General features: G+C 42.7%; 3 protein-coding genes and 2 long non-coding RNA genes across 10 annotated transcripts in view; 3 read left to right on the plus strand and 2 right to left on the minus strand.

Moving 5' to 3' along the window:
* Positions 1-5,070: 5,070 nt before the first annotated feature.
* On the minus strand, positions 5,071-7,600 carry LOC111963655 (phospholipase A2, minor isoenzyme). Of its 5 annotated transcripts, none has more exons than XM_023987173.2 (4): positions 7,450-7,592; positions 6,065-6,218; positions 5,686-5,819; positions 5,071-5,524 (listed from the first exon to the last, which is right to left on the minus strand). In XM_023987173.2, exons 1-4 carry the CDS (start codon positions 7,496-7,498, stop codon positions 5,406-5,408), a joined length of 456 nt encoding a protein of 151 aa, XP_023842941.1. In that variant the 5' UTR covers positions 7,499-7,592; the 3' UTR covers positions 5,071-5,405. The 5 variants fall into 5 exon arrangements, with proteins under 5 accessions (XP_023842941.1, XP_070299570.1, XP_070299571.1 ...); XM_070443469.1 differs by lacking the exon at positions 7,450-7,592 and adding an exon at positions 6,791-6,875; XM_070443470.1 differs by lacking the exon at positions 7,450-7,592 and adding an exon at positions 6,619-6,765.
* An 8,945-nt stretch (positions 7,601-16,545) lies between these two features.
* Positions 16,546-20,816, minus strand: LOC111963656 (uncharacterized). The gene is made up of 3 exons (XR_011479906.1): positions 20,220-20,816; positions 19,224-20,111; positions 16,546-19,079 (listed from the first exon to the last, which is right to left on the minus strand). It is a non-coding gene; the product is annotated as an uncharacterized lncRNA (long non-coding RNA).
* A 4,358-nt stretch (positions 20,817-25,174) lies between these two features.
* On the plus strand, positions 25,175-26,485 carry LOC139027705 (uncharacterized). The gene is made up of 3 exons (XR_011479831.1): positions 25,175-25,569; positions 25,745-25,794; positions 26,061-26,485. It is a non-coding gene; the product is annotated as an uncharacterized lncRNA (long non-coding RNA).
* A 3,835-nt stretch (positions 26,486-30,320) lies between these two features.
* Positions 30,321-31,694, plus strand: LOC111963657 (C-C motif chemokine 19). Its single transcript, XM_023987175.2, has 4 exons — positions 30,321-30,513; positions 30,787-30,907; positions 31,050-31,174; positions 31,338-31,694. The coding sequence occupies exons 1-4, from the start codon at positions 30,453-30,455 to the stop codon at positions 31,355-31,357; spliced, it is 327 nt and encodes a 108-aa protein (XP_023842943.1). The 5' UTR covers positions 30,321-30,452; the 3' UTR covers positions 31,358-31,694.
* Positions 31,695-66,798: 35,104 nt separating this feature from the next.
* The window catches only part of LOC111964090 (PHD finger protein 24-like), a 28,640-nt gene continuing 23,349 nt past the window's right edge, over positions 66,799-72,089 (plus strand). For both annotated transcript variants that reach the window (XM_023987807.3, XM_023987808.2), the window contains exon 1: positions 66,799-67,343. The gene's annotated coding sequence lies outside the window, so the exon portion shown is untranslated. The remainder of the gene's footprint in view (positions 67,344-72,089) is intronic.

Raw genomic sequence — 72,089 nt, forward strand, 5'->3', positions numbered from 1 at the left:
AACTAAACAAACATTTGGCTCACTTTATCTCTGTCAATGGGGCACCACACACTTACATTTCATGCATAACATATGTAGCCTATATATGTCTTCATGTAGTAGCCCAGGGTTGAACTGGGACCAGAAATTGTCCCTGGCATTTCTTACACACTAGTCTGTTTTTTTTGTTGTTGTAATTTTTAACCCCTTTTCCTTCCCAATTTCATTCTTGTCTCATCGCTGCAACTGCCCAATGGGCTCAGGAGAGGAGAAGGTCGAGTCATGTGTCCTCCGAAAAATTACCCACCAAACCGCACTTCTTAACACCCGCTCGCTTAATCCAGAATCCAGCTGCACCTATGTGTTGGAGGAAATACTGTTCAACGGATGACCGAAGTCAGCCTGCAGGCACACGGCCCGCCACAAGGAGTCGCTAGAGCGTGATGAGCCAAGTAAAGCCCGCCCGGCCAAACCCTCCCCTAACCCAGACGACGCTGGGCCAATTGTGCACCGCCGTATGGGACTCCCGGTCACGGCCGGTAAAGACATAGCCTTGGATCAAAGACACAGCCTGGGCTCAAACCCCAGGCTGTAGTGACGCCGCAACACTGCAAGACAGTAACTTAGACCACCTCGCCACTCACCTCACCTCACACAGGCCACACCTGTCTGTTTTTTTTTTCTTGAGGCCACCACACTGGCCCATTTTTCCCCTTGAGGCCCCCAATATTAGTCAGATAATGTTTATGTTGAGCTAAAAACCCAAGTTAGACAGGCCCACTAGGCCTTCAAATGGCATGGCCAAAATGCCTGATGACCAGTCCGCCCCTGTAGCCTAAACATGCCATTAGCAGCAGTAGTTTCGACTACTATTATTATGCAAAATAACATTGGCCTATCCTCTTGGCCTATTTTTTTTGCCAGTCTTATGCAATAAATCTTGTCTATGCCTACTGATATAAAGTTATAAAGGTAAAATAGGCCTACTCATCATATCTCTCTGTATTGTTATTAATAAAATGTAGACCTAGCCTATGTTGGATGAAGGTGCATTGTGCTCAGCAGGCAACGATGTTGATGATAAACTTACAATAACAGTATTGAGTAACCTAATGCCTGGAAATGTCTTGCCTGTTGATCACGTCTTGCCTATTGATCAGTCACAGTGGCTGCTCTGATTGACAGGAGAAACGGTTCATGCGAAAGCTGAGGGCAAGAGTAATATCTTTATTAAATAGCTCATCAATTTCTCGATAGAGAAATCATTAGCGTGGAGTGTCGAAAGGGGTGATACATTTAGAATGGAAACAAGTGGGCGTTGATTTTTCCGATACTTTCTCAGTGTTTCTCTTTTCTTATGTTTTGCAGATGGACTTCATCGAATTTGGAGTGAATTTTCCGTAAATATTCTATTTGCCTGATAACTTTATTTTCACTAATTACTTCCGCATGATTTTGCATTGGTTGTTCACTTTTAAAATTATCAACTGACGCACCCTGTCAATTGCAACCTTGTTCGGTGGCACTGGCCACATGCCACTCTGACCCGGGCTCATAAAGCTGAATTCTGTGGAAATTCACAGGCTTTTTATGATGCCTCACGGGTCATTTTGCACGACTGACCACACCTGTCTCTAAATGTCTATGAGGGTTAGGTTACAGCCATTCCCAGGCCCCGTTATGGCACAGTATCACCACCCCTTGCCTCCTCCAGTGTCCCCCTAATGGCCAAGGAGCGGAGGAACCAGCCTAAAGAGCCCCATGTACCCTGATTTCTAACACCGCTCAGAGGCCTTTATCAGCCAGAGTTGGGGGCGACTGGAGAACTCTGTCCCTTTCTGGTAGAGGGAACCGGCCCTAATCTGGTCAGGAAATGAGACAACTTTGCCAATCTGATTCTGGCTGCCTGAACTTGGCAAAGGAGCTGGACAAACTCTTGCCAAGAATATGTGCAATGTTAAAACCTGTTTTAATTTTAATAGAGGAAGTGCATCACTAAATGTAATTGACTCAACTGAAATGGAATTGAACCCGTCTGATGGTAGAGGTTTGGAAGACTACTACGTTTGCCTTTGTAGTGGCCCTTAATTCTACTGCTCAACTGGGCCCCAACTAAAATGTGAAATAGATTTGCACTACTCGTGTACTTTTCATAGAATACAGCCCTGTGCTACCCTCAACATATTCCAGATCACTCGGGGGAGTTTCCTAAACACCAAGCACCAAGATCATAATTTTATCTTATAAAATTCTTAGAACTAAGGCTGCGTTTAGAGGCAGCCCAATTGTGAAATTGTTTCATTAATTGGTCTTTWGAACGATCACGTCAGATATTTTCAAATCCAGTCTTTTTCAGAGCTGATCTGATTGGTCAAGAAAACAATTATTGGAAAAAAGAGAATTGGGCTGCCTGTTTAAATGCAGCSTATGACGCTTCTWAAACTCTTCACAGAGTTAGTTTTCAGGTGTTTATTAGTACTGCTTGCWCACAAAGGCCCTCCCAAGAAGAGTGTCATGCAGACTTCAACTTCAGCCACCATAACTAGCCTTTGAACAAATGAATATGTGCCTTGAGTTATTAAACATGAAAAAAGAATAGTCTTCACTCTCATTATTCTGAAACTGCAAGGCTAGCAACTGACAAATCTTACCACCACCTACTGTATATAGTTATCACAAGCCCTCTAACGTGACTAGTTGGTATACAAAGGGAGAAACTAATTTGAGGCTAATTAATGTCAAATTTGTGTGGAATCATTAACCTTCTGTCTGACTCTACCATTAATGGAATAGTCTTTTTGTGAAAACTAAGCAAATGTTTTGTGCTATATGCACCAAGTCTTGAACTAACAGGACCCTGAACAGATTCTACCCACAAGCCATAAGACTGCAAAAACAGTTAGTCCGGTAGCTATTTGGTTAACCATTTAACTATTTGCATTGACTCTTTGTGCACAATTTTTTTTGACTCATCACATATGCTACTGCTACTAATTACGATCTGTTACTGTATGTGCATGTAACTAGGAATAAAGTATCTACCTCAATTACCTCGTACCCCTGCACATCGACTCGGCACTGGCACAAAACATTGCAGGTGTACCCCTTGTATATAGTCATGTTATTGTTACTCATTGGGTATCTTTTATTACGTTTTTTACTTTTCTATTATTGCTCTATTTTCTTTCTCTCTGCATTATTGGGAAGTGCCTTTTACTGCTAGTCCAAATCAAATTGTATTGGTCACRTACACATATTTAGCAGGTGTAGTGAAATGCTTGTGTTCCTAGCTCCAACCTGTTGTTTGTGAAGCATGTGACTTAAAATTTGATTTGACTGATTTGATTTTATAGATATGCTGTTTGTCAACGTTTCTGATTCTAAGGGCTTGTTCTTCTGCTCAAAATGGTACGCAGCATCATCTGGATGTGTGTGCAACAAAAGTTCAACATTCATCTTCTGCTACCATTTATGTCAAGTCGTCTACGCATACAATTTGATGCATACGTTCGATTAATCCAACGTATGAACCACACAGAATGCACAGCCTCTGCAACGGAATGCTGCAAGGCAAACGCAGCGTTCCATTGTAAAYGAATGTACTTGTGGTGTACCAAAACACAATGGCGCTGTAAGTGTGATCGAGGCGTAAGGCTCAGATTTCCCTGGGTGTCTTCCTATCAGCTACATAATGCATTCCTAACAGCCTGTGTCAGTAGAGGATGTTCTGAGTGGAGGAGTGATACACACACACACACTGACATGCCTCCCTGACTGGCACACCCACCTGTCTTCTTGACAGTACTCATGTAATGCTCTAGACTCTAGAGCCTCAAGCAACATGAACATCAACTTACTTGGGCGGTAGGCACAGCAATCGTTTGGTAACCATGGCAGCATCAGAGCCTGTGTTTACATGCAAGGTTGGAGGTCACCGTGTTGGGAATAAGGAGTGATGTGGTGACAAAGTGTCAGTCTGCCTTTCACTTGACCTCTCTCTCTAACTCACACCCTTTCTCTCTATGGCTATAATGTCCTGGGACTGAAGCTTTTGTGAATAGTTCCAGGTAGTTGAATGAAGTCAGCCTGAAACTATTGTGTGTCTGTACACTGTTCTCACATTGTATGGTCATCTTGAAAGGTAATGCCATGTGTCATGACCCCTCCCCCCAAAATGTAATCATGAAAGTTCTCGGTTTCCTTTTATCTGCAAATATGACTCAAAAGCCAGCATGGCATGTGTCAGTTCTGGCAGACATGTTCAGAAATTAGTTCCAACCCCACAATATAACAGCATGTCCTGTTCAAAAGCACCGAAACACCATATATTACCCAGAAATGATGCCGACTTAAAATGTCTGTACTTGTGTAAAGCTCTTCCAGTGAAGTGCTAGTCGTGGGCTGTTAAGTGCAGGCAAGTCATTTGCAGGCAACCCAGTTGCTTCTCAGTGCCGTTCTGTAAGCTCCACTGTTGCATTTAGTGTTGTCCCACCTTAATGCTACTGACATTCCTGTCCCTCCCTTATTGCTAGCACTCTTCACTGTGGTGACAACAGGAGGAAGAGGGGGAACGGCTCTTTTTTGTCTGTGAGTTCTGAACAGCAGTACACCTGAGATGGCTGCAGGGCATCTGGGATGGCCTGAGCAGATGATCAGAGAACTGGTCTGGCAGGTGTACAAACATTTTGTGCCTATTCCTCTCAAAGTGCAGGACTTGTCACTAGTAGGAAATATGAAGACATTGTTTCACTCCACTGGTAGTTTGGGCTGAATGTTGCCCTGTAGAGCAAGGTTTCCCAAACTTGGTCCTGGAGACCCCCCTTGACGCACGTTTTAGTTGTTGCCCTAGCACTACACAGCTGATTCAAATAACCAACTTGTCATAAAGCTTTGATTATTTGAATCAGGTGTGTAGTGCTAAGGCAAACAACTAAATGTGCACCCAGGTTGGGCCCCAGGACCGAGTTTGGAAAACCCTGCTGTCGAGAACAATATTTGGGCCCTTCTTGAATTATAATCTCCTTGCCTCCCTCTTTCTTTACTTCTATAGAGTGACCAGTTCTCTAAATAGAGAGAGATTCAGTGACACTGTTGTGAGTTTCTCAATCTGTTTATTCAGTTTCATCTGTTACTCAGTTTATCTTCCACACCGTCTAAAAGATAAATAAATCCCAGAGTAAAACTGGATGTGAGTCATAGAGTGACTGGCATGTAGGTCACAACCAGATATAGGAAACAGGACAGCGAACACCAACAGGTGACAACCAGATAGATTCAACTCAAAATGCATTGCATGAGTCACGACTTGAAAATATGAGATGGGGAAAGCAATTCAACAAGTCATACATTGCACTGAAATAACTATCTGAACAATGTTGTGTGGTGATTCTGAGTCTATACAGAAAAAGCAGGTTCCTCTGTGAACCTTACTGGCAACTGCTACTGGGAAAGTGCTCGTGCTCAGGGTTCCAGGGGCTCCTAGCGAAACAGTCCGCAGCCTTCCTGTCACACTCGCAGATGAACATCTCACAGGCGTCATTGTTGCCTGAGGTTGTGAGAGAAAGAACGATAAGGAGGGTATAGTAAGAGAATAAAATGGAAAGAGCAAGGTAACGTGTACTGTGGGCAGCACTGTATGTAATGTAGTATAAAGCTAATCATTGTGGTGTATGAAGTGAGGGGAGGGGACTCTTTGGAGCTACTCACTCTTGCAAGTGACCTTTCTGAGGTTCTCGTCACAGTCGTAGGCATAGGATTCAGTGTAAGGGTTGTCAATGATGGGCCAACATTCATCATGCTGCATGGCATCAGAGTAGCACCGGTCATGGACCTCACAGCACCTGTAGGATGACACCATAGAACACACCAACTCTGAGACAAACTCATACTTACACACACACACTGGCAAAACTTTGGCCAGAACTTTGGAGGCAGCAATAAGCAACAAAGAACCCAAACTTTCAAGCAAAACATAAATTGATGTCAAGTCAACATAGATTCATTAGGGGTTGGGATAGTGTGTAGACTGTAGTGGTTTTAGCCCTATTGACATATAACCCTTGTCCCTTGACCCTTAACCCCTGACCTGTCCAGTTCGTCCACAGGGGTACCAGAGCCTCCCTTGCCACAGTAGCAGCCGTAGTCCGCATAGTCAAGGATGGGCCAGCTATCAGGCATAGTGCAGAGGATCATGTTTCTGAACTGCCACAGGGCCCTGTAGTTAAGGTTAGTTGCCTGGGCTGTAAGAAAAGTTTGAGTTTATTGATTCTTGCTCACATAAAACTGAAGAAATACAGAATTTTCACAGGCTAATAAAAAATTGCTAGAAAATAAATACACTTAAATACATAAATGGCATACATAGAATACAAGACACTTAAAACATTCCTGGGAAAATAAGCAAAGATGGAAACTGATTGCTAAAATGTGATTGTTAAAGATTATTATAAAGACTGAGCCAGATCAGATGAGTACGCTAATCCTGCGTTTAGACGAGGGACACAAAAACTGTCCTACCAGTCAGCATTGCGGGATAAGAACGCAAGAAAGCAAGCCTGCACGACAGCACAGATAGAACAATGAGACAGACATTTCACCGGATGTACAAATGTGAAGCAAGTACTTGGCGTTTCCACTCACTATCAAATATGGTAGTGAGAGGAAGCCCAGTGGCCGGCAGTGGGAGAAGCTAGATTTTGGCAGACATTCTGCAAATTTTCTCATTAATGAATCATTTGATCTCAATATAGTTTTCTGTTCCCAAAACTAAAATATTTTACGAACAGAGTGGACTAAGTTTTGTAGACTTTACCCGTGTCAAAGTTTTTAAAAATGGCGTTGTTTAGAGGAACGCCAAGGTGAATTGAGTTATTGCACACGCGCACTTCAGAGTAGGCGTTCCCTAACGGAAATATGCAAATGTAGGCTARAACGCGCCAATAGGATCTACTAGCTCTTGCATGGCTCTGCCCACCTTGCTTGTTCTGCCGACTATGACTATTTGTTCCCGTTTGAAACGATAGGCTATGGTTTGTCTTGGTTTGTTATAAAAAATCTTTGACAACAATATGCGTTGCTATAGTGATTTCAGTAAACAACCAGTGCAAATCGACATCTGCAAGAAAACAACGATACGGCAAAAATTGTAATAATCTAAATCTGGCGGCAAATCCTGTATACCGTAGCGGCTGACAGCATTCACCTCCATTTTGTCATTGAAAACAATGACATCCGGTTTGCCGTTTACCTCGTTCCATGTAAACTCAGCATACTATTAGTCAAATCTGTGTATGTAAAAATACCTACAAATCTGTTAACAATTGATCCCTTTTTAGTTGACGACATATTCACGAATATTGGATTATGCTAACGAGTATGAAGATGGAGACCTATCCATGACAAAATGCAATTGAAACTATTGCAGGTAAATTTGCCCGATTTATAATTCGATTGTATAAAGCTGCGACTCACCAACAGAGAGGCCCAAAGCAACAAGGAATACTGCTTGGAGGGAGTTCATGTTGCCAGCCAACGACAAGTGAATGTATGGACCTAAACCTCTGCATTGAGGTCTATTTATATTATCTGTAACTCAGCGACCTTGAGGCTCTTTCCCAGACAAACCTGGGGTCTCTCATATCTGTGCATGCTGCGCAAGTACAGAATACATGGGAGCACTTGCAGCGGCACATGGAAAGTCCCACGTTCTGGTGCTCTGGGGTATTGGATTTCATGTACATTAAATAAAGTTGGTGTTCCATTACATGTAATTATCTTATGTCATTAATGTATGTTATGACTAATCATAGGAAAATGTGCATTCTGAAATTGTGTTGACATTGAGACAGATTAGTGCACAAATATGACTTTCTTGGACACATTATACAGTAGGCATTCCCAGAATATGTGGAGTGTTTGTGATATTCCATGTAGTTGTGTATACAGTATAGTGACAATAGAAAATATGTGCTTCCATGTTTTATTAAGGCCACATAATTGTGTATATAGCCAGGTCCAAAATTATTGGCAAAAACACTACATGACCAAAAGTATGTGGACACCTGCTTGTTGAACATCTCATTCATAAATCATTAATATGGAGTTGGTCCCCCCTTTTCTGCTATAACAGCCTCCACTCTTGTGGGAAGACTTTCCACTAGAAGTTGGAACATTGCTGCAGGAACTTGCTTCCATTTAGCCACAAGAGCATTAGTGAGGTCGGGCACTGATGTTCGGCGATTAGACCTGGATCACAGATCTCTGGGGCTTTGTCATGCTGAAACAGGAAAGGGTATTCCCTAAACTGTTGCCACAAAGTTGAAAACAGCCCCAGACCATTATTCCTCCTCCACCAAACTTTACAGTTGGGACTATGCATTGAGGTAGGTAGCGTTCTCCTGGTACCCGTCAAACCCAGATTCGTCCGTTCAACTGCCAGATGGTGAAGCAGGGCAGAAATTGTCCGACATTGTAAATAATAATTTGTTCTTAAATGACTTGCGTAGTTAAATAAATGTTAAATAACCCCCAAAAAATGCTATATTTGTTTTCTTCTCAAAAAGATAGGGGTCAAAATAATTGGCACACCTGTTTTCAATAACTTTCAATAGTTATTGCGAGGATAATGACACAGAGCTTTTTTCTAATATGTTTTATGAGATTGGAGAACACATAGGGAAAGGGAAAGGGGGATACCTAGTCAGTTGTCCAACTGAATGTACACAACTGTTCAAAAGTTTGGGGTCACTTTGAAATGTCCTAGTTTTTGAAAGAAAATCTTMTTTTTTTTGTCCATTAAAATGACATCAAATTGATCAGAAATATGGTGTAGACATTGTTAATGTTGTAAATGACTATTGTAGCTGGAAACGGCAGATTTTCAATGGAATATCTACATAGGTGTAGAGGCCCATTATCAGTTAACATCACTCCTGTGTTCCAATGGCACGTTGATCATTAGAAAACGTGCAATTTGCAATTATGTTAGCACAGTTGAAAACTGTTGTTCTCATTAAAGAAGCAATAAAACTGGCCTTTAGACTAGTTAAGTATCTGGAGCATCAGGATTTGTGGGTTCGACTACAGGCTCAAAATGGCCAGAAACAAATAACTTTCTTCTAAAACTCGTCAGTCTATTCTTGTTCTGAGAAATTAAGGCTATTCCATGCGAGAAATTGCCAAGAAACTGAAGACCTCGTACAACGCTGTGTACTACTCCTTTCACAGAACAGTGAAAACTGGCTCTATCCAGAATAGAAAGAGGAGTGGGAGGCCCCGGTGCACAACTGAGCAAGAGGACAAGTACATCTAGTTTGAGAAACAGACACCTCACAAGTCCTCTACTGGCAGCTTCATTAAATAGTACCCGCAAAACACCAGTCTCAACGTCAACAGTGAAGAGGCGACTCCGCGATGCTGGCCTTCTAGGCAGAGTTCCAAAGAAAAAGCCATATCTCAGACTGGCCAATAAAAAGAAGAGATTAAGATGGGAAAAAGAACACAGACACTGGACAGACGAACTTTGCCTAGAAGGCCAGCATCCCGGAGTCGCCTCTTCACTGTTGACGTTGAGACTGGTCAGACAGATTACCAGGACGTGTGCTCTGGGCATGTGCTGACCAACTGGCAGGTGTCTTCACTGACATTTTCAACATGTCCCTCATTGAGTCTGTAATACCAACATGTTTCAAGCAGACCACCATAGTCCCTGTGCCCAAGAAGACTAAGGCAACCTGCCTAAATTACTACAAACCCGTAGCACTCACGTCCATAGTCATAAAGTGCTTTGAAAGAATGGTAATGGCTCACATCAACACCATTATCCCAGAAACCCTAGACCCACTCCAATTTGCATACCGCCTAAACGGATCCACAGATGATGCAATCTCTATTCCACTCCACACTGCCCTTTCCCACCTGGACAAAAGGTACACCTAAGTGAGACTGCTGGTCATTGACCACAGCTCAGCGTTCAACAACAAAGTACCCTCAAAGCTCATCACTAAGCTAAGGATCCTGGGACTAAACACCTCCCTCTGCAACTGGATCCTGGACTTCCTGACGGGCCGCCCCCATGTGAGGGTAGGTAGCAACACATCTGCCACGCTGATCCTCAACACTGGAGCCCCTCAGGGGTGCATGCTCAGTCCCCTCCTGTACTCCCTGTTCACCCACGACTGCGTGGCCAGGGTGACTCCAACACCATCATTAAGTTTGCAGACGACACAACAGTGGTAGGCCTGATCACCGACAAGGACGAAAAAGCCTATAGGGAGGAGGTCAGAGACCTGGCCGTGTGGTGCCAGGACAACGACCTCTCCCTCAACATAACCAAGACTAAGGAGATGATTGTGGACTGCAGGAAAAGCAGGACCGAGCACGTCCCCGTTCTCATCGACGCAGCTGTAGTGGAGCAGGTTGAGAACTTCAAGTTCCTTGATGTCCACATCACCAACAAACTAGAATGGTCCAAACACACCAAGACAGTCGTGAAGAGAACACGACAAAGGATCCATAGGGCTGTGCATCAACAACATGTAACCTATCACTTGAACTTGAAAGAATACTAGCATGATAACACTTAAATAGATTAACAATGTTGTTTTGAAATCAAACAACAGAAGGGAGGAATAAATTCTGATTGGATCTCCCATATGTGACACTCAAATTGATAGGGGCTATCAATTCAAGGCTATGCCTATCTACGAGCGTTATTCCTATACATACTGCTAAACTCTTTCAGAGATATTTTCAAAAGACAGTAACAACAATCAGAATGCTATAACATGAATTATCTTTATTGGGATAGAAATTCTGTCACAAAGAAAGAAATGTAACACAACATGGTCCAAGAGGGTTACATTTTTTATTTTACCTTTACCTTTTCTTATAAAATAAGAACAAATTCTTATTTTCAATGACGGCCTAGGAACAGTGGTTTAAATGCCTTGTTCAGGGGCAAAATGACGATTTTTACCTTGTCCCAGCTCGGGAATTCGATCTTGCAACCTTTCAGTTCCTTGTCCAATGCTCTAACCACTAGACATTTAGAGCTTCATTTAAGCCATTTAGCAGAGGCTCTTATCCAAAGAAACTTACAGGAGCAATTAGGGTTACAGTGGCTTGCGAAAGTATTCACCCCCTTGGCATTTTTCCTATTTTGTTGCATTACAATCTGGAATTATAATATATTTTCTGGGGGGGGGGGTTGTATCATTTGTGTTACACAACATGCCTACCACTTTAAAGATGCAAAATATTTTTTATTGTGAAACAAACAAGACAAAAAAACAGAAAACTTGAGCGTGCATAACTATTCACCCCTCGCCCCCAAAGTCAATACTTTGTAGAACCACCTGTTGCAGAAATTACAGCTGCAAGTCTCTTGGTGTATGTCTCTATAAGCTTGGCACATCTAGCCACTGGGATTATTGCCAAATCTTCAAGGCAATACTGCTCCAGCTCCTTCAAGTTGGATGGGTTCCACTGGTGTACAGCAATCTTTAAGTCATACTACAGATTCTCAATTGGACTGAGGTCTGGGGTCTGAATTGGACTGAGGTCTAGACATTTAAATGTTTCCCCTTAAACCACTCGAGTGTTGCTTTAGCAGTATGCTTAGGGTCATTGTCCTGCTGGAAGGTGAACCTCCGTCCCAGTCACAAATCTCTAGAAGACTGAAACAGGTTTCCCTCAAGAATTTCCCTGTATTTTGCCATCTATCAGTMCTTCAATTCTGACCAGTTTCCCAGTCCCTGCTGATGAAAAATATCCCCACAGAAGAATGCTTCCACCACCATGCTTGGGGATGTGGTTCTCGGGGTGATGAGAGGTATTGGGTTTGCACCAGACATAGCGTTTTCCTTGATGGCCAAAAAGCTCAATTTTAGTCTCATCTGACCAGAGTACCTTCTTCCCTATGTTTGGGGAGTCTCCCACATGCCTTTTGGTGAACACCAAACATGTTTGCTTATTTTTTTATTTAAGCAATGGBTTTTTTTCTGGCCATTCTTCTGTAAAGACCAGCTCTGTGGAGTGTACGTCTTAAAGTGGTCCTATGGACAGATACTCCAATCTCTGCTGTGGAGCTTTGCAGCTCCTTCAGGGTTATCTTTGGTCTCTTTGTTACCTCTCTGATTAATGCCCTCCTTGCCTGGTATGTGAGTTTTGGTTGCCTGGTCCCTCTCTTGGCAGGTTTATTGTGGTGCCATATTCTTTCAATTTTTTAATAATGGATTTTATGATGCGCCGTGGGATGTTCAAAGTTTCAGATATTTTTTTATAACCTAACCCTGATCTGTACTGCTCCACAACTTTGTCCCTGACCTGTTTGGAGAGCTCCTTGGTCTTCATAGTGCCACTTGCTTAGTGGTGTTGCAGMCTCTGGGTCTTTCAGAACAGGTGTATATATACTGAGATCATGTGACAGATCATGTGACACTTAGATTGCACACAGGTGGACTTAATGTAACTAATTATGTGACTTCTGAAGGTAATTGGTTGCACCAGCTCTTATTTAGGGGCTTCATAGCAAAGGGGGTGAATACATATGCACCCACCTCTTTTCAGTTTAAATGTTTTATGTTATTTTTTGCATTTCACTTCACCAATATGGACTATTTTGTGTATGTCCATTACATGAAATACAAATTAAAAAAAATATTTAAATTACAGGTTGTAATGCAACAAAATATGAAAAATGCCAAGAGGGTGCATACTATTGCAAGGCACTGTAAGGAAGTGGATGGCGGCAAATCTTTTACTTTTAAACTCAGACCAAACAGAGATGCTAGTTCTAGGTCCCAAGAAACAAAGAGATCTTCTGCTGGATCTGACAATTAATCTTGATGGTTGTACAGTCATCTCAAATACAATTGTGAAGGACCTCTGAGTTACTCTGAACCCTGTTCTCTCTTTTGACGAACATATCAAGAATTTTTCAACAACAGCTTTTTCCCATCTTCGTAACATTGCAAAAATCAGAAACTTTCTGTCCAAAAATGATGCAGAAAAGTTAATCCATGCGTTTGCCACTTCTAGGTTAGACTACTGCAATGCTCTACTTTCCCAGCTACCCGGATAAAGCACTAAATCAACTTCAGTTAGTGCTTAACACGGCTGCTAGAATCTTGACTAGAACCAAAAAATGTGATCAAATTACTCCAGTGCTAGCCTCTCTACACTGGCGTCCTGTAAAGGCTAGGGCTGATTTCAAGGTTTTACTGCTAACCTACAAAGATTTACATGGGCTTGCTCCTATGTATCGCTCCGATTTCTAAGCAAACAGCTGGAGGCAGGGCTTTCTCCTATAAAGCTCACTTTTTATGGAATGGTCTGCCTAACCATGTGAGAGACACAGACTCTGTCTCCACCTTTAAGTCTTTATTGAAGACTCATCTCTTCAGTAGGTCCTATGATTGAGTGTAGTCTGGCCCAGTGGTGTGAAGGTGAACAGAAAGTCACTGGAGCAACGAACCGCCCTTACTATCTCTGCCTGGCCGGTTCAATTCTCTCCACCGGGATTGTCTGCCTTTAACCCTATTACGGGGGCTGAGTCACTGGCTTACTGGTGCTCTTCCATCCCGTCCCTAAGAGGGGTGCGTCACTTGAGTCTGGGTTTGGCACCCCCCTCGGGTTCGTGCCATGGGGGAGATCTTCGTGGGCTCTACTCAGCCTTGTCTCAGGGTAGTAAGTTGGTGGTTGAAGATATCCCTCTAGTGGTGTGGGGGCTGTGCTTTGGCAAAGTGGGTGGGGTTATATCCTGCCTGGTTGGCCCTGTCCGGGGTTTTCGTCGGACGGGGCCATAGTGTCTCCCGAACACTCCTGTCTCAACCTCCAGTATTTATGCTGAAATAGTTTATGTGTCAGGGGGCTAGGGTCAGTCTGTTATGTCTGGAGTATTTCTCCTGTTTTATCCGGTGTCCTGTGTGAATTTAAGTATGCTCCCCCTAATTCTCTCTYTCTCCCTCTCCTCCTGGAGGACCTGGGCCCTGGGACCATGCCTCAGGACTACCTGGCCTGATGACTCCTTGCTGTCCCAAGTCCACCTGGTCGTGCTGCTGCTCCAGTTTCAACTGTTCTGCCTGCATCTATGGAACCCTGACCTGTTCACTGGACATGCTACCTTGTCCCGGACCTGCTGTTTTCGACTCTCTCTCTCTACCGCATCTGCTGTCTCTAACTCTGAATGCTCGGCTATGAAAAGCCAACTGACATTTACTCCTGAGGTGCTGACCTGTTGCACCCTCTACAACAGGGCTGCCCAAACCTCTTCCTGGAGATCTACTGTCCTGTAGGTTTTCAGTCCAATTTAGCATATCTGATTCAGCTAGTTAAGATCTTGTTGAGCAGCTAATTATTAGAATCAGGTGTGTTAAATTATGGTTGGACAAACCCACAGGATTGTAGATCTCCAGGAAGAGGGTTGGGCAGCCCTGCTCTACAACCACTGTGATTATTATTATTATTTGACTCTGTTGGTCATCAATGAACATTTGAACATCTTGGCCATGTACTGTTATAATCTCAACCCGGCACACCCAGAAGAGGACTGGCCACCCCTCAGAGCCTGGTTCCTATCTAGGTTTCTTCCTAGGTTCCTGCCTTTCTAGAGTTGTTCCATGCCACCGTGCTTCTACATATGCATTGCTTGCTGTTTGGGGTTTTAGGCTGGGTTTCTGTATAGAATTGGACCATATTGCTGCCCTGCCTGAGCATTCAAAATGTAACAAGTACTTTTGGTTGTCAGGGAAAATGTWTGGGATTAAAAAGTAGGCTATATATTTTCTTTAGAAGTTGTCAAACATAAATAGTAAAGTACAGAAACCCCCCATAACTTGGTATTTTTAATTTAGTACTTCACACCACTGATGATAGATTCATGCAATGCTTTTACTATAAAGGAGACCTTTCCACCCCTACTCTGGTCCACGAACCCACAACCTTATGGCCCGCAGCCCTGTGTGCTATCAACATTCCTGCATTGCCATGTAATGCTTACAGGATGAAGAACAGTTTCTAAAACTGCATATCTAAGGCTCTGGTGTCCAGAAAGTGAGCGTAAATGGTAGACATGTTCTCTGCTATCCACTTTGTTTTAATTATTATTTTATATATAGGGGAGGCTCACTTTTTTTTTTTAAGCATTCAGGGAGATTTTGGCTAAAATATATTTTGCTTAAGGGATTTCATTTCAGAGAACTCCAATTTTCTCCATGTAACCCGTATTATAAATAGTGTTCACTCCCAATAATAATTCCCCCTTTGTGTAGGCCTATGTCTACCATGCTAATGAATAGTCTCTGGTCGATGGAAAGTCTTTCCCAAAAACCGTCTCAATTAAATAACTACAAAGTAGCCAATGCTTACCTGGCAGAGTTATATAATGATTAGACATCAATCCAGAGGGRATTTGTTTAGCAAACTCTACCATCGCATGTGCTACAAAATCACCTCTTAAAACACCCTCTTGCTAGGCACACTGGAATTAAACGGTAAGTACACCCATAAATTGTAATTATTTATTCTTTACTTCAAAAGTGATCTGGGAGCATTGTTAGGTAGTTAAAAACATTCAATTTAGTAGTTTAACAAAAAAAAATGGTGTGCTTTTGAGAGCAGAAACCTGAAAAAACAGAAACAGAGGGAAAAAACCAACTGCATTTTGGAAAAAAACTAAACAGAATCATGAAAAAAAATCTGATTTTATATGGCCCTAATGGTGTGTCCTAGGCTTAGCTTTGAGATAACAAACATACACACTATTGGACATGAAGTCTAGTGTCAAGGTAACATTGTTGAATTGGGTGTGTTTCCACCAATTGTGTGAATAGTTGGAAACACTTAATTTACACTGAATTTATACTAATGTAGAGTAGATGTAATAATTAATAATAAATTACATTTGTAAAGCTCTTTTCATTATACAGAATTCTCAATGTGCATAAAATAAATAAAAACCAAATTGGAAAAAAATATAGATACATAGATGTTGTGGTTGTATGAGGAAAGACATGGTGTGACTTGTCTGGAAAGGGGCTGCATGTCCTCCTGCAATCTCTCTGCCCAAGGTCTCTGCGTCCTTTTCACCCCAAAACGTGTACAGGAAGAAAATGTCCACATTGCTTGGGGGAGGTCTTTTTTAAGCCTGACATATGGCTATCTTCACACTATAAGAATGGCATCTGGCTCCTTCCCCTAGGATCCATAGGGCTGTGCATCAACAACATGTAACCTATCACTTGAACTTGAAAGAATACTAGCATGATAACACTTAAATAGATTAACAATACTGTTGAAATCAAACAGAGGGGAGGAATAAATTCTGATTGGATCTCCCATATGTGACACTCAAATTGATAGGGGCTATCAATTCAAGGCTATGCCTATCTACGAGCGTTATTACCTATACATACTGCTAAACTCTTTCAGAGATATTTCAGAAGACAGATAACACAATCAGAATGTTATAACATGAATTATCTTTATTGGGATAGAAATCKGTCACAAAGAAAGAAATGTACACAACATGGTCCAAGAGGGTTACATTTTTTATTTTACCTTTTTTACCTTTTCTTATAAAATAACAAATTCTTATTTTCAATGACGGCCTAGGAACAGTGGGTTAAATGCCTTGTTCAGGGGCAAAATGACAGATTTTTACCTTGTCAGCTCGGGAATTCGATCTTGCAACCTTTCAGTTCCTTGTCCAATGCTCTAACCACTAGACATTTAGAGCTTCATTTAAGCCATTTAGCAGAGGCWCTTATCCAAAGAAACTTACAGGAGCAATTAGGGTTACAGTGGCTCCTTGGTCTTCATAGTGCCGCTTGCTTGGTGGTGTCCCTTGCTTAGTGGTGTTGCAAACTCTGGGCCTTTCAGAACAGGTGTGTATATATACTGAGATCATGTGACAGATCATGTGACACTTAGATTGCACACAGGTGGACTTAATGTGACTTCTGAAGGTAATTGGTTGCACCAGCTCTTATTTAGGGGCTTCATAGCAAAGGGGGTAAATACATATGCACCCACCTCTTTTTCAGTTTTATATTTTAAAAAATAAAGACATTTAAACAAGTAATTTATTTAATTTCACTTCCCCAATTTCGACTATCTTGTGTATGTCCATTACATGAAATACAAATAAAAATCAATTTAAATTACAGGTTGTAATGCTACAAAATAGTTAAAACGCCAAGGGGGCTGAATAGACAGACAGATTTTTCACCTAGTCAGCTCGGGGATTCAAACCAGCAACTTGTTGGTTACTAGCCCAATGCTCTTAACTGCTAGTTTACCTGCCACCATCTCCCAACTCTACTAGTCTGCCACTCCTCTGAGCTCATCTCTTGGATTCACATGTGGGGGAGCTGTTTTGACCATATAGTAATTTAGAAAATATACACAGCACTATCTAATGGAAGAGAATCCTGTTCATCTACTTAACTTACAATTATTTAAATAAAACATTTGCACTGACACGCAAACTGATATAGCTGGTGAAGCATAATGATAACATAAAAAGACTGGCAAACTGTCCAAATGGCAAGTAACCGGCTGAAGAGCAAAGCACAATGAAAGGTGGAAAAAATCCATGATTATCATTACTGTACAGCAACACTGGGGCTTCCATCCTTGATCCAACACTGTAACACTATGTTCTACAACTTCCTGGTTGTCTGATGATGGGACTTCATGTCATCAGGCAAAAGGAGTATCTCTACAGGCCACAACCCTTAGGTATTATCAGTCAGAATCGCCCACCACCCCACAAAACTCCTCTATCCTTCCTATGCAAAGCTAGTGCTCCTATGTCTATAACAACATTTTACATTTTAGTCATTCATCAAACAGACAGCAATCATTAAACAAGAGGAAAGGCAGACTGAGGAAGATTTGGGAAATAGAAATCATTCTGAACTGAGATACAGTACCAGTCAAAAGTTGACACACCAACTCATTCAAGGGTTTTTCTTTATTTGGACTATTTTCTACATTATTGAATAATAGTGAAGACATCAAAACTATGAAATAACACATATGGAATCATGTAGTAACCAAAAAAGTGTTTTGAGAATATTCAAAGTAGCCACCTTTTGCCTTGATGACAGCTTTGCACACTCTTGGCATTCTCTCAACCAGCTTGTTGTGCCTTGTTAAATGTTAATTTGTGGAATTTCTTTCTTTCTTAATGCGTTTGAGCCAATCAGTTGCGTTGTGACAAGGTAGGGGTGGTATACAGAAGAGAGCCCTATTTGGTAAAACACCAAGTCCATATTATGGCAAGAACAGCTCAAATAAGCAAAGAGAAACGACAGTCCATCATTAAATTAAGACATGAAGGTCAGTCAATCCACAAAATGTCAAGAACTTTGAAAGTATATTCAAGTGCAGTCGCAAAAACCCATCAAGCGCTATGATGAAACTGGCTCTCATGAGGACCGCCACAGGAAAAGAAGACCCAGAGTTACCTCTGCTGCAGAGGATAAGTTCATTAGTTACCAGCCTCAGAAAATGCAGCCCAAATAAATGCTTCACAGAGTTCAAGTAACAGACACCACTCAACATCAACTGTTCAGAGGAGACTGCATGAATTAAGCCTTCATGGTCAAATTGCTGCAAATTATTTGAAAGAATTTCAAATATAAAATATATTTTGATTTGTTCGACACTTTTTGGTTACCACATGATTCCATATGTGTTATTTCATAGTTTTTATGTCTTCACTATTAATCTAAAATGTAGAATATAGTAAAAATAAAGAAAACCCCTTGAATGAGTAGGTGTGTCCAAACTTTTGACTGGTACTGTATATACAGGTACAACGGTGTAGGCTGTGCTGTGTGAAGCAGTGGTGTCTGTGGTGGGAAGGCAGAGGCTGAGAAGCCACAGGCCTCTGGTCAGATAGGCTTATACATCAGGGTGGTGACATACTTCTTCTTGTAGCGATGAGTCGCACTCAGCACCATCACAATCACACCATCCTGAGAGGAGAGAGAAATATACAACTCCCTTAGCACATACTTGACATTTCCCTTTCCTTCTCCAAAAGCAACTCTTCTGGGAGTCCTTCTGTTACCTCTTGCAGACGTTGAATCAATCTACTAATTACATTTACATTTAAGTCATTTAGCAGACGCTCTTATCCAGAGCGACTTACAAATTGGATTGTAAATGTAATTAATACTTCACATTAGTACTTCACATTAGTACTTCACATTAGTATGTGAAGACTGTGCCTTCACATACTAATGCTTCATGGCTTTGATTTCATCTTTCTGGCCTCTCTCTGGTCTTACCTTAATTAATGGACAGGGAGTAGAGGTGATTGAGCATGACATGGTTGGGTTCTGGAAGCAATGCAGGGTCACACTGATGAGGGAAAGCGAAAACATCTTACTCCAGTGCATGCACATTACTGTCAATGACATGAACAGCTCTATCATGTCTTCATCGTTGATATTCCTACGAGGCTTTGGATTCAGTTGTTGTCATCTTGTACTCAGAGATTCCTGTGTGCTTGTTTAGGATGACCTGTAGCAGGTGAAGTGACAGAATGGGCAGAGACTTATCCTTCCTGCTTGGGAATGTAGGATCCTGATGGTACGGCCCAGGAGGGGAGCTGGACAGGTCTAACTCACAAACAGATGGTACATACAATGCGAGATTGAACATCAAGTTAATAGTTTATATTTTGCATCAAGTCTAGTTAATATTTTGCTATTACCAGTTACCATCTAACTTTCTAGCATCATGGAGACATTTTCCAATACAGTAGCATAACTTGGTTACACTCATTAGTGTTATGTGGAGCCTCTATTTAGAGAGTTGGGCCAACTTTTAGAATGTTGTACTAATTCTAGACATTCAGTTACATAGCATGAAATATTAATGGGGTGCTAACATGGCTGCCATAGAATGTTACAGATGCATCATTAACGCAGAAAGCTCAATGGCCCAACTCTCTTAATACATGGCTCTGGTGTTACGCATGGGTAAACAGGTTGTGGACACTGACCTGATATATCAGAGCACTTCTGTGAGTCCACCATAACTGCATCAAACACCTCAAAGTCAGTCTTCTTCACTTGGATGACGTTGTTGACTGTGCCTAGCTGGTTGGTTACAACAGGCTGGGGGACCACAAAATCAGCAATCTAACAGTGGACTCAAACTATATTTCATCCATATAGGAGTGAATGACTAAGTAAACATTCCGTCCACATAGAACTTATGCTTACTGTCAGTGTGTTCGATCTTTCAGTCACAACAACTTTGTGGCGATTGTGGATCTGCCTGAAGGTTGTGGATCTGCCTGAAGGGGAGCATCAGTAGAAGTGCATATACACACTCACGAATCCCAGGGCTGCTAACCCACCTCCTGGTTAGGGGAATCTCCAGACAGAGAGACCTCCTTTCCAGTTCCAGTCCAGCGGAAAACAGTGGGGCGGTCCAGTGTGCCCTTTATCATCCTCCAGGTTCTGACGCCATGCAAGGTACTCCTCTTTCTCTAGGGGAGCCTAGGAGACCAGGGAAGATGGAGAGATGAGTCTCTCTGTATGTGAGACAGGAGGTGTCACAGGAACGACGCTGGAGAGGCGAAGCAGGTACGAGGAGTCAAACATTTAATAGGGAACGGGCATAGAACTAGACAGGAACAGCGTCAGCAAATGGGTAACAAAGACATAACAATCAATGCAGCAGCGGGGAACAGAGCTGGGGAACTGACACATATAGGGAAGGTAAAAAACAGGTGATTAAGTGAGTCCAGGTGAATCCACTATCGCTGATGAGTGTGACGAGGGAAGGCAGGTGTGCGTAATTGATGATGGCAGGAGTGCATGATGCAGGGCAGCCTGGCGCCCTCGAGCGCCAGGGGGGAAGAGCAGGAGCAGGCATGACAGGAAGAGGGAGATACGAGTATCTCTGTATGTGAGACGGGGGAAGAGATGAGTCTCTCTGTATGTGAGACGGGAAGAGATGAGTCTCTGTATGTGAGACGGGAAGAGGGAGAGATGTGTTTTGTGAATGTGAAAGTCACATTGAGAGAGGCTTACGTAAACCAATCTTGATATCCTATTCATGGAACATATCAGAATCCTCAGGACTGTCCATGAAAATGTTAAGCATGTCGCCCTCCTTGGAGCGTCTGTCCCACCTGTGCCCATGCCAGTGTTGGTGTTCCCCATGGTCCCCTTTGTGTTACTGAGCCAAAATCACTGTGTAAAAAGGTTGGGAAATTGTTTAAACCAAATGGGACAACTGTCTCAGAAAACCCCATTAAGGGGCATTATGGACAGAGAATGTGGGCACACATGACATCCAAAGACTATGCATAACGTTAGCTAGCTAGCTACAGTGCCGTGAAAAAGTATTTGCCCCTTTCTGATTTTCTCTATATTTGCCTGTTTTTCAGGCAAATATATCAGATATTATCAGATATTCAAACAAAACCTAATATTAGATAAAGGAAACCTAAGTAAACAAATAACACGTGCATACGTATTTCATTTATTTAATTAGCCAAGTTATAAAATACCCAATACCCCAGTGTAAAAAAGTAATAACACTCAATAACTGGTTGCGCCACCTTTAGCTGCAATGACTGCAACCAAACRCTTTCTTGTAGTTGTTGATCAGTCTCTCACATCGCTGTGAAGTAATTTTGGCCCACTCTTCCATGCAGAACTGCTTTAACTCAGAGACATTTGTGGGTCTTCGCACATGAACTGTTCGTTTCAGGTACTGCTACATCTCAATTGGGTTTAGGTCTGGACTTTGACTAGGCCATTCCAAAAAGTTTATATTTGCTGCTTTTCAGCCATTCTGATGTAAAATTGCTTGTGTTTTTTGGATCACTCTCTTGCTGCATGGTTGCCTATAAATGGTCAGTGAAACGCCCCTAATTAATATTCATCCATACTGACTGCATGACGACAATGACGGCAAATCCCGACAGAACGGCTAAAAAACGAAATTTGACCCAGTGTGAAATGGAAGTTCTTGTAGGGGAGGTTGAAGCAAGAAAAAATATATTGTTTGGTGGACACAGTGTGGGCATTACAAATGCCAAAAAGACATTAGAGTGGCAGCATGTAGCGGACGCTGTGAATGCTGCTGGCTCAGAAGGTCAGACCCTCTCAGAAATAAAAACATAAAAAGTGGAGGCCAAAAGGCGCATAGCCTTACACAGACAAAGTGTTTGTGCCACGGCGGGGGAAAGGGGACACCGGAGCTCAACCCACTTGATGAGCAACTTGCAGGTATTATAGGGGAATCCCTCCTGAGTGGAGAGTAGTGACAGGAGGTGGAGGGGGACACGGACATGCAAGATGCACCGGATGATCCAGGTATGTAATTAGTATTCCCTCTTTTGAAAAGAGTAAACCAAATGCATTCATGTTGTGTTTAAACATGCATTTACAGAAACAATTGTGACATTTTCTATTGTTTTTAGTCGCTGCGTGTTCCAGCGGGGTCGGTGGTGCTGCAGCACAACCCTCCAGCGCCCGTGTCCTCACAGATGCAGTCCTGCAAACGCAAAGAGACACCATCAACGCTATTAACGAGGTTACCAAGGAGTTGCAGTGGGACAGGCACGGCTTGGTTTCTGCAGGTGCTTCTCTGTAAAGCTGGGCCCACTACAGCACAGAGATCCAAGAGAACAGCTCTTGATAATCGGAACCGGCTCATAAGCCACTCATCATCATTGGACAGAAAATCTTGCTGGTCTCTGAAAATCCGCTCTGAATTCTTCCATTCGCCAAATCTTCCAACAGTGCCAAAGCAGCCATTGTGTGTCATTACGCATTGTAATTGTATGCCTTTTTATACCCACCCATTTGATTGTCAAAGCTACCCAATTGCATAACACCTTCAGGTGTGGTAATTACCTTGATTGTAACTGACAATGACAGGGCCATTATCACATTGACAGTTCTGCGCAACAAACATATGATAACAATATATGAAACTGTGCACTCGTATTTGTACATGTCGGTAGGGATGAAGTGACTATGCATAGATAATAAACAGCAAGTAGCAGCAGTGTACAAAACAAATGGAGGGGGGGGGGGGGGCATTAGCTACTCAATGTAATAGTCCGGTGGCCATTTGATGAATTGTTCAGCAGTCTTATGGCTTAGGGGTAGAAGCTGTTAAGGAGCCTTTTGGTCCTAGACTTGGTTCTCCAGTACGCTTGCCGTGCGGTAGCAGAGAAAAAAACTTATGACTTAGGTGACTGGACTCTCTGACAATTGTATGGCCGTTCCTCTTACACCCCCTATTAATTAGGTCCTGGATTGCAGGACGCTTTGGCCCCAGTGATGTACTGGCCATACGCACTACCCTCTGTAGCGCTACATGGTCAGATGCCGAGCAGCTGCCATACCAGGCGCTGATGCAACCGGTCAGGATGCTCTCAATGGTGCAGCTTAGAACTTTTGAGGATCTGGGACCCATACCAAATCTTTTCAGTCTCCTGAGGGGAAAAGGTTTTTGTTGTGCCCTCTTCACGACTGTCTTGGTGTGTTTGAACCATGATAGATTGTTGGTGATGTGGACACCAAGGGACTCTCGACCCACTCCACTACAGCCCTGTTGATGTTAATGGGTGACTGTTCGGCCTGCCTTTTCCTGTAGTTCACTATTGCAGCTCCTTTGTCTTGCTCACATTGAGGGAGAAGTTGTTGTCCTGGCACCACACTGCCAGTTCTCTGACCTCCTCCCTATAGGCTGTCTCATCGTTATCGGTGATCAGGCCTACCACTGTTGTGTCGTCAGCAAACTTAATGGTGTTGGAGTCGTGTTTGGCCAGGCAGTCGTGGGTGAACAGGGATTACAGGAGGGGACTAAGTACACACCCCTGAGGGGACCCAGTGTTGAGGATCTGCGTGGCAGACGTGTTGTTGCCTACCCTTATCACCTGATACAGCCCATCAGGAAGTCCACGATCCAGTTGCAGAGGAAGGTGTTTAGTCCCAGGGTCCTTAGCTAAGTGATGAGCTTTGTGGGCACATGGTGTTGAACGCTGAGCTGTAGTCAATGAACAGCATTCTCACATAGGTGTTCATTTTGACAAGGTGGGAAAGGGCAGTGTGTAATGCGATTGAGATTGCATTGTCTGTGGATCTGTTGGGGCGGTATGCGAATTGGAGTGGGTCTAGGGTATCTGGGAGGATGCTGTTGTTGTGAGCCATGACCAGACTTTCACAGCACTTCATGGCTACCGACGTGAGTGCTACGGGGCGGTAATCATTTAGGCAGGTTACCTTCGCTTCCATGGGCACAGGGACTATGATGGTCTCCTTGAAACATGTAGGTATTACAGACTCAGTCAGAGAGAGGCTGAAAATGTCAGTGAAGACAMTTACTAGTTAGTCCGCGCATGCTTTGAGTACACGCCCTGATAATCCATCTGGCCCCGCAGCTTTGTGAATGTTGACCTGTTTAAAGGTCTTGCTCACATCGGCTACCGAGAGCATTATCACACAGTCATCCAGAATAGCTGGTGCTCTCGTGCATGCTTCAGTGTTGCCTCGAAGCGAGCATAAAAGGCATTTAGCTCATCTGGTAGGCTCGCGTCACTGAGCAGCTTGCATCTGGGTTTCCCTTTGTAGTCAGTAATAGTTTCCAAGCCCTGCCACATCCGACAGTAGGATTCAATCTTAATCCTATATTGACACTTTGCTTGTTTGATGTTTCGTCTGAGGGCATAGCGGGATTTCTTAAAGGCGTCCGGATTTGTGTCCCGCTCCTTGAAAGCGGCAGCTTTAGCCTTTAGCTCGATTCGAATGTTGCCTGTAATCCACGGCTTCTGGTTAGGATATGTACGTACGGTCACTGTGGGGATGACGTCGTCGATGCACTAATTGATGAAGCCGATGACTGAGGTGGTATACTCCTCAATGACATTGGATGAATCCCGGAATATATTACAGTCTGTTCAAGCAAAACAGTCCTGTAGCACAGCATCTGCACCATCTGACCACTTCCGTATTGAGCGAGTCACTGGTACTTCCTGCTTTAGTTTTTGCTTGTAAGCAGGAATCAGGAGGATATAATTATGGTCGGATTTGGCAAATGGAGGGCGGGGGAGCGCTTTGTATGCATCTCTGTGTGTTGAGTAAAGGTGGTCTAGAGTTTTTTTCCCTCTGGTTGGACATGTGACATGCTGGTAAAAATGGGGTAAAACTGATTTAAGTTTCCCGCTTCCGGGTGAGCATTGTCTTGTTTGCTTATGGCCTTATAGAGTTGGTTGAGTGCGCTCTTAGTGCCAGCATCAGTCTGTGGTGRTAGACGGCTACGAATGATATAGATGAGAACTCTTGGTAGATAGTGTGGTCTACAGCTTATCATAAGGTACTCTACCTCAGCAATACCTCGAGATTTCTTTAATATTAGACATCGCGCACCAGCTGTTATTGACAAAAAGACACACACCCCCACCCATCGACTTACCAGACGTAGCTTCTCTGTTCTGCCGGTGCATTGAAAATCCCTCCAGCTCTATATTGTCTGTGTCGTCGTTCAGCCACGACTCGGTGAAACATAAGATATTACGGTTCTTAATGTCCCGTTGGTAGGATAATCGTAAGTCATTCATTTTATTTTCCAATGATTGCATGTTAGCAAGTAGAATTGATGGCAATGGGAGTTTACTCGCTCGCCTACGGATTCTCAAAAGGCAGCCTGATCTGTGTCCTCTTTTCCTCCGTCTTTTCTTCACGCAACTGACGTGGACCTGGGCCTGTTCCCGGGAGAGCAGTATCTCTTTCTTGTCGGACTCTTAAAGGAAAAAGCTTCTTCCAGTCCGTGGTGAGTAATCACAGATCTGATGTCCAGAAGTTATTTTCGGACATAAGAGACAGTAGCAGCAACAATATGTACAAAATAAGTTTTAAAAATAAGTTACAAACAAAGCAGAAAAAAAATACGGAATAGCACAATTGATTACGGGCATGTAAAACGTCAGCCATCCTCTTTGGCGACATTTTCATATTTGAGGGGTTCTTTTGCAATAACAAATKTTTGTATTTATTATCCTAAATCTWGTTTTTTGTGTTTTTTTGTGTGCACTCCAGGGAACTCTTAATAATATATAATACGTGACAGGTAATATTTTGATTTATTTTACACAATGGTATCAATTTCAAAGCGTTTCATCCTTCTGCCATCGGAGTCGCAGTTCCTCATTTCTCCAGTTTATGTGCGTACGTATGGGTCAAAGTGTTCGTAGAGGACCGCACATTCTCCCTCAAGTTACTTTTTTATAAATCACAAAGTTTGTTTAGAAAGTGGCTTAAGCCTTCTTTTGTGTCTACGCAACGTTTAAAATGAGGCCCCTGGTCTTCCAGGTCATTTAAATAAATAAAAATTAAACGTGACTAGGGCCCTAAAGGACCAAGGTTGCCTACCCCTGCAGTAAGTAGGGCTAGAGTGAGTGATGCTACCACCTCCATCTACTGCTATAAAGTTATCTGGTTGACAAGAAACACATCAACTAAGAAGGAACAGTMTCTATTGTAGAAACCCGCACAGACAGTTGTGTGTTATGAGTTATGCTGTTTGTTGTGTTGTACTTACCAGTAACCAGTGTTCGCGGGGTCCGACACGCCAGTCAACCTGCTATCTGCCAACCACAGGAATGCCTGGAATGTTCCGGTGCAGAGCATCTTTGTGGTTGGTGGAGGGGGGTGCACCGCATGCTTAACCATTGTTGTCTCTTTTTACGTCTGGACTTAACAAGAGATGAGTCACAGTTGTTTGATATGATTTTCCTTGGTTGATTTACTTGGCGTGGGCTACGACCAAACAGTAGCCTGTGTTGAGTTTGGTTAATAAACCGGGAATTCTTAAACGCATTTGTTCATTTATAATCTAGCCAGGTTATTACAGTACACTCCCACAAAAAATCATACCTTAAGAATTGATGTTAGTTTACACCATTAAATTGCTTGTTTCTTTTATTTAACCATTTTCCTAAACAAGCTTCGCGTAATTCCCGAGTGCCCCGCCTCCTTTCTTACTTGACTGTCAGGGTGTGCAGTGTCACTTTCTTACCACAAGGTGGTAGTGTTGACCTGTAATGGGCCATCGGGCTCTGAAAGATCTAGATTTCTCAGACGATAATAAAGTTAGACTATCCCAGCTAAATGCTGATATAGACATTATTTCAAACATAGTCACATAACAATGTCCCTATGCTTGTGTTTTTTATGCATTTCCTTTAAATCACCTTTAGAGTGAGGATGACAGGCAGTCAGACAAACAAGAATTGTCACTTATCATCCCGTTGCTTTCAAACTTCTGATATTGTTTTTCCAACATCCTACAGCTCTCTGTGAAATATCACACAGCCTCCGCACTTTCCTCTAGCCATCCAACCCTGAGTGACTGGCTCTAGCTGCACTGTCTGGTGTCTCCCTGTCTTCAGTCTGTCTGGGTATCAGGAGAACTGTAGGGGAGACTGCAGATGATTCTGTGCTTGTTTCACCCTCTCCTTCTCTACATGTCCAGCGTCCCTCCATAATACACAAATGGATATATGCACACTCATCCACTCACAGACATATACGAGAGTGTCTAGGTCAGGTTTAGTTGAAAACACTCATCCACACACAAAAAGATTCTCTCATATACACATCGACATCCTCCCACACAGAAAGATGCACACCCTCCAGTATTACTTGCACAGGGAGTATGTTTCCTCCTGTGTCACATAATGAGCCCCTGTGATGCTGGGTTGTGATGCACCAGGGATGCTACATTGTGATGGACACTAGGAGGCTAATTGTCACCAAGCTATCTAAAAGCAACAATTAAACAAGACACCTTCATATGGAATGTGGTGACATCCCTGATAATAGGTTTACCCATATATACTGAACAAAAACATAAATGCAACATGTAAAGTGTTGGTTTCATGTTTCATGAGCTGAAATAAAAGATCCCAGAAATGTTCCATACGTACAAAAAGCTTCAAATTCTGTGCACAAATATGTTTATCCCTGTTAGTGAGCATTTCTTCTTTGGCAAGATAATCCATTCACCTGAAAGGTGTGGCATATCAGGAAGCTGATTAAATAGCATGATCATTATACAGGTGCACCTTGTGCTGGGGACAAAAGGCCACTCAAAAATGTGCAATATTGACACAAAACACAATGCCACAGATGTCTCAAGTTTTGAGGGAGTGTGCAATTGACATGCTGACTGCAGGAATGTCCACCAGAGCTGTTAACAGAGAATAAAATGTTCATTTCTCTACCATATGTCATTTTAGAAAATTTGGCAGTACGTCCAACTGGCCTCACAACCGCAGACCRCGTGTAGCTACGCCAGCCCAGGACCTCTACATCTGGCATCTTCACCTGCGGGATCGTTTRARACCAGCCACCCGGACAGCTGATGAAACTGAGGAGACTTTCTGTCTGTAATAAAGCCCTTTTTTGGGAAAAAACTCCTTATGATTGGCTGGGCCTGGCGCCCAAGTAGGTGGGCCTGGTACCAAGTGGGTGGGCCATGGCGGGCCATGGCTGTGCCACCTAATTAATTTATTTCAATTGACTGATTTCATTATACAGTTGAAGTCGGAAGTTTACATACACTTAGGTTGGAGTCATTAAAACTAGTTTTTCAAACACTCCACAAATTTCTTGTAAACAAATTATAGTTTTGGCAAGTCGGTTAGGACATCTACTTTGTGCATAGACACACGTCATTTTTCAACAATTGTGACAGATGGATTATTTCACTTTATAATTCACTGTATCACAATTCCAGTGGGTCAGAAGTTTACATACACTAAGTTGATTGTGCTTTAAAAAGCTTGGAAAATCCAGAAAATGATGTCATGGCTTTAGGCCTTCTGATAGGCTCATTGACATCATTTGAGTTAATAGAGTGTACCTGTGGATGTATTCAAGGCCTACCTTCAAGCAGACCACCACAAGTCTGGTTCATCCTTGGGAGTAATTTCCAATCGCCTGAAGGTACCACGTTCATCTGTAACAAACAATAGTACGCAAGTATAAACACCATGGGACCACGCAGCCGTCATACCGCTCAGGAAAGGAGACGCGTTCTGGTCTCCTAAGAGTGAACGTACTTTGGTGTGAAAAGTGCAAATCATCCGCAGAACAACAGCAAGGACCCTTGTGAAGATCCTGGAGGAAACCGGTACAAAAGTATTTATATCCACAGTAAAAACGAGTCCTATGTCAACATAACCTGAAAGGCCGCTCAGCAAGGAAGATGCCACTGCTCCAAAACCGCCATAAAAAAAGCCAGACTATCGGTTTGCAACTGCATATGGGGACAAAGGTCATACCTTTTTGGAGAAATGTCCTCTGGTCCTGTGAAACAAAATAAGAACTGTTTGGCTATAATGACCATCGTTAATGTTTGGAGGAAAAAGGGGGAGGCTTGCAAGCCCGAAGAACACCATCCCACACCGTGAAGGATGGGGGTGTCAGCATCATGTTGTGGGGGTGCTTTGCTGGCAGGAGGGACTGGTGCACTTCACAAAATAGATGGCTTCATGAGGATGGAAAATTATGTGGATATATTGAAGCAACATCTCAAGACATAAGTCAGGAAGTTAAAGCTTGGTCGCACATGGGTCTTCCAAATGAACAATGACCCCAAGCACACTTCCAAAGTTCTGGCAAAATGGATTAAGGACAACAAAGTCAAGGTATTGGAGTGGCCATCACCAAACCATGACCTCAATCCTATAGAAATTGTGTGTGCTGAACTGAAAAGGTGTGTTGCGAGCAAGGAGGCCTAGAAACCTGATTCAGTTACACCAGCTCTGTCAGGAGGAATGGGCCAAAATTCACCCAACTTATTGTGGGAAGCTTGTGGAAGGCTAACTGAAACGTTTGACCCAAGTTAAACAATTTAAAGGCAATGCAACAAAGGCAAACAAATACTAATTGAGTGTATGTGAACTTCTGACCCACTGGGAATGTGATGAAAGAAATAAAAGCTGAAATAAATAATTCTCTACTATTATTCTGACATTTCACATTCTTAAAATAAAGTGGTGATSCTAACTGACCTAAGACAGGGAATCTTTACTAGGATTAAATGTCAGGAATTGTGAAAAACTGAGTTTAAATGTATTTGGCCAAGGTGTATGTAAACTTMCGTCTTCAACTGTATCTCCCCATCAACGGTGAGAATGATTTAGAGATATTTCCGCCAGTTGTAACTGCAGAGAAAGTACCCTTCAACTCCATGGAAAAGCACTGGCAGAGCCTACTTTATCTTTGTTTGTTTTAAAGGTGAGAGTTGAGGGGCGTGCTGAGCTGAACATGGTTTACGGGAAATGGGTGCATGACTTGAGGGAAGTGAAAGTGAAAGGAGTTGTGCGGTGAGGATATAAAGCTGTGCCTGGACCACAGCAGCCCATTTATCTGCAGATCCTTGTTTAAAATATTAAGACATAGACAGAGAACAACTAAGACAGGATGTCCTTACGGTTGGCTGCACTTCTTCTGTTGACATCAGTCCTCTGGAGCCATGCAGCAGGTGAGATCCTCTCTTCTACTGCAGAGCTACTGTTATTAACTACTTTTACTCCAAGTTGTTATCATAGTAACTACTATAATAACGTCTTGGTTACATAATGCTGTGTCTTGATCACTAGTTGTTATTATTATCTGTGCAACTGAATATGCTCGTTGTCTTCTCAAGAGAATGTTGAAATGTAATTTTAGTAGWATGCCATACACAGAGAGAATACACAAAGATACACAGAGGGGATAGTCTAACCTGTGTTTGTGTGTGCGTGTGTGTCTGCAGCAAACACAGATGAAGCAATGGACTGCTGCTTGACAACAACCAATGCCAAGCTTCCCCGCAGAGTGGTGAAGTCATTCAGTATCCAGAGAGTCAGTGGAGGATGTCGGATACCTGCCACTGTGTAAGCAACATTAATCATTCCACACTCTTGTACAATAGGTTGCCAAATGTAACACATCACCCTAACCACAAGTTAATGTTTTCTGGCTGTGTGTGACTGCATTGTTGGAACTATGTCTGATCTAAGTCACTTCTGCCAACAGGTTTGTCACGAGGAAGAATTTTCGACTGTGTGCTCCTCCTGCCACCAATAACAACTGGGTGACCAAACTCATCAAGCAACTGAAGAGGAAATCGCAGAATGGAAAGGCCAGAAAARGGAAAAATGGTGGGATTCTATCTTWAAGTGTGATGCAATCCACATTAATCAATTMTTTTAATTATAGAAGCATAAAAGGTTTCATGGTCACCACCCATGTTCTTCCATCAACGGTGAAGTTCCACCCGTGTCTGTATTAAACTGTTTCTCCGTGTGCATTATTTCTCCTCAGGCAAGAACAGTAGACACTGAAAGACTGTGGGTGATCCCTGAACATGGAGCTCCAGAACACGTTCTGCAAGAACATTTTCCAGGCTGATCCCTGAAACAATAATCAGCAGTTGGACACATTTTGTCAATGGCATTTTAAAGTTAGTTCTCATTGTAGGGTGTGATACTGTGATACTGTTGAATTGATTGTATTCTCCCAGTTGCCATTTTTATTTTGACCAACACTGTTTCATGTGTACTTCATGTACTGCAGAGAAAACACTGCATCTTTTCTAACMTTTCTCACAGTCACTTTAAGTCACTATAAGCTGGATTTTGTATTGTATAGATACATTTTATGTAAATAAAGTGTTTTTTTAAAGAAATATTGTGTTTTTCATCTCAGTATTAATGATTTATTCATTTTGTCCAGTTAAAGACTTGTCCATSGTTTTTACATTGTACAACATTATTGGGAGTAGTTAGTAGTTAGTAGTTCAATTTCCAAGTTATTCACATCCATTCATAAAACACAATGAGGAACTCCAGCCAGTTGTCTCTGGTGTCAGTAGAGCAGGTTCTAACATAATCAAGGGATAGGTACAGGGAAACATCTGAGTTATAGTCTGTGTTAAACACTGCATGAACCTACATACCTACTTAGGGCTGAGCCGGTGCAATAAATATTTTCTCTGCCATGAACAACTCTCTTGGCACTTTACAAATAATGCATTAACACACTTAAAGACAGATTTACACCTTAACCAAATGTGTTATTCCTTATTCTTATAAATATTATTCCATAGTTATGCTCTATGGACCTTCTATGTTTAATTTCCTCAAACAAAGAAAAGGCGCAGTCACTTGGTCTGGTCCAAGGTGTGGCCTAGCATAACTCTCTCCAATGATAACAGAATGTCAGCTAGAAGAAYGGAGCACTGGGACATCAGCTGCATGTCTCCCCGTAACTCCATCTAATGGCTCATGAGAGTGTGAYCTCTATATTCATGGCAGCCCGATGTGGGTGAAGTTTCATCAGGCTACTCCTTTAAATCCCAGCTTCACACCCAGACCTGTCAGTCTAAAATACCTCTATACGTGGGGACTGTCACGTTCGTTATAGCGATGAGACCAAAGCGCAGCGTGATTTGAATGCATCTTCTTTTAATAAAGAAAGAACACGGAATGAACTATACAAAAACAATAAAACGAACGTGAAGCTATATAATCATAGTGCTGACACAAGCAACTAAACATAGACATAGATAAACACCCACGAAATACTCAAGGAATATGGCTGCCTAAATATGGTTCCCAATCAGAGACAACGATAAACAGCTGCCTCTAATTGAGAACCAATCTAGGCAACCATAGACATACAAAACCCCTAGACTGGTAAACACCCATAAACATACAAAAACCCTAGACAGGACAAAAACATATAATCACCCATGTCACACCCTGACCTAACCAAAATAATAAAGAAAACAAAGAATACTAAGGTCAGGGCGTGACAGGGACAGACTGACTCCTCAGAATGACAGTTGAAATGCAATCAGTCTGTTCAGCCAGGGAGGCGACAGAACCTGGGCTGTATTCCTATTCCTGTCAAGTTGCAATCCACTTTCCATATCATGTGTTTCCAAGAACGCTATTCTTTCTAACTCATGACTTATGATAAATGGCTCAAATGGGATGTACACTGAAAGTCATGTTTACAGACATCAGATGAGGGCAGTTCACTTCAGTGGCAGATTGTCTCCATTAGAGCGTTGGACTAGTAACCGAAAGGTTGCAAGTTCAAATCCCTGAGCTGACAAGGTACAAATCTGTCGTTCTGCCCCTGAACAGGCAGTTAACCCACTGTTCCTAGGCCGTCATTGAAAATAAGAATTTGTTCTTAACTGACTTGCCTAGTTAAATAAAGGTAAAATTTWAAAATTTTAAAAAATATTACCTGATACAGGGCCAATTTGGTTGATTTGAGCAGAATCCTCAGTAATGAAAGGTGAAAGTGAWAGTGTGTCATCTGTTGGGGATTTATGAAGCTGAGCTAATAATGAGCTTTATAATATTGAGCTTTTTCCCCCCTTCGGCTCCACAGGAAATTTGTACCTGCTGTGTGGATGGCAAAAGGGTAATGGAATACTATTGCAAAGCCATTTTGCTGCTTAAAAACAACATTTAGTGGTGGAGATACTTTGAATGCGACCTTAGAGATTCACATGTATCATTTTTTGTGGATTTAATTATTATCAGTAGACTTCTAATTGTAATGTTATATTACAGAAAAGAGCAGCACACATAGGCTCACACCATACAGACTCTGGAACAGTGGAAACGCTTTCTCTGGAGTGATGAATCACGCTTCACCATCTGGGAGTCTGAYGGACAAACCTGGGTTAGGCGGATGCCAGCAGAACGCTAGCTGCCCGAATGCATAGTGACAACTGTAAAGTTTGGTGGAGGAGGAATATTGGTCTGGGGCTGTTTTTGGCCTAGGAACCCTCACAAAGGGCCCCATCAGACAGGAGACAAGCTCCGAAACAGAGAGGTAGCTCAGGACACAGAGAGGTATCTCGGAAGAAGAGGTAGCTTCGAACAGAGAGGAGCTCGGACGAATGACACTCCGGACTGAATGGCAACTCCGCCTGACGCACGACTGAGGCACTACCGGACTTGAATGGCAGCTCATGATGGGGCGCCAACCTGAGGCAGCTCATGACTTGGAGGGGGCAGCCTCATCATACTGAGGCAAGCTCCATGACTGGAGTCGCGACCTCACGTGCAGCCAATACTGCAGGCGCAGCTCATCGACTGGCGGGCGGCTCTGCAGCTACTGACTGGCTGCGCGCTCTGGCAGCTCCTGACTGGCTGGTGCTCGCAGCTCCTGACTGGCTGGCGATCCTGCAGCTCCTAACTGGCTGGCGGCTCTGGCAGCTCCTACTGGCTGCGCCTGCGCTCTGTGACGTCGACGCCGTCCTACTGACGGGACGCTCTAACGGCTTCGGGACAGACGGGGGGCTCTGACGGCTCGGGACAGACGGCGCGCTCAGACGGCGCTGGGCAGGACGTGATGCTCAGATGGCGCTCAGACGGATGGCTCAGATGCCTGGGCAGCGGACAGCAGACGGCGCTGGACAGGCAGGCTGCTCAGACGCGCTGGCAGGCAGGCAGCTCAGACGGCGCTGGGCAGGCAGGCAGCTCCGGCGCTGCAGCAGGCAGCTCAGATGGCGCTGAGCAGGTTGGCAGCTCAGATGGCGCTGAGCACAGCACTCAACGGCGCTGGCAGACGGGCAGTCAGTGGGCGCTGGAAGCTCACGATGCGGCAGCAGGCAGCACTCAGATGGGCTGATGCAGGCAGGCAGCTCAGATGCGCTTGAGCAGGGGCAGCTCTGGCCTGCTGAGGCCACAGTAGGCCTGTGGGCGTGGTGCCGAACTGGTGGTACCGGACTGGAGACCACTAGGTGATCGTCGGGAGCAGAACAGGGCACACTGGACCTAACGCACTATAAGCCTGGTGACGTGTACCGGCACTGGTGGTACCGGGCTGACATGAGCTCAGGGCGAGTGCGGGGAAAGGAACAGTGCGTACAGGGCTCTGGAGACGCACAGGAAGCGGTCGTGGTTTGCACCGATGTACTGGGCTGAGGGCACGCACCTCAAGCGAGTGCGGGGTGCTGAACTGGAGCCTGGTACTGTGCGCCGGCACCGGAGAGCTGTGCATGGGGCTGCCACAAGAGAGCGTGCGCCTGAGCTGGCACAGACGTGCGGGCTAGGAAGGCGCACAGGAGCCTGGTGCGGTAGGCTGCACAGTCTTCACCAGACGGCTAGCCCGCACCTCAGGACGAGTATGGAAGACTGACTCAGGTACATCAAATCCCCGAATCAGTCTCTACTTCGCTCACCTCCAATACCGCCCTCACTTGCTCTGGTTCCATCCTTGGTCTCCTTATGGTAAGCAGGGTGTTGGCTCAAGTCTCCTACTTGACCCAGCTACACACCCCTTAACCCCCCCCCCCCCCCCCCCAATACATTTTTGGGGGAGCCTCTCGGGTCCAGCCGCTCTGCCTTGCTACGCCTCATATTGCCTCCCTCTCTGCTTTTGCTGCCTCCAGCTCTGCTTTAGGCGGCGACATTCCTCTGGCTCTGCCCAGGGTCCTTTTCCGTCCAGCTCATCCCCATGTCCACTCTCCTGAACTCGCTGCTGCTCTGCTGTCCTGCTGCCCGTTTCTACGCTGCTTGTCCGAGATGGTGGTCGTTAACGGCAGCCTAACTCCTCTTCACGAGAAGAGAAGGTGTAGCAAGATCGACCAACACGCACGTAGCCAGTCTCAACATGTTAATTACGAAAACTGTGAACACTTACAAATAACAAAATAATAAATGTGCAAACCATACAGTCCTAGCTGGTGCAGAAAACACAAAGAACAGGAAACAACCACCCACAAAACCCAACACAAAACAAGCCACCTATATAGGATCCCAATCAGAGACAACACAAAACACCTGCCTCTGATTGAGAAACCATATTAGGCCAAACATAGAAACAGACAAACTAGACACACAACAAAGAATGCCCACCAACTCACGTCCTGACCAACACTAAAACAAGCAAAACACACAAGAACTATGGTAAGAACGTGACACTCATTACACAATAAATGTTATTTTGTTCGATAAATATTACTTTTATGACAGAAAAAACGTCATTTGGGTTGCGCGTTATGTTCAGAAAACCACAGCCCTCGCTCCTGAAAGGCAGAAGAAAATTCCCAAACGTATCAGATTCAAAAATATTACTAAAAATATATAAATCATGCAATCACAAGTGAAATATACCAAAACACAGCTTAGCTTGTTGTTAATCCACCTATCGTGTCATTTTGAAAAATGCTTTACAGCTAAAGCAATCCAAGCTTTGAGTGTATCAATCAATTCAACAGCTAGCCCCAAATTAGCATGGTCACCAAAGTCAGAAAAAGCAATCAAATTAATCGCTTACCTTTGATAATCTTCGATGTTTCACTCACGAGACTCCCCAGTACACAATAAATGTATTTTTTCGATAAATATTACTTTTATAACAAAAAAAACGCCATTTGGGTTGCGAAAACACAGCCTCGTCCGTTCGACAAAATTCCAAAAAGTATCCGTAATGTTCGTAGAAACATGTCAAATGTTTTTTATAATCAATCCTCAGGTTGTTTTTAACATACATAATCAATAATATTTCAACCGGACCGTAACCTATTCAATAAAAGAGAGAAAGAAAATGGAGAGCTACCCCTCTCGCGAGCAGGAACTAATCAAAGGACACCTGACTACTTTTGAAAAATCTCGCTCATTTTTTAAAATAAAAGCCTGAAACCTGGTCACAGCCTGAGGAAGCCATTGGAAAAGGAATCTGGTTGATACCCCTTTAAATGGAAGAAAGACGGGAAATGAAACACAGATTTAAAAACAAAAAAATCACTTCCGGGTTAGATTTCCTCAGGTTTTCGCCTGCAAAATCTGATTTGTTATACTCACAGACAATATTTTGACAGTTTTGGAAACTTTGGAGTGTTTTCTATCCTAATCTGTAAATTATATGCATATTCTACGATCTGGACCTGAGAAATAGTCCGTTTACCTTGTGAACGTTATTTAAAAAAATAWTAATAATCTGACCCCTAGYGTTAAGAAGTTTTAATGGGGACCAGGTTAAGTCAAACTTTTGTCGAGACCCATGCACAGTGTACCTAACCTTCTCCAAAGGCAAAGATGACATCACCTCCTTAACCCACTGCATAAAGGAGGGTGGCTTTGCAGACTTCCAGTGAAAAAGGACAAGGCGGCGAGCTAGCAGCGAGGCAAATGCTATCGCATATGCCTGATACATGGTAGCACTCTGGTCTAGGTGAAGTACCCCAACAATGGCAGTCAACGGGTTGAGGCTAACAGTTATATTACTGATATGTGAGAATGCCTCAAAAATGGGGTCCCAGAAGCCACTCAAAGATTGGCATGACCAAAACATGTGTCCTACAGTCGCTGGACTCTGGTGGCATCTCAAACACTTGGGTTCAACATTTGGATATTTTTACTATTTTCTACATTGTAGAATAATAGTGAAGACATCAAAACTATGAAATAACACAAAACTATGAAATAATACAATCATGTAGTAACCAAGAAAAGTGTTAAACAAATCAAGGCAAACGGTGGCTTCTTTGAAGAATCTCAAATATAAAATATATTTTGATTTGTTTAACACTGTTTTGGTTACTACATGATTCCATATGTGTTATTTCATAGTTTAGATGTTTTCACTATTATTCTACAATGTAGAAAATAGTAAAAATAAAGAAAAACCCTTGAATGAGTAGGTGTGTCCAAACTTTTGACTGGGATTGTATATATCGACATTTTTTATGTACAACATTTATATTTGTATAGAATACACCTAATATAGAATAGAAGAGACATTTGAATTTCATTACATTTCACTGAATTAAATTGTATTTCCTTTGATTCAAATTCAATTTGCAATTCTGTATTCTGTTTACTACTTGAATTGGAAGAATTGAATTGGAATTATGAGGCATTCTCAATTCCATTCTGAAATGAGTCCAACCCTGCTTTCTATCTCTTTCTCTCTCTCTGCCTCTCTCTCTCTCTCTGGGCTCCCCCTTAGCAGTACACTCACGTGGGCCATTCACAGATCTGATCCCGCCCTTCTCAACCCGTTGCCACTTTGAGGCTGAGACAGTGGGAGTGAGTGAGGGGCTGTGATAATATCTCCTTTCTTTCAGTTTCCCAGAGAGCTCTGACAGTGCACTGAAAGAGGATGGGAGGGTGTGTGTGTGTGTTGGAGAGAGTGAGGGACATTTAGGGGATGGGTTAGGGGTACTGAATGGGTTGAAGGAACAACACATTTTGCTGATGGAGGAGCCAGTGGGCTACTCTTTACAACCCCTCCCCTCCAACCTCTGCTCACTAATGCACTATCTACCCAGAGCATGCTGGGTAATCCCTGGGTCTGCCTGGGAGAAACTATGGGAGGCTTTTATCAGTGTGTTACAATAGCAGACTTGTTTGAAGAAGCTACAGTGTACAGTGTAGTTCTTGCATTTAAACTTGAGAAATGGTGTTGGAAGAATATTTTAATCGAGTTCTGAACGCTGACCTAGTGCTTGTTTGATGTATAGAATAGTGTGAGGCATCACGTTTGATGTAGACAGCCAAAGACCTTTTCATCCTTTCAGGACTTGTCTGTCATGACAGGAGGTATCAGGTAACCTGGGGTCAATGTTTTCACTAGTTTCAGTCCTTCACATCCCTGACTGATCCAGCTATGGGCTTTCCAAAATGTTCTCAAAAGCCTTCAGTTTAGTTCTATAGGGGATCAAATCAAATAACATTTTATTTGTCACATGCTTACTTAAAAGCCCTTAACCAACAATGCAGTTCAAGAAATAGAGTTAAGAAAATATTTGCTAAATAAGTTAAAGTAAAAAATTAAATAAAAAGTAACACAATAAGATTACATAACCATAACGAGGTTATATACAGGGGGTACCGGTACAAAGTAGCAGCAGTGTAAAAACAAGGGGGGTTCAATGTAAATAGTCTGAGTGGCCATTTGATTAATTGTTCAGCGGTCTTATGGCTTGGGGGTAGAAGCTGTTAAGGAGCCTTTTGGACCTAGACTTGGCGCTCCGGTACCGCTTGCCGTGCGGTAGCAGAGAAAACAGTCTATGACTTGGGTGACTGGAGTCTTTGATCATTTTTTGGGCCTTCCTCTGACACCGCCTAGTATATATTGTAGGTCCTGGATGGCAGGAAGCTTGGCCCCAGTGATCTATTGGGCCGTAAGCACTACCCTCTGTAGCGGCTTACGGTCAGATGCCGAGCAGTTGCCATACCAAGCGGTGATGCAACCGGTCAGGATGCTCTCGATGGTGCAGCTGTAGAACTTTTTGAGAATCTGGGGACCCATGCCAAATCTTTTCAGTCTCCTGAGGGGGAAAATGTGTTGCGTGTCCTCTTCACGACTGTCTTGGTGTGTTTGGACCATGATAGTTTGTTGGTGATGTGAACTTCAAGGAACTTGAAACTCTCGACCCGCTCCACTACAGCCCCTTTGATGTTAATGGGGGCCTGTTCAGCCCTCCTTTTCCTGTAGTCTATGGTCATCTCCTTTGTCTTGCTCACATTGAGGGAGAGGTTGTTGTCCTGGCACCACACCGCCAGGTCTCTGACCTCCTCCCTATAGGCTGTCTCATCGTTTTCAGTGATCAGGCTTACCATTGTTGTGTCGTCAGCAAACTTAATGATGGTGTTGGAGTCGTGCTTGGCCACACAGTCGTGGGTGAACAGGGAGTACAGGAGGGGACTAAGCATGCACCTCTGAGGGGCTCCGGTGTTGAGGATCAGCGGGGCAGATGTGTTGTTGCCTACCCGTACAACCTGGGGGTGGCCAGTCAAGAAGCCCAGGATCCAGTTGCAGAGGGAGGTGTTTAGTCCCAGGGTCCTTAGCTTAGTGATGAGCTTTGTGGGCACTATGGTGTTGAACGCTGAGCTGTAGTCAATGACCAGCATTCTCACATAGGTGTTCCTTTTGTCCAGGTGGGAAAGGGCAGTATGGAGTGTAATTGAGATTGCGTCATCTGTGGATCTTTTGGGGAGGTATGCGAATTGGAGTGGGTCTAGGGTTTCCGGGATGATGGTGTTGATGTGAGCCATGACCAGCCTTTCACAGCGCTTCATGGCTACTGACGTGAGTGCTACCATGCGGTAGTCATTTAGGCAGGTTACCTTCACATTCTTGGGAACTGGGACTGTGGTGTTCTGCTTGAAACATGTAGATAAAGTGAGGAGAACTAAACCTCTCAGACAGACAGCAGCAACCATTTCTGCTGATCTCTGATTCATTTATCAGAGACAGTGTGAGACTGAGAGGACCTTGAAGCCTTCCACTTAACAAAGGCCCCCGAGTCAGACAGAGAGCATCATGGGAATTTACATTCTGTATGAGAGCAGGGGTAACAGCTGTGGGGTTATGGGAGATGTAATCAGAGGATAATTATTTATATGTTGCTGCTGTAGCAATAGGCTATGGGCTAAACCGACACAGAGGCAGAATTACTTCAAGGTGAACTGGTCATTCTTTTTTAGTTTGAAACATAGAAAAAGTTTTCTGCAGTTTGACATGATATCTTTGATATGATATCTCTATCTTTCAACAGGTTCAACATGATCTGAGGGTTCTTATCAGATACAATGTTTTAGACCTACCCTGAAAGCCCAGTTTGATCTGGTTCTGGGAAGAACTGATATTTTTGTCACAGCCTGAAAACTTACTCAGAGTGCAGCTGAGTCTCTCATCTCCACACTATCTCATTTCCCATCCTTCACCCCATGTACAGTACATACATACATATGAGAAGAGCTTTTTGTGGTAGAGGACATGGAAGCAAGCCTTCAAACCAATTCGGTATCCTGTTACATCTCCTATTTATATCTAAAATCATTGGACAGTGGGAGGGGAGTGGATAACATCGACATTGACAGAAGGAAACAGGATGAGGATGCTGAGTCAATAATTACCATAACTACCCATCACTATTGATGAGAGGAAAGGGTAGGCATTTTATACGGCTGTTTGAGAGAGGAAGGGGGAAAGCAAAGGAAGAGACAAACTAAATCACCAAAATAGGCCTCAATCCCAGATGTGGACCATTGTGGAGTTTTCCTTTGTTTGCCTTCCAAATGCACTTCTCTTCACCAACTGGCATTCTAACAGTTATCTGCTTTTCAGCAGATGAGATTACAGGCTCTATTGCAAATATACAGAAGTCCTTCTGTAATAAACTTTCAGTGCATCACACCACAGAGTTAAGGGTTGCGTGATCATGGATTGCAGAAATCTCTGTGTCTTATTGTTGCATACTAAATTAAATAAGCATGTCCAGGTCGGAGAGTGGCTACTCAGCCAGTCCCTTATTCTCTAGTAAGTGCTCCTAAGAAGCCCTGTAAGAGGAATGTGCATGGATGATCATAGCCCTGGAGGTCTTCAGGGGACCATAATCATAATAAAGCCCATTCGGGATCATCACTCGTTACGGGATTGGGTCATGGAAGCCTGCCTGATTCCCAGAGGCTGTCTATCACCGCGATGTCATCATGTTCCTGCAGCTCCTGGCAATGCAGAGGGAGGATGTTCTTAAGGACAACAGGGTGAAAGCCTCTTCACCCGCTGCCAGTCACTTCCTGACAGCGGAATCTATAGTGTTGGAAAATGTATAACGGTGATAAGAAAAAATGCTTTCCCCTATACTTAAAAGAGGGACATAATTTTGCTGTACAGCAGTGTGTTTTGGTCCATCTATTTTCCTTTGAAACATGTGCCCAGTCTGCTGTCTGAATTGTTTTTTGGTCCAGTGAGATGGCACAATAGAATTCTACATCTGACGTTACTTGGGGGGTCCAGTAATAAACCCTGAGGCAGAAACAAGAGGTGACTACCCCATGAAGCTGGTTGAGAGAATGCCAAGAGTGTACAAAGCTGTCATCAAGGCAAATGGTGGCTACTTTGGCATCCCACTGGAATGGGACCTCCCTCCAAAGGGGGTGGAGGGAGGTCCCTCCACCCCCTTTGGACATCGAGGGGGCCCTGGCGTACATCGTTCGTTCCATCCTGGATTCAAGGCGTCGGGCAGGGGCCTTCAGTACCTCGTGGAGTGGGAGCGGTACGGTCTGGAGGAGAGGTGCTGGGTTCCGGTTGCGGATGTTTTGGATCCTGAACTGCTGCGGGAGTTTCACCGTCGCCGGCCGGATCGCCCTGCGCCTCGCCCTCCGGGTCGTCCCCGAGGCCGGTGTCGGCGTGCTGCTGTCACGACTTCTGCCGAAGTCGGCTCCTCTTCTTGTTCGGGCGGCGTTCAGCGATCGACGTCACCAGCTTTCTAGCCATCGCCGCTCCATTTTTCATATATCCATTTGTTTTGTCTTGTCCCATACACACCTGGTTTTCATTCCCTAATCATTCTACATGTATTTAGCCCTCTGTTTCCCATCATGTMTTTGTGTGTAATTGTTTGTTTGGTATTGTGGATTATTGTCGGGCGCTTTACTTTTGTCATGTTCCGTGTTTTTGGCACGTTATTCTTTTTATGTGCTGTGTATTTTGGAACGGAATTAAAGTGTGCCTGTTCACTACACTCTGCTCTCCTGCACCTGAATTCACCACCCGTACACACCTTTGACTCGTGGCTAATAACTGTTGTAACGGGGATCATTATCGTAGCAACACACCTTTGGAGTGAAGGCAATCCCGCGCTGTGTTAGCTAAGTTTTCATGTCATCGGGTGTAGTTCGATAAAGGTTGAAGTGTGTATGTTAGGATGGTAACGTTATAATAATTAAGGATGAAGCGTGAATTCATGCCAGGAATAATAAGTGTGAAGTTTTGATTTCCTCCCTTCTGTAATAAGCAGTCAATGAGGTATTTTCCTTTATTCATGTGTTTAACTTCTTGACGCACGGATCCTTTTAGCGGGATCATTTTCGTAAACAACCGCTGAATTGCAGAGCGCCAAATTCAAAAAAAATACAAAAAATATTTATAATCATGAAATCACAAGTGAAATAWACCAAAACACAGCTTAGCTTGTTGTTAATCCACCTATTGTGTCAGATTTTGAAAATATGCTTTACAGCGAAAGCAATCCAAGCGTTTGTGAGTTTATCAATCACTAGACAAAACAGTAAGAACAGCTAGCCGCAAATTAGCTTGGTCACGAAAGTCAGAAAAGCAATTAAATGTAACGCTTACCTTTGATGATCTTCGGATGTTTGCATTCACGAGACTCCCAGTTACACAATAAATGTTATTTTTGTTCGATAAAGATTTGTTTTATAACCAAAAACCGCCATTTGGTTTGCGCRTTATGTTCAGAAAACCACAGGCTCGTTCCGGTCCTGAAGGGCAGACGAAAATTCCAAAAAGTATCCGTAATGTTCGTAGAAACATGTCAAACGTTTTTTATAATCGATAATATTTCAACCGGACTATTCCGGTTGAGTAAACTATTCAATACTACAGAGAAAGGAAATGTCGAGCTACAACTCTCGGGCGCATGAACTAATCAAAGGACACCTGAAGCGTTTTGATAAATCTCGCTCATTTTTCAAAATAAAAGGTTGAAACTATGTCTAAAGCCTGGTCACAGCCTGAGGAAGCCATTGGAAAATGAATCTGGTTGATACCCCTTTAAATGGAGGAGGGGCAGGCAATGGAACAGGGATTTTCCAAATAAAAGGCACTTCCGGGTTGGATTTCCTCAGGTTTTCGCCTGCAAAATCAGTTCTGTTATACTCACAGACAATATTTTGACAGTTTTGGAAACTTTAGAGTGTTTTCTATCCTAATCTGTCAATTATATGCATATTCTAGCATCTGGGCATGAGAAATAGTCCGTTTACCTTGGGAACGTTATTTTTCCAAACATAAAAATAGTGCCCCCTAGCTGAAAGAGGTTAATCTGATTCTGTTATAGCTCCGGCTAAACTGTTTATGTATGTAAGCACTTCAGAGTTATACCAATAATAATAAGTCACTCGTAAGACAAGAAGGTTGTAAGAGTGTGCTTAACTGTATTTTCATTTACTTTATAGTTCTCATGGAAGGTGATAATTCTGACTAAAACTACAGAATAAAGCCGCCAGTTAAAATCAAGGAACAGTTGTGCTCGTGGTTACTGGAGGGAGCTACACCCATTTCAGAGAAATTTAACCCAAATGAAAATAACAGTAATCAGTGCGTTACGAGTCAATTTCACATCAGATATAACAAAGGAAATATACTATCAGAAGGGAATATCCGACATATCCACCCATATATCCACATTTCCAGCTTTCTTATTCAACAACAGACAGACAAACACCTAGAAGCTGTTAAACTCTTAGGCCTATCTTGTTGCTGTCATTTCAGTCTAGTTGCTCWAGCTACAAAAAGCTGTCCTATCTGCTTCCAAACAACTGTCCTGTTCATCTTTTCAAACACATTTGAAAATCTGCACGAAAAGAGCATGGACAAGGTTAAACGGTTCAGATTTGATAGTTGCTAATGCAGGCAGAAAAAAAGACCTGCAGGGTATGAGGCGAGAGCAGATGAAGCAGATGATCCAGCCATCTGTATATTGAAAGGTGTAAAATACTTTAAACATAAAAACATTAGAATCAAACAAAATCCATGGGATGTGGAGTCTTTTGTCTTGGATTAAAGTTTATACAGTAGGTATGGCTTTTCTTGTTGCTATGCTCTTCTTGTCCAATTAGGTGCACAGCCTCACCATGAGGCCATATTGCCAGCCAGACAGCCTTATTCATATAGTCAGCCTCTTGACCTCTCCTCTCTCTTTGTCGCACCCTCTCTTTTAACACGGTATCCATAGCGACAACAGGATGAGTTCAACCAACAACAAACAAGGCATCCATAACAGTGCATCTTCGATAAGTGGCAGTCCATTTCCTTCCACATTAGGATGAAGCCAAAGGGAAACACTTTTCCGCCTCTCATCGCGCACAACAGCATGCCCATCTTTCATCTGGCCCAGCGACACAATCAATTATGCATGCAAGCTGATCCTGTCTTTCTGACTAAATTTCATTAGAGCATCATTGCTGGAGCGATGAGACGACGCCTGCATTTTGGGTGTGATGGACATCTGACTTTATCTTGCGTCTCCCCCGCGTCCATTATCAGTTCAGTTTCAAGTTTTAATGTCTCATGCACAAGTACAGCGAAATGCCTTTCTTGCTAGCTCTAACCCCAACAATGCAGTAATCAATAACAGTGTAATACTACAAATAAGGTAGAATAAAAACACACAAGAAATAAAAAATTCAAATAAGAAGAACAGGATAAAGTAAATAAGCATGCTAAATACAGGGTGAGTCAGTTCTAGTACCATATTTACAATGTCCAGGGATACTGGAGTGATAGAGGTAGATACGTATAGGGAGGGGTAAGGTGACTAGGCAATGGCATCGGGATTTATAATAAACAGAGTAGCAGCAGCGTATATGATGATTGCATATGAGTGGGTGTGTGTGTGTGCAGAGTCAGTATAAATGTACTATATGTGTGTGTGAGCAAATTATAGAGTGAGTGTTTGTGTGTTGGAGTGTCAGTGTGCGTGAACGTGCAGGGCCTTGTGAGTGTGCATAGAGACAGTGCCATTTTGTGTCAACTCAGATAATCCATGTAGTCAATTTGTTAGCTATTTAGTTAGCTATTTAGCAGTCTTATGGCTTGTGGATAGCAGCATTTCAGGAGCCTGTTGGTGTCAGACTTGATGCACCAATTTCAGGAACCACTGCTGGGTTCATTGGTGCTGAATCTGATGAAAACAAACTTRAGTGCAGTGAATAGATGAGCTCATGTTGCCATTGCACATCTATCCTTTTTCTGTGTTTTGCGAGGTGTCATGGTGCCATGGAGAGAGTCACTTTTTACTTGCTCATTCAGCTGGTGATTTGGGGAGGCAGGCGTACAGTAATTTGTGAGGACGTGCGGAAGAGGGTAATTAGATCAGTGAGATAGTGGATGCTCCCCTGCAGCTCTCTGTTTTCAAGCATTACCTCCAAATTACGTCACATATTCCCTTACGTAACAGTCATTTTTTGACCACTTATTAAAGTAGGCCTATCTTGTGTCGTGTTGATTTATTAAACATTATAGTCATTACCTTTTCATGTTCATTTGGTGGGACATATATATATAGTTCTCATTTATTCTGGTTAATAGGGCACAGTAACAGGGCACAGTTGTTGCTTTATGGTTGTGATGACAATTTAACAATGCCAAGACTATGCCAACGTGTTCATTAGAGAGGAAGTCCTCTAAGGTTCTAAGAAATCTGGTTGAGCCTTCTGTAGGTTTTACAAATCCTGGATGAGCTGGTAAATATGGAAATGAGCAGGGCCCGGTTTCCAAAAAGCCTCTTATGGCTAAGTTCCTCGTTAGAACCATAGAAGGCACAGCGCCAGCACACGGAAAAACAACGACTTTCGACAATCAATGCAGCAGCAGGGAACAGAGATGGGGAACTGACAAATATAGGGGAGGTAATAATCAGATGATTGAGTCCAGGTGAGTCCAATAATATGCTGATGCGCGTGACGGGGAAAGGCAGGAATGCGCAATGCTGGGGAGCCTGGTGCACTCGAGCGCCAGGGGGGAAGAGTGGGAGCAGGCATGACACCAAGACCAGGTAAAAGGTCAGGCATTTATTTTATTTTACATACAAGGTAGAGCTGGTGTTCACTCCATGGAGTTCCTTCCTCTGTGCGGCCACACCCAAATCCTTATCAGTGGAAGAGTGAGAATTGGAGTTGATTATCATGATTAGTAATGCCTGGCCATTCCAATATGACGGTTGGAGTGTTCGGAGAGTGGAACAGCAGCTATATGAAAGATAAGACTTGGACACGGGCATACGTAGCTCAACAGGACGTGACTTTATTCCAGGACATGCAATCAGGTCACGTGACAGACAGGAATTTATAGACACAGGCCAGGCATTACTAATCAATGATAATCAACTCCAATTCTCAATCCTACATCAGCAAATGAAAGGAGCCCAGTAATCAGACAGCCTTCAATTGGTTGCAAAAGCATGCAATGGAAGGAAAGCAGTCACGTGTCACGTGTTACATGACCTAACACCTAACACTGGCAAGTTTGAATGCTCTGTGCATCACAACATCAGGTTCTGGTTATACCTATTTCCTTTACAGGAAGTAGTGCTATAAAATATTAAACCACAGAAAAGCGGATTATTGGATTTTTGCCACGGTAAGATGGGATCCCTCTCTCTCCTTACTCTATAGCTAATGCACTTTCAATTAATTACTGTCCAACTTTTAAAGCATCACCGCTTTTATGAAGGTAATCGTCAGTGAAGTGCCCACACAGTAAATCAAAGAGATATTGCTAAAATACAATGAACTTCCTACCGGAAAAAGAACAGACATGTTGAGCAGAATTGTATTTAGATATGCTCAAGAGGAATAAATTAGTTTCTGTAATGCATGCTGTCGTGTCTCTGACTGATTCAATTATATGACATGCTATTTTATCAAATCGATTACCTAACGTTTAATTGATTACGTGATTGAACTAAACCATGGAACAATTAAACCATTAATGACCTGGGGCACCACGGAAGCATTAATTTATATAGAGCGGTTATCTCCCGAATCCACTCTCTTAAAGATCTGAAGATCTTTTATATCAATAGCAGTAAATTATTAATTGCCACCTCGATCGCCATCTCATTTTGATTGTCGTAATTACTTGGTTATCTGCACGAACCCTAGCTAATAAGTTGAATCAGCAATACACAAATTGGCTTAATTATTTATTTACTAAATACCTAAATCATCACACAGAATTACATATACACAGGATTGATCACACATCGATTACTAATCATGTCATGAAAAGCTTCTAGTGGGCTAACCCGATATGACGGCTGGTTACACAAAGGAAGGGGGTTGGGTTTGAATGGAAGAGCGGGAAGACTGAGGGACAAAGGTATTGAATCTCTATCGGACCTTGAGAAGCTATGCTACAGTAAATACAGAATCTCATGCATTCTAATAACTGCCCATTCGGAAGAGGAAAATGCAAGATATATATATTTACTCTGAGCTGCGCTTCGATAGATGGGTCGAAGATGGAAGACTGGTTTACCCAGCAGAGATCGCCATTCTTTGAGTAATCTTTCTTGTTGTAGTGTTGTAGAGCAGATACATTAAAGTACCCTGTTATTATTAGGAGATTGTCTGTCCTTTCCTAGGCCACGTACGTTTACAGCTGCAGCTGATAACTCGACACTCGTTTGAAGTTCATACCAAGTTGCCATAATCAGCTTGCGCTGTATTCTGGCTGGTCTAGTCTAAATTCATTCTTCCAGTGTGGTGATGGTCACCTTCATGTTAAAATTCGCCATTTTAAACATATGGACACATATGGACACCAGTCCTCACGTTGTCTGGTTTTAGTTGAAATTAGCCCTTTTAAAACGTATGGATACCAGTCCTCACGGAACTAACTTCCGTCAACGGGCTTTTGTACTGGAGGAGAGAAAGGCATGTTTCATAGTTCTCAACCAATGTCTGTTAACTTGGGCATGGCCACTAAGTGGGCCTACGTTTTACTATGAAACAATTATCTTATTTAGGAGGCTAAAATTACATTTAATCTTTTCACAAATAGTTTCATATTTAAACATTTAAATTGCACAAAAATTCCATGTGAATCTGATAACTAGAATGTTTAGACTTTCCAATATATAATTTATGTCGTCCTATCATCAGATATAATGTCCCAGACACCAACTGATCTGACATCATATTCTTTAAGTACCAACGGACACTTTCAACTGGTTGAGAAAGGGAAATATTGTTCCATTCCCCAAACTTTTGATGTTACCATACTCTCTCTACGTTAACAAAGGGCTTTCCAAGAGTCCATTCTGTAGATTATAGAGAAAAGAGGGAAAGGTATTTATGCGGGGGGGGGGGGGGGGGTCATAAACCTCACCCAACAGGGCAACGTCATGACAATGCTGTTCTTAGTACTTAATCTTTTGAGGTAAAATGAGGCCGTCTTGCCCTCCCGAGTCCAGTCTCTTTCATGGAAGCAGGTCTCAGATGGTAACTTTTCAAATTTAATAATTAATCAACTAAGAGGCCAGCAGCAGCAGTCAAATTAGGTTATCAAAGGTGGCCATTCTTGGCTCATCTCTTCATCTCCTCTTCTATCAGTAGAGATTTTCTCATGTTGAGAGATAAACAAAGCCTTTCTCAGACTGCTGTCAGACACCGTTTTCAGCTGGGTGTATAAATAACATTTAAACGTATCTATTTTTGACAGTAACCCTGTTTTTCTTTTTACTGCTTGAGGCAGCAATTTTCTTAATTTAACTGAATACTTCAAATAAATTCATAAGATCATGGTACAAGAATCCATTCCAATTCAATTTGCACTATTTCATAGATGATTGGGTTGCATTTAATCCTTATCAAGACTATATTAAGATATGTGTTCCAGCTATGCATTTCTTCTCAGCAAGTACTGTAATTACGCTATGCTTAAAAAATACATCTATAGGCCTATTTATGAAAGTAGAACGTTTTCAGTCAACTTTTTGTCTTAAGTCTGTAAACTCAATGAACAAGACAGACTATTTTTCTGCTTTCAATCAAATCAACTCACACTTTATTTGACACATGCGCCGAATACAACAAGTGTAGACCTTACCGTGAAATGCTTACCTACAGCCCTTAGCCAACAGTGCAGTTCAAGAAAGAGTTAAGAAAACATTTACCAAATAAAATTAAATAAAAAAGAATAAAAAGTAACACAATAAAATAACAATAACGAGGCTATATACAGGGGGTACCGGTACCGAGTCAATGTGCAGGGGTACAGGTTAGTCGAGGTCATTTGTACATGTAGGTAGGGGTGAAGTGACTATGCATACTGTAGATAATAAGCCGGCGAGGAGCAGCAGTGTAAAAAACTAATGGAGGAGGGGGGGGGTGTCAATGTAAATAGTCTGGTGGCCATTTGATTAATTGTTCAGCAGTCTTATGGCTTGGGGGTAGAACCTGTTAAGGAGCCTTTTGGTCCTAGACTTGGCGCTCCAGTATCGCTTGCCGTGCGGTAGCAGAAAAAACAGTCTATGACTTGGGTAACTGGAGTCTTTGACAATTTGTTGGACTTTCCTCTGACTCCGCCTAGTATATAAGTCCCGGATGGCAGGAAACTTGGCCCCAGTGATGTACTACCCTCTGTAGCGCTTTACGGTCAGATTTCGAGCAGTTACCATACCAGATGGTATGGTAACTGGTGCAGCTGTAGAACTTTTTGAGGATCTGGGGACCCATGCCAAATCTTTTCAGTCTCCTGAGGGGTAAAAGGTGTTGTCGTGCCCTCTTCATGACTGTCTTGGTGTGTTTGGACAACGATAGTTCGCTGAAACTCTCGACCCGCTCCACTACAGCCCTGTCGATGTTAATGGGGGCCTGTTCGGCCCACCTTTCCTGTAGTTCTCGATCAGCTCCTTTGTCTTGCTCACATTGAGGGAGAGGTTGTTGTCCTGGCACCACACCGCCAGGTCTCTGACCTCCTCCCTATAGGCTGTCTCATCGTTGTCGGTGATCAGGCCTACCACTGTTGTGTCATCAGCAAACTTAATGATAGTGTTGGAGTCGTGTTTTGCCACACAGTCGTGGGTGAACAGGGAGTACAGGAGGGGACTAAGCACACACCMCTGAGGAGGATCAGCGTGGGAGACGTGTTGTTGCCTACTCTTACCACCTGGGGGACGGCCCATCAGGATGTCCACGATCCAGTTGCAGAGGGAGGTGTTTRGTACCAGGGTCCTTAGCTAAGCGATGAGCTTTGTGGGCACATGGTGTTGAACGCTGAGCTATAGTCAATGAACAGCATTCTCACATAGAGTATGTGTTCCTTTTGTCCAGGTGGGAGAGGGCAGTGTAGAGTGCAATTGAGATTGAGATTGCATCATCTGTGGATCTGTTGGGGCGGTATGCGAATTGGAGTGGGTCTAGGGTATCCGGGAGGATGCTGTTGTTGTTAGCCATGACCAGCCTTTCACAGCACTTCATGGCTACCGACGTGAGTGCTATGGGGCGGTAGTCATTTAGGCAGGTTATCTTCGCTTCCTTGGGCACAGGGACTGCGGTGGTCTGCATGAAACATGTAGGTATTACAGACTCGGTCAGGAAGAGTTTGAAAATGTCAGTGAAGACACTTGCCAGTTGGTCCGCGCATGCCTTGAGTACACGTCCTGGTAATCCGTCTGGCCCTGCGGCTTTGTGAATGTTGACTTGTTTAACCCCTCTAGGGTACGTGGGACGGTAGCGTCTCACCTCGTCAACAGCCAGTGAAACTGCAGGGTGCCAAATTCAAAACAACAGAAATCCCATAAATAAAATTCCTCAAACATACATGTATTTTACACCATTTTAAAGATACACTTGTTGTAAATCCAGCCACAGTGTCCGATTTCAAAAAGGCTTTATGACGAAAGCAAACCAAACGATTATGTTAGGTGAGTGCCTATTCACAGAATAACACAGCCATTTTTCCAGCCAAAGAGAGGAGTCACAAAAAGCTGAAATATAGATAAAATTAATCACTAACCTTTGATGATCTTCATCAGATGACACTCATAGGACGTCATAGGACGTCATTACACAATACATGTATGTTTTGTTCGGTAAAGTTCATATTTATATCCAAAAATCTGAGTTTACATTGGCGCGTCACGTTCAGTAGTTCCAAAACATCCGGTGATTTTGCAGAGAGCCACATCAATTTACAGAAATACTCATTATAAATGTTGATGAAAATACAAGTGTTATGCATGGAACTTTAGATGCACTTCTCCTTAAWGCAACCGCTGTGTCAGATTTCAAAAAAGCTGTATGGAAAAAGCAAACCATGCAATAATCTGAGGTCGGCGCAATCAAGACAAAAAGATATCCGCCATATTGGGCAGTCAACAGAAGTCAGAAATAACATTATAAACATTCACTTACCTTTGATGATCTTCATCRGAATGCACTCCCAGGAATCCCAGTTCCACAATAAATGTTTGTTTTGTTTGATAATGTCCATCATTTATGTCCAAATTCCTCCTTGTTGTTCTAGCGTTCAGTACACTTTCCAAACTCACGACGCGCGTGCAAGTCCAGCGGAAAGTACGGACGAAAAGTTAAAAAAGKTATWTTACAGTCMGTARAAACATGACAAAYGAAGTATTKAATCAATCTTTAGGATGTTTTYAACATAATTCTTCAATAATGTTCCAACCGGAGAATTCCTTTGTCTTCAGAAGTGCGATGGAACAGAGCTCGCTCTCACGTGAACGCGCATGGTCAGCGCATGTTCAGCTCATAGTAGACCTTACTCAATCCCCTCTCATTCGGCCCCACTTCACAGTAGACGCATCAGACAAGGCTCTAAAGACTGTTGACATCTATTGGAAGCCTTAGGAAGTGCAACATGACCAAAATCCCACTGTATCTTCAATAGGGGCTGAGTTGAAAATCGACCAACCTCAGATTTCCCCCTTCCTGGTTGGATTTTTTCTCAGGTTTTTGCCTGCCATATGAGTTCTGTTATACTCACAGACATCATTCAAACAGTTTTAGAAACATCAGAGTGTTTTCTATCCAAATCTACTAATATGCATATTCTAGCTTTTATGGCTGAGTAGCAGGCCGTTTACTCTGGGCACGCTTTTCATCCGGACGTGAAAATACTGCCCCCTACTCCAAAGAAGTTAAAGGTCTTGCTCACATCGGCTACCGAGATCTTAATCACACAGTCGTCCAGAATAGCTGATGCTTTCATGCATGCTTCAGTGTTACTTGCCTCAAAGCAAGCATAAAAGGCATTTAGCTCATCTGGTAGGCTTGCGTCACTGGGCAACTCGCGGCTGGGTTTCCCTTTGTAGTCAGTAATAGTTTTCAAGCTTTGCCACATCTAACAAGCATCAGAGCTGGTGTAGTAGGATTCAATCTTAATCCTATATTGACGCTATGCTTGTTTGATGGTTCGTCTGAGGGCATAGCAGGATTTCTTATAAGAGTCCGGATTAGTGTTCCACTCCTTGAAAGTGGCAGCTTTAGCCTTTAGCTCGATGTGGATGTTGCCTGTAATCCATGGCTTCTGGTTGGGATATGTATGTACGGTCACTGTGGGGACAATGTCGTCAATGCACTTATTGATGAAGCCGATGACTGAGGTGGTATACTCCTCAGTGCCATTTGATGAATCCCGGAACAACTATAGTGATGATGCGTTTATATCATTCTCTCGTCATTCATACACAGAAATCAATATAAATTCTTCAAATCACTACTGATGGTCTGTAGATTAAGGAGGCAGCATTTCCAGGATGAAGCATTACTGTACACAGTTTGATCATCTGTTAGTTATTATTGTAAGCTGCTAATTGCATTTCTTCAGATGGTTCTTCATTTACATTGTGTCAGAGAGGAAGCATTAACTTGATTAACATTGTACAAACACCACCCACCCGCCCATCATCCTCCTGCTTCCTCTCTCTCTCCATCTTAGGTGGAGATGTGCCAGATACTCTGGCCAATGCCCCATTTCTGAAGACCGTATGGACCATTGGCGCTTTTGTACCACATTTATCCATATTTGATATCCATCAACAGAATGTAAAGTCATGAGATGTACACACAGCTGGTCATGACAGTGTTTAAATAGAAAATAACTAATTGATTGCTTCAATAAAATGTCTCCTAACATTAATCCCCTCAGCATTTGGGAAAGTACACAGTTAATGAAACCAGGGGAATCATTACATTTCACTCTGTTCTCTTTTTCCGCCCATATTCTTGGCATGTAGGTACAGTACATGTATTTTCTTTCCCACTTGGCAAGCTACACATCCTAGGGTCCAGGCTTCGAAATTATGTTTGGYCTATTTTCTTCTTCCAGAGATAAATGACATAAATCTCCTGCTGTGCTCACCAGAGTTACAGCCTGTCCTATGCACTCCAGCCGTGCCATAAATAGGCAGAAACCTGTGACACATAATTAAATTCACTGCTCAAGCTGTCAGCGGTTCTGCCTGGCCCTCCTCTCCCTGGTACTAATGGATGTTTGTGTACATAATGACTGTATGGCAGGTCCACACTGTTGGCTCAGCTTACTATACTATGATGCACCATCACCAAGCCTTGCTAATGTATAAACTGTAAAATGCAACGCTCCAAACCTTAAGATTGAAATGTTCCTACCCAAGGAGACAAGCACCATTCCACAGGGTTTCTTCCATCGTATGTGAACTATTGACTTGGTGATGGAGTCAAACAGATAAAGCAATGGAATCCTCATGTACTCCTCTCTTCCTTCAGAGGCCACAAAGCGTTGTAATCAACTGAATGCGCAGGAGTCACCATCCATAGATTCCATCTAGCTAACTCAACCAGTCAATGTGTAATTTAACTAAGGCCACTGGCTCATTATTTGTTCAGTACATTAGTGTTGGTATCAATGATGTACATATATAAACTCTGGATTGCTGATGCTATGTAAAGGCCAATGAGAGGCTTTGAAGCCACTGGTTGGCCATATTGGCACTCCCCAGAAGAGGCAGTCCTCCATAGGAATGAATGGAATTCCACAGTATTTCAATTATATGTTTCAAGGATAAAATTACATGTTTTTAAGTATTTGTTATTTTATGAGGACAGTAAAATTAAAACTTTCAAAACATTATACATTCTACTTTAAGGAATATATTTTTTTCATTTTTATGTTTAGCGCACATAATATAATTTGACATTATGCATTAAGTTGTACAGTACACTGAGTATACAAGACATTAAGAACACCTGCTCTTTCCATGACATAGACTGACCAGGTGAATCCAGGTGAAAGCTATGATCCCTTATTGATGTCACTTGTTAAATCCACTTCAAATCAGTGTATATGAAGGGGAGGAGACAGGTTAAAGTAGGATTTTTAATCCTTGAGACAGTTGAGACATAGATTGTGTATGTGTGCCATTCAGAGGGTGAATGGGCAAGACAAACGATTTAAGTGCCTTTGACTGGGGTATGATAGTAGGTGCCATGCACACTGGTTTGTGTCAAGAACAGTTTCCTGTGTGTATCAAGAATGGTCCACCACCCAAAGGACATCCAGACAACTTTTTTTTTATATATATATATTTTTTTATTCAAGTTTTACAAAATGTACATCAATGTAAGTACAAAGATTTTACCATATCCCAACCACCCTCCCTCCATACAACACATCCACCCAACCCCCCAGTCCCTTCCCTACCTCTCAGCCTTACCTCAGTCCACCCACCTCGATTCCCTCCCTCCCTCCCAACACCCACCCCCAAACACCTTCCATCACCCACCTGATCACCCATATAGCCAACCCATCCCACATCCACCACCCTGATCACCCCATATAGCCAACCCATCCCACATCCTCCCACCCTGATCACCCATTATAGCCAACCTCCCACATCCACCCACCCTGATCACCCCATATAGCCAACCCATCCCACATCCACCCACCCTGATCACCCCATATAGCCAACCCATCCCACATCCTCCCTCAATTTGGTCCTAGAAAACAACAATTCTACAGAGATTTCACAACAAATAAACAATCAAGAATACGGGGGGGATACAAACAACTCAATACAGATTMAAAATACTTAAACAGAAATAAATACATGATCAGTAAACCTTAGTCAAACTTGCTTGGACTGGATAGCATTATATTGATGACTGTACCTATTATATAATGACTACTGGTAATGTCTACTGGGAAACCTTAAAGCCCATCATCAGAGGGGAGCCTCTGCAAGCCATTAAAATATGATATAAATGTTTGCCATTTTCTAACAAATGTATCATTGGAACCCCTAAGAGAATACTTAATTTTCTCATGCTTTAGGAAGAACATTACATCGTTGAGCCATTGAGAAGTAGAGGGGGGCTGAGCAGACTTCCACTGGAGAAGAATTCTACGTTGAGCTAAGAACGATGTAAAAGCAACAATATCTGCATGTTTGGGGTCCAAGGGGAACAAATCTTCTGGAATACCAAAAACAGCTATCAAGGGACAACACTGCAGGTTAATTTCAAGCACCTCAGATAAAGTTTTAAAAATATAATTCCAGTAATTTTGTAGTTTAGAGCATTGAATGAACATGTGACTAAGGTCACATGGTGAGACATGACATCTATCACACTCATCATTTACATTTGGATATGTCAGTCTGGATTTTAAAAAATGCACACTCTGTAAAACCTTAAATTGTATGAGACCAAGACAAGCACAAGATGTAGTGGCGCGTACTCTATCAATCGCCTCATCCCACCACTCCTGTGTAAATTCAACACCTCAAGCAGATTTCATTTTGTTGGTGTAGTATTTGTCCAATGACAAAATACGTAGATAGATCTGAGAAATWACTGCTTTTTGTCGAGGTAATAGAGTCAATTTGCCATCCCAGGGTTGACAAGGGGGTGGAGCAGGGAACCCATACAATTGGGAGGAGACACAATGCCTAATTTGAAGGTAACGGAAAAAGTAAGATGGAGGCAAAGAGTATTTAGAGGCCAGGTTGGGAAAACTAGAAAAKAATATATTTACATATAAGYAATGGGAGTACTTAATACCTTTCCTTGTCCAGTAAGAGAAAGCATTATCTATTAGAGAAGCAGAGAATATGTGATTCTTATCAATAGGACCCATAGTAGATGCAGCTGAGAATTTAAAATGTTGTCGAAACTGGTACCAAATCTTAAGTGTGGAAAGCACTACAGGATTGCGAGTATAGCGAGAGGGGGATGTTTGTAGAGAAGAGCAGAGTAAAGCAGGAAGAGAAGAAGAAATACAAGAATGTGCCTCTAGGTGGCACTATGGGGTATCTGGAGCACGTAACCACAATGGCAATTTCTGAAAGTTGGCTGCCCAGTAACAGTATAAAAGTTGGGTAGTGCCAGCCCTCGACTAAACTTGCATCTCTGAAGTAAAGATCTACTGACTCTGGATACCTTTCCTCCCCAGATAAATGTGGTAACAACCTGATTGATTGACTTTAAAAAACACTTTGGTAAAAACAATGGGATAGATTGAAATAAATAAAATAGTTTGGGTAAACTGTTCATTTTTACAGCATTAATCCTTCCTATAAGTGATAGTGGTAAGCTACCCCATCTCTGAAAATCAGTTTATTTTGCGCAAGAAGGGGAGCAAAGTCTGCAGAAAAAAAGAGCATGTAATGAACAAGTTACGTTCATTCCAAGGTATTTGAAACCAGAGCGGCTAAGCTGAAAGGGCAAGTCTGTCTGCTGGAGCTATAGCACTGCTGGATTGATTGGGAAGCACTCACTTTCTGGAGATTCAGCTTGTAACCGGAGAAGGAGCAAAAGTTATCCAGAATAGAAAGGATAGAAGGTAAACCGGTTACAAGGTTATTTACATAGAGTAACCAATAATCTGCATATCATGATTACCTATGTTCAACTCCTTCCCGTGTTACACCTTGGAAAGAGGAGGATGCCCGTAAAGCTAATGAAATGGGCTCAATGGCGATGGCAAATAATAAAGGGGACAGTGGGCAGCCTTGGCRTGTCCCACGTTCCAGGGCAAAATAATCCGAACAGGTGTCATTGGTRCAGACACTGGCCTGGGGATATGTATACAAGAGACGGATCCAAGAGCTAAATTTGTCCCCAAATCCAATTTTTTTAAGAACAGCAAATAGGTACTCCCACTGAATTCTGTCAAATGCCTTCTCTGCTTCTAGGGAGATTACCATCTCAGGGGAGTTGGAGAATTGTTTAAATCATGTTAAACAGCATCCGAATGTAAAAAAAATTATATCTGTCCTTTATAAAGCCAGTTTGTTCATGTGATATGAGTCTTGGTAAGACTACTCCCAGGCGCCTCGCTATCACCTTCGCCAGCACCTTTACATCCACATTAAGGAGGCTTAGGGGCTTAAATGAAGAACAGGAAGTGGGGTCTTTCCCCTTCTTAAGAAGAGACGCTATTGAAGCCTGTGTTAGGGTAGGTGGCAATGAGCCATGTTCAAGTGATCCATTATACATAGATAAAAGTAAAGGGGCTAACTTGGCAAAGAATTTCTTAAAGAACTCATTTGGAAACCCATCAGGCCCTGGAGCCCTGATAACAGAGAAAACTGCTGAAAAAAGCAAAGCAAAATAACAAAAAATAAAAACATAGGACCGAAAAAGGTCACTCACCCTCCCCTTCCACGTAAAACCCAAAGTCTCCTTCCCCAGTGAATGGAGACAGCAGGTTGAAATTTGTGCAGACTCGGTGCATATAAACAGAAAAACGTCCTATCCTAATGCGGAGAGGCTCCACAGCACCAGTCGTGAAATACATTTGAAAAGGGATTCACAAAACGGTAAAGTAGGTCAACAGATATCCAAAACAAACATCCCATGACAGTGTAACGGAACTGTCCTGACTCAGGGAGTCTTCAATCAGTGCAACACGCACAATGTGTCTTAAGGATGGACAAATAAGTGTCCCACAGTATGTTACCCTGTTACAAAAAAGAAAAGGGGCTGAGTGTCTGTACATGTACGAATGATCAATAGGGCGTAATAAAGTGGTGAAAAGTCCTTCAGTAAGTATCTAGACGAAAAGAAAGAAAAAAACAGAGGAAAGCTCTGCAAAAGCCTGGAATTGTAGCCATGCATTATTACGCTAGCCATCTAGCCAAATAAAAAGGACCTTCCAAATGTGTAGCTTAAATGACAACCTCACAAGTGTCAGCGATTGTGTGCAGATATGTAGCGGAGTCAGGCGCAGGACACAGGTTTTGAGCATCACATAGGTGTTTACTCAAAATACAAGCAAAATTCCAAATAGGAATAATTACAAACACACTAGCACATACAACAACCACTAACGACACAAACAATCACGGACAGAACAGAAATSTATGCCAGAGGGTTAAATAGGGAACATGATAGGAGAATTGAAACCAGGTGTGTGTAATACAGACAAAACAAAACGAAACTGAAACATGGATCGGTGGTGACTAGAAAGCCGGTGACGTCGACCGCCGAACACCACCCGAACAAGGAGAAGGGCCGACTTCAGCGGAAGTCGTGACAACARGACAGTATTAGTCATTTTTATCAGAGTTCAATAACGTTAGTGTTTCTGCCGAGTAGAAAAGGAATGGCAACAGGGAGGAAAAAAAATGCCCTGCAGTAAAAGTTAAGCATACCTTCGACTTAGAGGCTATGCATGATACCTGGCAAAAGAGTAGGTCATAGATCCAAGATACGGCTCAGAAGTGACTGTCGAACCAACGCTGGGCGTCCTCGTGGGAGTCTAATTGTAGCTTCCCCCCAGCATGTTCAATGTGCAGACGAGCAGGGAAGCGGAGTGAGAATTTCACTTTCTTCTCATGAAGTTTGCGTTTCACATCGAGGAATTTAGCTATTTTCTTGGCGACATTCGAGCTGAGGTCAGGAAAGTGTAGCTGGTCTCTGCCCTGCCTCTGGAGGATGCGCTCCTTGTCACGGTAGTAGTGAAAACGGACTATAAACACTCTAGGCTTGGAGTTGTCGTCTCCKCCCGCTGGGGAGGGGCCAATGCGGTGGGCTCTATCCAGCTTCGGGGATGATGGAACGATGGCCGGACCCAGCACATCCACAAAGAAGTCTGATATGAACTTAACTGAGTCCCTTCCTTCACGTTTCTCTGGTATACCAACAACACGAAGATTGCAATGGCGAGAACAGGATTCCAGGTCATCGGTCTTGTCAATCAGCTTTTGGTTTTCGGAGCTCAGACGGGCAACCGTTTTCTCAAGTGCTACTATGCGGTCACTGTAGTCACACAGGTCATGTTCAAAGCTGTCAATTCGGCGGCCTTTTTCCTCCGCGGCGGCTCGGACACCATCTAAGACAGCGGAGAAGGGGGCCAGAGCAGCATCGATGGCAGTTTTTGAGCTGAGTGGCAATGGTAGCTGTAATTTCTGAGACCAGAACCGTACGGAGGTTCTGAAAATCTGTGGGGAGTGTGACCGCATGAGGCTCTGTAACAGTTGGACTGGAGTCGGCGCCATTACCATTCATGCTTGCCATCACGGTTGAAACGTTAGTTACAGGTCTTCTGCTCCTCAGGTTGTGTGACATTTGAATCAATAAGATAACTTATGTACTCATCAATCAAATATGATATGTAAGAAAGTGGAATGCAAAGTATAAATTTGGCAAAATTAACTAATGCGTAGGAGCCTCGTCCATGASCTTCTTCTCCATTCACATGCTAAACCGGAACTCTGACATCCAGCCAACTTAACATAACTGTGGGAAGCTTAGGCGTCAACATGGGCCAGCATCCCCGTAGGTGTTCCTAATGTTTGGTATAATCAGTGTATGTAATAGAATAAATGTGGCAAAACAAATGTAGACGTTAATAAATGCATTTATTTAGCTCCCAAAATATTTTTACAATGGTGGGTAAGTGCCAAGATGGCTTAAAAACAGCGCCCCCTGTTAGTGATCTCGTGTATATGTATAAATGATTGTTTGGTATCTATGCGTTGTGTAGGATAACTGGTCTTAGCCCTGACCCTATCAAATCTACAAGAAGCAACATCTCTCATCTTATCAGTCAAGTTACAGTATGTTGCATGACTTTGAATGTTAAGCCACAGACTAATTTACCAGTACTAAGATCCTAGGCTCTGACCAGTGGAGAATGCTTGTTTCAGTGGGTAACCTATGCAGTGCATTCGGAAAATATTCAAAGCCTTTAACTTTTTCCACATTTTGTTACATTACAGCCTTATTCTAAAATGTATTAAATAAAACACTCCCTCATCAATCTACACACAAAAACCCATAATGACAAAGCAMAAACAGGTTTTTAGAAATGTTTACAAATTAATTAAAAATTAAAAATGAAATACCTTATTTACATAAGTTTTCAGACCCTTTCTTATGAGACTCGAAATTGAGCTCAGGTGCATCCTGTTTCCATTGATCATCCTTGAGATGTTTCTACAACTTGATTGGAGTCCACCTGTCGTAAATTCAATTGATTGGATATGATTTGGTAATACACCTSTCTATACAAGGTCCCACAGTTGACAGTGCATGTCAAAGCAAAAACCAAGCCATGAGGTCGAAGGAATTGCCCGTAGAGCTCAGAGACAGGATTGTGTTGAGGCACAGATCTGGGGAAGGGTGCCAAAAAATGCCTAAGGCATTGAAGGTCCACAAGAACATAGTGGCCTCCATCATTCTTAAATGGAAGAAGTTTGGAACCACCAAGACTCTTCCTAGAGCTGGCCGCCTGGCCAAACTGAGCAATCGGGGGAGAAGGGCCTTGGTCAGAGAGGTGACCAAGAACCCGATGGTCACTCTGACAGAGCTCCAGAGTTCCTTCCAGAAGGACAACCATCTCTGCAGCACTCCACCAATCAGGCCTTTATGGTAGAGTGGCCAGACGAAAGCCACTCCTCAGTAAAAGGCACATGACAGCCCGCTTGGAGTTTGCCAAAAGGAACTTAAAGGACTCTCAGACCATGAGAAACAATATTCTCTGGTCTGATGAAACCAAGATTGAACTCTTTAGCCTGAATGCCAAGCGTCACATCTGGAGGAAACCTGGCATCGCTCATCACCTGGCCAATACCATCCCTACGGTGAAGCATGGTGGTGGCAGCATCATGCTGTTGGGATGTTTTTCAGCAGCAGGGACTAGGAGACTAGTCAGGATTGAGGGAAAGATGAACGGAGCAAAGTACAGAGAGATACGGGTGGCAGGTAGCCTAGTGGTTAGAGTGCTGGACTTGTAACCAAAAGGTTGCAAGATCGAATCCCTGAGCTGACAAGGTGAAAATCTGTCTTTCTGCCCCTGAACAAGGCAGTTAACCCACTGTTCCTAGGCCAYCATTGAAAATAAGAATTTGTTCTTAACTGACTTGCCTAGTTAAATAAAAAATAATAATAAAATACTCAATGAAAACCTGCTTCAGGACCTCAGACTGGGGCAAAGGTTCACCTTCCAACAAATAAAATAAAATGTTATTCGTCACATGCGCCAAATACAACAGTTGTAGACCTTACAGTGAAATGCTTACTCACAAGCCCTTAACCAATTTTAAGAAAAATAAGTGTTAAGTAAAAAAAAATCTAAGTGAAAAATAGAAAACAAAAGTTAAAAAATTATTAAACAGCAGGACAGGACAACGACCCTAAGCACACAGCCAAGACAACGCAGGAGTGGCTTCAGGACAAGTCTCTGAATGTTCTTGAGTGTCCCGGCCAGAGCCTGGACTTGAATCCGATCTAACATCTCTGGAGAGACCTGAAAATAGCKGTGCAGCGACGCTCCCCATCCAACCTGACAGAGCTTGAGAGGATCTGCAGAGAAAAAAGGGAGCAACTCCCAAAATACAGGTGTGCCAAGCTTGTAGCATCAAAGCCAGGAAGACTCAAGGCTGTAATTGCTGCTAAAGGGGCTTCAACAAACTACTGAGTAAAGGGTCTGAATACTTCTGTAAATGTGATATTTCCAGGGTTTTTTATTTATAAATTTGCAACAATTTCTAATAACCTGTTTTTGCTTTGTCATTATGTGTCACGTCCTGACCATAGAGAGCCCTTCTTTTCTATGGTAGAGTAGGTCAGGGCGTGACTGGGGGGGTTTTCTACTTATTATTTTCTATGTGGGGTTCTAGTTTAGTTTTTCTATGTTGGTGTTTGGTATGATTCCCAATTAGAGGCAGCTGGCTATCGTTGTCTCTAATTGGGGATCATATTTAAGTAGCATTTTTCCACCTGTGTTTTATGGGATATTGTTTTGAGTTAGTGTATGTTACACCTCTTAGTTACGGTTCGCTGTTTGTTTCGTTGTTTCTTTATTGTTTTGTTTTGCTTAAGTTTCACTTAGAAATAAAGATGTGGAACTCAACCTCCGCTGCGCCTTGGTCCGATATTTATTTCAGCGAACGTGACATTATGGAGTATTTTGTGTAGACTGATGAGAAAAAAAACTATTTTTGGCCACTTTAGAATAAGGCTGTAATGTAACAACATGTGGAAAAAGTGAAAGGGTCTGAATACTTTCCAGATGCACTGTACGTGTGCTTACAGCAATGTAGTGATGTTCTGTAATGGAGATTGACACCTGAATGAAGGAGACCATTGACTGCAGAAGTCTCTATCACGTTTCTGCATTAGGACCCTAATCCAGTTACCATTACATTCTATTATGCCAGGTGTAATAATAATGAGGATGTAATATGGGCTGCTTCCCAAGGCAGAGACTATGTTTGACACTTTTGAACAATTCACAAATTGTAGCAATTCTAAATCAGTAAGGGGAGCCTTTCAGTTGCTAGGCAACAGTCTTGGCATCATTGTCCCTCACAATATTTGTACAACCCACACCTATTCAAGCTATGTTTAGGGGATGGATGTGCAGCCATATAATTGGGAATTGGAATATTAGTGTACTGTATGTTTGTTAGGTAGCTAGCAAGCCAGTTTTAGAGGAGTGACTCCATGCATTTTTCTAATTAACTACCAACATGCCATTATTCCATTCAAACAATGAGGTCAATCCACAGCTATACACTGGCTGAAATCAGTTGATGATAGGACTTAAACAAGTTGTAAATACAACAAGTATTGATATTGTATCATATAATAGCACTCTCAGCTTTTTTTACATTTATGGTATGTTTATATATATTATTTAATATATATACAGGATATTTATACAGGAAATGTGTATAAAACCCTTATAAACTGTATTTATCATTATATGACAATATTTTAGGTTGACAATAATTCTACTACACAATTTCTGGTATATCACATGCCTTACTTTAATTTTCCTCTATAATTAAAATGTGGATTATGTCTCTTACTGACATTCATTCCAATTAGACGGGTTTGGATTTTTCCCTGACCAATATGGCTATCATTTTCACCCCATTCTGGAACATTGAGGGTCTATAACATAGCCTGCTAGTCATTTAATAGGATCTCTATGTGCACAGCTATGTTTACTTAAAGGGAAAATCCACTCAAAAACAGTTTAACATTTAGCCTACTCCATTCTAAACTGGGTCATCTCATAGAGAATGAGAGACATTCCAGGGTCAATCATGCGTAGGTCAAGGATGCTACAAAWTCTGGGTGAGATTATTTTTGGAGGGGCGTTAACCCATAGAGTTCTATCTCTTTGTGCAAACCCCTGCTCTACCTGAATATTCTATTGTAGCTATTTGAAGATTTTAAAAAATAGAAGAGAGCTCCTCCTCAGCAGCACTAGGCTGTAAATCTCTCTGTACRGTGAAGCGTTACACTTAAAGTCTTGATAAAGTATTACACTGTACAGCATCAGGTTACATGATTGAATCATGTAAGGCTAAATGATATCATGCTGGGCTGTCAAACCTAAATAAGTTCTACCCTCAATGTTCAGTCTATTAGTGAGTTTTGATAGGCCACTGATGGGAGCTGCATTGAATACCAATAAACTGTAAAGTGATTTTTTTCCATATTCTCTGAAAAAACAACAGTTTTTATCAATATTTAAATAATCCAGCAGAGTAAACATTTGGCCTCTAAAGATTCCATAGAATTTTATGACAGRCACTGTGTTTGGCAGTGTGACCGGAATTGATTAAGAATACACTGTGTGAAACTTTTCTGAATGATGAAACAAAGAAAAAATACCTTGGCTCACCTAATAGACAGCGTTCTCTCATCTGTAATGGGCGTGACTAAATAGAAAATACAGATACAGTAAGACTGCTCTTGGAATGAGGAGAGACTGTGGGYATATCAGTTACACTAATTCAACAGCCTACCTTGAACAAAAAAGGGGATACTAAATGATCAACTGAGGGACAGTGTAATTTGCCTGGCTACCCAGACTCCTTGCTCTGTTCAAACACTATGCCATACCCACAGACGTTAGTTTTTTCTCAGCAAGGTCTGTAACGGATGACATGGCTGCGGATGAATTTAGTGTGAGGTGTCAGGCTACAGTGTAATATGTCCGACTGTCTTTGCGCTCTAGTTCTTTGCTATTTATTACATGGTATACTACAGAAGAAAAGCCTTGAATTACTTCATATCCTCAAGCAGCTCTCAACCTTTTTCTTCTCACATTTCCATTTGGTTAATCTGTAGACTAAGACAGCCTGTATTTATCCCCTAGACTATTTTCTGGTTGTTTGATATGAAAGATATTTTGGACTAGGCTTTATATATTGATGTGTTTTGAGAGAGAGAGAGAGAAAGAGAGAGAGACGGAGAGACGGAGAGAGAGAGTTTCATGTCAAAGCACAGAATGCCTGCTGATGTGCTTTTCATTCTGTTGGTTTGAATCCTGAGCAGTCAGTCATTCAGGAAATGTAATCTACAGTGGGACAATGACAAGGTCACAAGGATCACAGAAGGCAAGGTCACTGAAAAAATGAAAGGTCTTTTAAAGGTTCATACTTTAGTTGAGGGTCTGTATAAGAAAAGGGAAGCACACACACACACCACACACAGACCCCACACACACACATGCACACACGCACGCACACACGCACACACACAGAGAGAGATCCATCCTGGCTTGACCATAAGGCACTGCAACCATTACCATTCACATGGAGGGTATGGGTGCCAAGGGAAGCGGAGAGGATATTGTGACACACCCTGCCTCTTGGTAGAAAAGTCAATGTAAAGTCAATGTAAAGGGTTTTACCCSTCTTACCCGTCTTCAAACCTAGCTCGACCTGTTCAGTTTATCTTCATTAAGACTACATTCATGTGAGACCAATAGAATAATTGATGAACTTTCAAACTCCTCCGCTGTCTCTCCTCTGCAAGATGATGAGTCATTTTATTTTGACCTCAAAGTGCACAGGCATGAATATTACAGACAGCCTAAGACAGTGAATTGAACATCAATACATAACGTTTACTGTGTAACAAGACCTAATCTGGAACTCGGATATGCAGAAAACAACATTGTTATTGTTATAAGCAGAACTTCAACATTGCACAATTTTTGTGTCCCACCTTCAAGAGAACTCTACCTTTTGATATTTTAGAAAGTGTGTTTACTATTTTACTGGTGGAGAGTCTGTAACAACAATGGAAACAGGTAAGGAATTCAAAATACAAGAAATAGATATCTTATTCATGACAAATCCCGAAATGGACGGAAGGGACAAAGAGACACTGGGGGGTTAGCTGAGGGGTCAAGTTTCGTGTGTTACACAAAGCGGAGTATTCCTCCCTTCTCCTGGCTCTGTCTGGAGAGGGCCAGCCCCCAGATACCTATGGGTCACGATGCATTCACCTCTACATCAATAATGTATGGCTCTGCCTACATTTAACCCACCATGCACTGGAACCACACACTGGTAGGTGCTAGAGACTATATCCCCCTCTATAGTACAGAGTACAGATTAAACATATTTGAAAAGATAGAAAGGGCAATGTTTGTAAAGTCAATGTTTCTAAAGTTAATGTTTGTAAAGTTAAGCAGGCAAAATCAAATTAGATATGATGTTATGCCATACTCCCATTTATTTTCCAATCGCCTCTCTCACCTCTCATTTTAAATGTGCATGGCTGTAATTTAATATATCAAAGTATCATTTTCAATGCATTTGGAAGATGCCTGAACTTACATTTTACTATAGGCTCCCATTAGATCTCTAAATTGCATAATGATGTTGTCTGAGATGATGATATTGATTCATGGGAGGTTTGAGTGGGGCTGTAAAAGCCTCAACACTCCCATATATGACGTTTCAACCTTTCTGGGAGGTTATTGGTTATTAGTGTATTCTGGCACAAGCGTTTTTTTTTATCTGGTCCTCGGCGAATCAAGAAGGTAACATTTTAGATTGAGTAGCCTGCAAGTTATCTAGTTCCTCAATACTTTCGATTGACTGACTAGCAAGGCTCGTTGTTAGTGTGGGTCCGAATAGTGAATAGCATTGCTTCATGGTTCAACTTCTGTCTCGCTGTAACTGTGCTGTGCATACGGCTGMATTTTCGACAGAGTTGCCCTGTAGCTCTCCACACGCGCAAGTGACAAGAAAGARATTTCAGCACTGGAGCTGTCCACGCAATCTTTTTGACGGACTCGTATCACTCTTATCACCTATGCTATAGGTTATTTAGATCACATTTGCACTATAGATTTGTAAGTGAGGCTATTTGAGTGAGTGTCACGCATACATAAAATACCATTCAATGCATTGTGGTAAAGAAACACGAGTAAGCTAAACCCGCACATCGCCTACTTTTTATTCAATCGAAGCCTTAAAATGCTGGGTAGCCGTGCGTGAGGCACAAGAAACAAGGAATTCTCAAGTCACCGTGGAGAGTTGTCCGATTTTTATCTCAGGTAAATTCCGTTTATTTATATTTTCAATATGACAGAGACTAACAGCAAAATTGTTCCATAACACAACGTTTCACAGTTGCATTTCCAATTACTTTTTGATTGATGCATCAAGGATGACAAGGCTCGAATCGAATCTGGGGTTATTGCAGCAGCTATAGAATTTTTCTTTAACAGACAATGATTGATGGCTGTGTTTTAAAATGAACATTCATAGGCGGGATTTAGTGATCTAGTGTCATGAAGTTCCTCGCATCTCTTTATGTGCAACCAGGGTGAAACACACATTTGCGGGTGTGTAATGTAGGCTTGGCATCAGACCGTTTTGCAGCCGATCAAGGTCAGCTCTCAGACGGGTGCGGATCCTAGCCACACATGATTATGTCATGCATTATAACCTCTGTTGAGTGGTTCAACCTACCTTTGGTTCAGTACTACTACAGACTGTGTGTCCCATCCTGGGCTAATCCTTGGGTAAACACAGGCCCTGTGCCTGGAGAGTTCTAGTGCCCTGGACTGAGTCCTGCTCCACAGCCTGTGACAGATCTCCTGCCTTTTGCACAGTGCCCATTGTCAGCTTCTCTCAGCCTCAGTGTATTGGCTGGTACTGGCACAGCCTCTCAGTTTGCCTGGCAGCCTGTGAATGCCAACATGGGGACTCCTCTCTAAGGATGCATTTAGAATTAAATTCCTCCACTTCCAGGCGCTTCTGTGTTCTCGGTGTACCAGAGATATGGAATCCCAGCAGGTCAGGGAGATTTTGTCTCAAGCATTTTTGTGTATGTTTACCAGTGTGTGTGTGTGTGGTTATTTTGTGTGTGTCTGGTTGTTTTGTATGTGTGTGGGTGGTTTGTGTGTGTGTGCGTGTGTGTGTGGTTGTTTTGTGTGTGTGTGTGTGTGGTTGTTTTGTGTGTGTGTATGGTTGTTTTGTGTGTGCTTGTATTTGTGTTTACAATTCTGCTCACTGGTGAAGGCCTGGCCTGGTTGAACTCGTTAGTGTAATTASTTCCAGGTCTTTGCTCTGTGGGTCCATGGATGAGATCCTTGGCTAAATGGGATTCATTCCCATGAACAGAAATGCTATGTGGCGCCCCCATTCAATTAATCTCCCCGCACAATCCCGGCATGAAAAGGAGGACTGGTTGGGATTCTAATCTACACATACCGAGAATGGACCTGTGAAGAAAAACATGTCACTACTGTCACATGGACAACCAACTCTGTAGTCAGACCCAGCACCTTAACCCCTACTGTCAAACTGGGTTCATTACAGAAACTAGAGCTGTTCTTTATGATAATAAACTGTCTGTTGGGAAAAGCCTGTACAAATAGTCTAGATTAAACAGATTCTCTTAAATCCACCAGTTTGCATAACGCAGGATAAAAGATTGCTATTGTAGGAGCTTAACGTGGATGACATTCCACAGTGACACCTGTGCAGACGAGGTGTCTGACGGAATACTAATGGACAACCAAGTTGTCCTAATCAGCCCCTAATACACTGTTTTACAAGGCTCACAGGAGCCAACCCATTCTAATTCCAACCCAAGATTAATGTCCTGTTTTGCATACGCTCTGCCTTTGCCAAAATGTCGTCTCTGCGGGACAAAAATAGATTCTCTATTACACCCAAGGACTTCAAGTATTTTGGGGGGTATTATGCATGAAACGTACAAAATAAATGTCAAATCAAATTGACTGGCTTTCATTAGTGCACAGTGTTGTGTTGGTGAATTATGGTACTGTTTATTGTATCACTTCCCTTCAGTGGGCTCTGAGCAGGGCTGGCAATGCCAGACATGGTCTCGTTCTGATCAACCATGTCTGACCAGTGGAGTGTAGAGAGCCTACAAAAGGGATTACTGGGAGCGAGAGCTAGATCAGAGGGATTTAAAGAGCACCATGGCGCCATCTTCCTCCAAAAGTATCAATATTTCATTACACCAAGACAGTGCTGTGAGCTCCAGCCATCCTGTTCACCACCATTGGGTGCTTTGCTTCATAGAGCAAACCCAGATGTCTTTGTTAAAGCTGACAAGCTAATAAAACTGATTCAACTGTTTCTATAGGCAACACAAATACATTCAGACTTTATCACTCTATGTGAAAGTGCTCTTATTTAGCTTGTGCAAATTCTATTTGCTGTAGCTCTGCCAAAAACACTGCACAATCATTATTCCTGCTGTGTTACACTATGTACCCAGTTCACCATAGGCTTTACGAGTCTTGTTATATGCAACAATATGAAAGATACAAGTGCCTGCCCATAAAAGTGCCTAGAATTCTGCCCATACAGTATCTCGAGACCTAGTGGGAGAATATCCAGACTGTTGCAGTGGAGCTTGTTCAGAATGGGATTGCATCAAGTCCTGCCATGCATCAAGTCCTGCCCCAAGGAGTGGCCATGTTTTCCTCCCCATCTACTTCTAATTTTTATCCAGGGGCATTTAAATCATTCAGAGTGGTCCAACCTTCTGTGCAGAGCAGCACAGGCAGCTGCTCCTGTAGGAAGCTAGTGAACACACAGCCCGAGGGAACCCCAGCACTCCTCCTCATTTCTATGGATTTAGCCTGCGTTGTAGTATGTGGGCCAAAGATAGTTGTTTGCCACCCTCCAGATATTTTAAGTCTTTAGTCCCGTTTGTAAATAAATACAGTCTTCACATCTATGAATTCTCACATTCTGAGTGTCWCCTGAGGTAAGATTAGTGTAAGACACTCTTATGAAAACACCAGTCAAGTGTGAGGGGAAGTATAATGTTCAAATGTTTTGCATTTTTGACAGTTTCATGGCAAAAGCTTTGGGTTAGAAGACCTGCTAGGTAACCAGTGGCAGATTTCTAAATCCCTTTATTACATCAGTGTACAAAGCACTGACCCAGGTGTGTCAGCTTTGACTTGCCCACAGAAGAACAATAAATAAGGCCCTCGTTTATAATTCACAAGTTAACCTCAAAACGGTGAGGTCTCCTACACTGCTCAGTCTCTCTGTGAGCAGCGGAGGCTCCAGCTCCATCTCCATGGGAGGATGTTACGTAATGAAAGGTGGATAATGTCTTATGTCTATCAGGGGGTGCCAGGTCCTTTTAATCAGGATGGGAGTGTGTTTGTGCCAGGTCTGGTCAGCCAGGGATGGCCTCTAGTGGAGCTTGACTGTGGCCTTCCTGTGGTTCTCCTCGGATGCGCTGTTAGATAGTCTATCATAGAGCCTCAATACTGTGTCTGTCTGTCTGATGTGTCACCCGTCCCCCGTCACCTCAACACTCTGGAGGAGGATGGACACATCACTGGCTGAGATTAATTACAGCAGCATAATCATCTTCTCCTGGCACTCAAAATACTTTGATGAGCTTGTGTTCACACTATGTTCCCCTGCTCCCTGTCTGTCAGTCTGACTGTCCACCCGTCCATCTGTCTGAGCTGCTAGTTCCACAGGTCCACAGAAAGAGGCTGTACCAGTAAAGGCAGTAAAGGCCGATGGGTGTTTGGGAAGAGTGTCCTATCCTCCAAATCCTGTCATTGAGCAAGATTCAATAATATACCAAGAAGGCCCACGCACAGAAGCCTCAAAACTGTAGTCATATTAGAGCTAACTGAGAAAGAGAGGAAAGGACAGAGGCAGGGAAGCACTCCGATGGTACTCTAGATGAATGGGATTGGATTTCACACAACCACTTATCTGGAGCGTGGCTGGATGAGATTGCATTTCAGATCGCGACACGTGTCCTCTAAGTACCATGTAATCAACTTGAATCCCCAACAGCCCCCTTTTCAATAACTGAATTCATGGTCTCGAATGAGCCGAGTGGAATAAGCGAAAGTAGTTCTTTGTTTGTTACAGGAGCCACTGAAGATTACTGTGTTTTGTTCTACTCTTCCCATTCATTTTTTTGTTGATTTATGTTTAATGCTCATATCTAAAGTAATTTAATGTGATTGATGAGCATTAATGGCGGCAATCCAGGACCAGGAATGGCTGAGCTCAGTCTGGTGATAGATCATGATCCCACGAGGCACAGACTTCAATTCAACGTCTAGTCCATGTTGAAATGACATGGAAACAACGTTGGTTCAACCAGTGTGTGCCCAGTGGGATGTGTAACTGTACCTGAGAATGGAACCATTATGCACACGCACACACACACACAAAGTTGGTCAACATATCACTTTAATCGTAACTCTTGATAAAATAGCTAGTCCAATTAGCCATATCTCTCAAACAAAATGTATGCCATGCACACAGTAATGAGTACCCATCTCTCTCTCTCTCTCTCTCTCTCTCTCTCTCTCTCTCTCTTTCTCATCTCCTCTCTCTCTCTCTCTCTCCGCTCCTTGTCTCCGTCTTCTTCTTCTCGTCGGTCTTTCTGGTGGGATGCTGTGTTTTTGGAAGGTCTGAGTGTTTGGTGTGGAAGCTCTATCCTGAACTAACTTTCATCGGATTCTTTTCTTATACATGTTAGGTTTTCTATGGTGGAGGGTTATATGCAATATTGTTTTTTGGCGGTATCCAGAAGTTTTTTTTTCAAAGTTAGGGTGGAAGAGGGAAGAGACTTTCTGGGGGTTGAAGGTGTAGTGATGCGCAAATGGCTTCTCGAGCTAGCGCGAGGAGAACGCTGTCTATACTAGCCATGGATTCAGGTGTGTTTCCTGAGAAGAGAGTTAACGGTGGAGGCAGGTTTCTGCTCGCGGTCGGTGAACAGGTAGGAGCTGAGTTTAAATTTCCTGCTTCTAGAATGAACAACAAGCTGT

The sequence above is a fragment of the Salvelinus sp. IW2-2015 genome, linkage group LG5 (assembly GCF_002910315.2).
Source record: "Salvelinus sp. IW2-2015 linkage group LG5, ASM291031v2, whole genome shotgun sequence".
In the NCBI taxonomy this organism is placed as follows: Eukaryota; Metazoa; Chordata; class Actinopteri; order Salmoniformes; family Salmonidae; genus Salvelinus; species Salvelinus sp. IW2-2015.

Coding starts and splice junctions, on each gene's coding strand:
- LOC111963655 (XM_023987173.2), bottom strand. CDS start 7,498: ATGAACTCCCTCCAAGCAGTATTCCTTGTTGCTTTGGGCCTCTCTGTT. Junction 5,820..6,064: donor CCTGTGGACGAACTGGACAG/GTCAGGGGTTAA, acceptor GTCATCCTACAG/GTGCTGTGAGGTCCATGACC. Junction 5,525..5,685: donor CAGAAAGGTCACTTGCAAGA/GTGAGTAGCTCC, acceptor TCACAACCTCAG/GCAACAATGACGCCTGTGAG.